Source organism: Hibiscus syriacus, unplaced genomic scaffold, assembly GCF_006381635.1.
Source record: "Hibiscus syriacus cultivar Baekdansim isolate YM2019G1 unplaced genomic scaffold, ASM638163v2 tig00110332_pilon, whole genome shotgun sequence".
NCBI classification, from domain to species: domain Eukaryota; kingdom Viridiplantae; phylum Streptophyta; class Magnoliopsida; order Malvales; family Malvaceae; genus Hibiscus; species Hibiscus syriacus.
In genome coordinates this window covers 3,285,129-3,356,908 of record NW_024062688.1, presented here as the reverse complement: position 1 = coordinate 3,356,908, position 71,780 = coordinate 3,285,129, and the positions used below count along the sequence as shown (strand labels likewise).

The 71,780-nt window shown below is 33.8% G+C and overlaps 5 protein-coding genes and 1 pseudogene across 7 annotated transcripts; 3 read left to right on the top strand and 3 right to left on the bottom strand.

The window, feature by feature from the left end:
* Positions 1–20,206: 20,206 nt before the first annotated feature.
* LOC120119424 (helicase-like transcription factor CHR28) lies at positions 20,207–30,894 on the top strand. 3 transcript variants are annotated; one of them, XM_039139234.1, is made up of 12 exons: positions 20,210–20,602; positions 21,079–21,154; positions 21,241–21,540; positions 21,663–22,879; positions 23,899–23,970; positions 24,241–24,318; positions 24,399–25,293; positions 25,460–25,590; positions 25,721–25,939; positions 29,102–29,701; positions 29,817–30,026; positions 30,430–30,894. In XM_039139234.1, the coding sequence occupies exons 1-12, from the start codon at positions 20,462–20,464 to the stop codon at positions 30,532–30,534; spliced, it is 4,044 nt and encodes a 1,347-aa protein (XP_038995165.1). In that variant the 5' UTR covers positions 20,210–20,461; the 3' UTR covers positions 30,535–30,894. The 3 variants fall into 3 exon arrangements, with proteins under 3 accessions (XP_038995168.1, XP_038995165.1, XP_038995167.1); XM_039139237.1 differs by lacking the exon at positions 30,430–30,894 and having other exon boundaries at positions 20,207–20,602; positions 29,102–29,727; positions 29,765–29,877; XM_039139236.1 differs by lacking the exon at positions 23,899–23,970.
* Positions 30,895–31,101: 207 nt separating this feature from the next.
* Positions 31,102–32,046, bottom strand: LOC120119270 (annotated as a pseudogene).
* A 2,849-nt stretch (positions 32,047–34,895) lies between these two features.
* On the top strand, positions 34,896–35,899 carry LOC120119269 (beta-adaptin-like protein A). The gene is made up of 3 exons (XM_039139103.1): positions 34,896–35,082; positions 35,188–35,357; positions 35,645–35,899. The coding sequence occupies exons 1-3, from the start codon at positions 34,923–34,925 to the stop codon at positions 35,897–35,899; spliced, it is 585 nt and encodes a 194-aa protein (XP_038995034.1). The 5' UTR covers positions 34,896–34,922.
* A 410-nt stretch (positions 35,900–36,309) lies between these two features.
* On the bottom strand, positions 36,310–38,375 carry LOC120119426 (protein Mpv17-like). Its single transcript, XM_039139239.1, has 3 exons — positions 38,069–38,375; positions 37,036–37,127; positions 36,310–36,761 (listed from the first exon to the last, which is right to left on the bottom strand). The coding sequence occupies exons 1-3, from the start codon at positions 38,216–38,218 to the stop codon at positions 36,353–36,355; spliced, it is 651 nt and encodes a 216-aa protein (XP_038995170.1). The 5' UTR covers positions 38,219–38,375; the 3' UTR covers positions 36,310–36,352.
* A 704-nt stretch (positions 38,376–39,079) lies between these two features.
* On the bottom strand, positions 39,080–44,563 carry LOC120119425 (wings apart-like protein 1). The gene is made up of 13 exons (XM_039139238.1): positions 43,864–44,563; positions 42,975–43,074; positions 42,219–42,558; positions 41,908–42,020; positions 41,629–41,754; positions 41,416–41,509; positions 41,200–41,304; positions 40,516–41,117; positions 40,056–40,318; positions 39,796–39,940; positions 39,569–39,666; positions 39,411–39,492; positions 39,080–39,318 (listed from the first exon to the last, which is right to left on the bottom strand). Exons 1-13 carry the CDS (start codon positions 44,397–44,399, stop codon positions 39,235–39,237), a joined length of 2,688 nt encoding a protein of 895 aa, XP_038995169.1. The 5' UTR covers positions 44,400–44,563; the 3' UTR covers positions 39,080–39,234.
* A 10,147-nt stretch (positions 44,564–54,710) lies between these two features.
* LOC120119423 (trafficking protein particle complex subunit 13-like) lies at positions 54,711–59,102 on the top strand. Its single transcript, XM_039139233.1, has 12 exons — positions 54,711–55,215; positions 55,313–55,397; positions 55,759–55,889; positions 55,975–56,077; positions 56,245–56,259; positions 56,807–56,952; positions 57,038–57,233; positions 57,462–57,536; positions 57,713–57,829; positions 58,518–58,562; positions 58,799–58,897; positions 58,973–59,102. Exons 1-12 carry the CDS (start codon positions 54,926–54,928, stop codon positions 58,991–58,993), a joined length of 1,323 nt encoding a protein of 440 aa, XP_038995164.1. The 5' UTR covers positions 54,711–54,925; the 3' UTR covers positions 58,994–59,102.
* Positions 59,103–71,780: the final 12,678 nt, after the last annotated feature.

The following is a 71,780-nucleotide window of genomic DNA, read 5'->3' as shown; positions in this document are numbered from 1 at the left end:
CTATATAGTATATCTCTCTCTATAAGATCATTTCATTAGCCCAAAAAACTAGGTAAATTAAAATATATCATTAAACTTTATTCTCTCTCTTATTTTACTTACTTAACTTTAAAAGTTTTTAATTTCCTCACTAAACTTAATACATTGGGTTTTTTGGCCACTTGGCCTTTAAGGGTGCGTTTGGTTCACGGAATGTAAGATTACCAGTGAGAATAAAAGATTACCAGGGAATAGGATTACTGGGAATGTTGTCTTTTGTGTTTGGCTGGTTTAGCTGGAATGTAAGATTACCGTGTTTGGTTAAAAGAATAAAAGATTATTGGAATGTATATTTGACCAAATTTTCCTTATTATATATTTGTATAATATTACAAATTATAAAATATTTATATATTTTCTTTAAAAAATTAAATTCATAATATTTATGTAATTTTTTTAACAAAATTAAAAATATAAAAAAGGTTTAATGAAAGGGTAAAAAAAATTAACCCCTTAACTCCATATAAAATTTTAATTATAGATTTTTTTTGTAAATCTAAAATAATTTAAGGATAAATTTGTAATTTAACCTTCGTATAATTTTTATTATTCAATGACAGAAGATGGATATTTTTGAAAAAAAAAATAAAAATTTAAGAGCATTTTAGTCCAAAACGCCGGTAATGTTACAATACCTAAGGGAAGGGAGGTAATGACATTCCCGGTAATATACCCCAAAAAATCTACTATTGGTAATAAAACATTACTGGGAATGAGATTCCCGGCTAACCAAACATAGGAATCCCACAATCCTTGAACCAAACACCCCCTAAATAGTTAACGATATTAAAATGACGACGTTTTAAAAATAAAATTTTAACAAAAATGATGTCGTTTTGTATCTATATAAAATCTCAGTTATAACACCGTTAGTGAAAAACAACCAAGTGACTAGAAAATTTTAATGTATTAAGTTCAATTAGAATATTGAAAATATTTAAAATACAATGAGTGAAATATGAGAGAGAATAAAATTAATTACTAAACTTGTAATTTTCCAAAAAAGGAAAAGGAAACAACTGAATACTTCTATTTGGTCATCAATCGCACCAATTGATCCAACTCTAAGGATGCTAACTTTTGATTTTGATCTAGTGCTGTAGGTGTACATAGACCAACAAAATCACCAGTTTCTTTTTTTTTAACAGCAAATAATCATGATTGCCTTGTACATACTCATTGCCAATATGAGCTTTAATAAATTGGATAAATTATTTGTTTGACCACTTAATTATTGTACATTTTCATTTTGACATTTTGATCATCAATTTTAAAATTTTGTCTATTCAAATATATCAATCAAACTACCAACTTTTAATATTTAATGAAAGATATGATGCGATACGTTAAAAAACAATATAATTATATATTTTATCAGTTTATTTATGATTTTAGTTTAATTCAAAAATAATAATAATAATAATAATAATCCTATGATGATGGCTCATATCACGATAGGTTATGGATTCAACGGGACTCAAGCCTAGGTCTATAGGAGAATGGTTGAGTGCCCTTACTACCAGGCTGAATGCCACTTTTGGTTATGTTTTAAAATAAATTATATATAGGTTGTAATATAATAAATGACAAAAAAAAACTAAAAGTAACAAAATGAAGACTTTAAAGGAATCTGGTGGCACCTAGACCACTTAAATAAATTTAATACTTTATGTTTGTTTAGATTAATTAGTATATTCACATCTAATTCAAATGGTTATTAATTTTTTAACAAAAAAGATAAATTAAAACATATGAATTATCAACAAATCATTTTATAATTTGTAGTAATCAGAGGATTTATTAAAATAATTTTATATAATTTTTTTTTAATTTTTAATAATTAGAAAATTAAAAAATAATATATTATAATTAGAAAGATAATTTATGTAACTTACCCAAAATTCTAATAGCAGAGTATGGAACCGCAGCTCTCGAATGTTGGCGGAGGTTAGGTCAAATGAGAAGCACTTAACAAAATGAAAGAATGGGGTGGGGAGAGTTGATGGAAATAGACAAAATAGATTTGGGGGGGGGGGGGGGGGGGTTAATGCCTGCCAAATGGCAATTTGCAGCCCACTTGTCATAGCTAACGACTGAAGAATTTACGGCTTTGGTTTTGCTGAGGTTAGCCTCCCAACTGCTGATTTCTTAAAGGACAAATTGTTATTTAGCACCTACACTATCAGTTTTATTCCATTTTAGTACTTAAACTTTCATTTTTCTCAAAACCATACCTAATGTTTAGTTTTTGTTTCATTTTAGTATCATACCATAAAAAATTAACACGTTTAGTATCTAAACTACAATTTTGATTGTTTTAGTACATAAATTTTTATTTTTTTTAAACTTAACATTGAATTTTTAATGGGATACTAAAATAAAAAAAAACTAAAAGTTATGTATGGTATTGAAAATAATTGAAAGATTAGATATTAAAGCAAACCAAAACTGATAGTTTAAATACTAAATATGTAGTTTATCCTTTCTTAAATCATGCCATAGCTGTCACTGTTAGATAATCATGGGATCTCATAAGTTAAATGAAGGAATGTTATTCTTTAAAGTTTTAAATTTGGACATTTTATTGTTAAATGATTAAGATATTTTTAAACACATATTATCTTATAATTATTTGATACTATTGAAAAAATTACATTAAAATTTTAAAAAACATAAAATTATAAAAATTCTAAGGATATGAACTCGTTGAATGATTATAGTGATAAAATAAAACGTTATTATTTAGAGAATCTATATTCGAAAAGTTAGGTCTATGATAGGTATATGAATTATTAATAATTAAAAAATATTATGAACAAATATTACATTATAATCATCATAGTTTGTAATAAAATTATTTATATATTGAAGTATTGTAATATTGTTTTTTAATTATTTATTTTTTGTTTCATATATATTTTTAAATTAAATCCGATGAAACTCGTTACCTCGAAAGAGTTTCAACGGTTAATTTTCCTAAATTTCAAAAGTTTTTCGTTGCAACACGGGTACTTTTTATAAAATTCAAGGCAAATTCATCACCTTGACGTTAACAAATTTAAAAAGAAATTAATTTTTAACGGGACTCGTTACCACTACGTGATGAGTCCCTCTGAAAATATTAAAAGTATTGGCCCACGTGAGACCCACATACCTAAGACCATTAAAAATTATTTTTAATACAACTCGTCACGCCATGGTAACGAGTAACATATTTACTTTAACAAATATCATATAATGCAAATTGAAATCTATTTTGACCTATTGAGCCAATTAATTTGTACGCATGGGGTATTGGGCAAACAACTCAAGATCATGACCAGTTTGGGCTCTCTTTATTCCGGCTTGGATGTGTGATCAAAGCTTGAAGACAAGGGAACATATTCATATATTTCCACTTTTTTGGTATGCAAGAGTTGTGTGATTCAAACTTACTCGTATTTATAAATGATTAGCTTAAGTCTCTTTTCCACATATCCATATTATTATTAAAATATTTTTTTAATTTAAATTTTATATTTAATAATATTATATATATTTTCTTGTATTAATTTTTTTTATTTTTATACAAAAATAACTTAATATATATATATATTGACATTTATATATTTATAAATTTAAATTCAAGTGATACAACTTTTATAATATAAAAAATAAAATAATACAATTACTATCCAGTTCAGTTGGTAGAGCACAAGGTTCTTAACCTTGAGGTCGTGGGATCGAGTCCCATGGAGGGCATTTCATAATTCGGAAGTCTTCTACGGAAGCTGCTCTCAACCTGGTATTGGGGCAGCCTACTATCTTACATCCCCCTTACCCCATTACATATAGGAACAAGGGACAACCATTTTGTAAAGCGAGTCAGATTGGACTCGAGCCTTTAAGTTAGAATCCAAGCTTGACCCGACCCATATTTAAAAGTGATCTAATTTTTCTTCTAGTTCATTTTTTAGTCAAATATTTTTATTTTTAAAATAATTTAATTCATGTTGGAGTTTAATCTAGTGTCAAAAAAAAATCGACCTCACTTAAAATACTTTACTATAAACATACTTTTTACTTTTAATTATTCATTTTGCTTCTCTAGTCACTCTCATTCTTCATATTTTCTGTCTTTGTATTTCAAATTATTGAAACTCTAGAATCTTCATTGATAATCGCACCGATCCTCGTCATCAGTTACCGTTGAACTTCAATCCAACAATCTGTTTCAAGTCTATTAATTCTGAATATGATATTCTTTTTTTCATTGTCTATGAATCTAGCCTAAGATCATTCGTCTACTTTATTTTTAATCTCCTCCATTCGCTATCAGATTGAACCAAAATAGAAATATATATTTGTTTTTGTTAATATGAGTTGATTCACTGTTGAGATCGTCGAAAACAGTCATTGATCATTGAAACCACCATGCTAAAAATGATTAATCTTTTTTTCTTCTCTTTCTTGGGAGGTTTTGTTTCCTTTTTCTTTTCGTTTTTGTATTGTATTTTATTTTGTAAAATATAATTTTTAGTTTAATGAATTTAAGGTTTGGATGATTGACGTCGAGTCGAATAGAATAGGATGGTTTTTTATTCTTAGAATTTGGGTCGGGTTCAAAACGAATGAAATTCTTTTAAAATTTGATTGAAAAAATTAAATGAAAGAATGAATTTTTTATATCAAGGTTAAGAAGACCAAAACTCGACTCATGCACATTTCTAAACATGATGCTTAAACTTATTTATTGACCTCACAACTTCTGTAATTTAATTACTTACAATTTTTGGATTTTAAAATTAACATATTAAATCATATTTTTTAATTTTTCTGATTTAATTAACCTGTCAATTTGGAAATAGATAAAAAAATAAATTGTCTTTTTTATTTAATAATATTTAGGACTCTAGAAATTTGAAAATTCAATTATTTATCCCATAATTTCATATTTAATTGTGTCCCGATTATTTCCCACATATTTGAGATGGTTGGACCTCTCATCATCATAGTTGAATGACATAATATAATAATGGGTGCTAATCTCTTTTGGGTCTCCTCCAAGCCTATACGTAAAATTTTCATCACCTTGACCTCGATATTCGCACATCTCCCGAATTGAAAGTATCGATGAAACAAGTTTTGTATTTTTCATCTCAATAATTGTACTCAACGACCTTTTCAGAGTGCAGACAAAATAGGAATAATGAAACATTATATAGATATCACAAGATGTCTATATATATTTTTATTAAAAATGATGGGATAATGATACGAGAAAAAACAATTTCCCATTTAATACTTTTACAAGATTATTATTTTCAATTAGAGTGGAATAAATAGTGTATAAAATTTTATTGGATTATTTGGGGACTTCATTTAGGGTGTTATCAAACTCATCTAAAAAAATGTGCTGGCCATGTGCTGCTTTTAAAATTAGGCCCCTACAATATTTTATAATAAGGCGCGATGATACATGCTCTAGAATCTATAATATGACAATATATTATTTTTTGGATTAATGTTACTAGTCAAATATATTAGATAAACAAAGTCAATGAAGATTCAAAGCATATTTATTTGATAAGTATAATGTGATAAAATCATTCAAAGGTTCTAACGCTTCTCTCTTTAATGTTTTAAAATAGAGGTCGAATCTTTTTGAAGAGAGGGAGGATGATACAAACTTGCGAGTTACGATGACTTTTTGAATGAGATTCGAGTGTTATTTGGTCAACATGTCTTTTGGAGATACGATTGATTGTCTCTTAGCTTTCCAACGGTACTTGAAACGTGACAATCCGATGTCCGAGACTCAAGATACATTCATTTTAGTGAAGACAACACGTGCAATAATTCATATACGTGATTAATACAAAATTTTGTAAAAATTACAAATTATCAATATTTTTATTGTTATTTGTAATGTAATTTAATATAGGATGATGAATGAATTATCTTTTAGGATTAGATTTATTATTTTATTAGGAATTAAAATAGAGTTAAAACATTATCTTTAATTTATTATTATTTTATTAAGAATTAGGGTAAAGTCAAAATATTATCTTTAGTTTATTATTATTTTATTCAGTAGTTACTTAGATTCACAAAATTTCTCATCCAATATAAAGGAGGTTCCATTCACAATTGTAAATGAGATTTCTTTGATTAATAATACAATGAGGGTTCGATTTTGCAAGTATTGATTGTCTTGTGACTTCAGAGAATTCTTCATCATTAAGTTCTTCGTGAGGGAGATATTCACACTTCAGTTTATTTTCTTATTGAGATTAGGACGGCTAGTTAGAGTCAATTATTGAGTTTGCATAGTCAATTATGATTAGGAGGGTTCATAGGACAATTATCTATCAATCATCGTCATCATCATCAAATCACCTTTTTCGCCCATCATCACCAAAACCCTAATTTTGGCTAAGTCATCCTATTTTATCTTATTTGTCTTTGTTTATCTTATTGTTTTAGTCTTCTTATTGATCTTTTGCTCTTATCTTAATTTTCTAGTAACTTTCTTTCCTATTCAAAACCTTAAATTGTGACAAAAATCTAATCCATCTTTCATCTCGTTCTTTGATTGAGTTTAGACCCCTAGGCGTGATTCTTCAAACTACAAGTAACATTCATCACTCCACTACCATCCCTTGTCATTAAATTATAAAATATCAAATTTATTATATTACGATTGTTTCTTACAAAACAAAAAAAATTCCAAACATATTAAGATAATGTGCAAATCAACTCTATAATCGTGACATTTTATTTAAAAAATGTCATTCTCCAAACACTCTTAGAAGCAAGAGTTTTCTTGGTTGATATAGAGGTCAGATACTTGATGAGAATAGATAATTGATGTAGAAATTAAAATGATTGATTTCATTGAATTTTCTTCACGCGTGCATTCACTAGGGAAAATAATTTTTTAGTAGATTTTTTTCAAAGTATGGGACTCCATATTTTAGAGCCATGAAACATGTCACAAGTCACACTTATTCATGTATGAGCCTGTGTTTTATGTATCCTCTATTCATATCTCTACTTACTCTGTATAGTTGGACATCTATGCATCATGCAGAAGACACATGTAGACCGAATAACTTATGAAATCGACTATTCTTTTCATCATAGTTGAGAAAATAGGGTTCATTTTGTTCTAGAAAATATTTTTTTTTGTTTTTATTTTCAGAAAATAGTTTTCATTTTCAATTTTTTGAAAATTAGAAAACATGTGTGGATAATATAAATGAAAACTATTTTTTTAAAATATAGTTGAAATCTATTTTTTAAAAAAGAGATGAACAAATAATTATTAAATAATTATATTAAAATATAATCATTAAAAATTTATAACATAAATTTAATATGTGAGTTATGTAAATATAAAACAATAAAGTTGATAAGAAATTTTATAACAAAATAATAAGAATATAAACATTAATTAAATTTAAAAACACACAAAAATATTGTTGTAAACATTGTAAACAATAGCACAAAAAAAGTGTCATTAAAATAAAAATATGTTTATGGGTATTAAGGCTCTCAGACTTTTGGGAAAATATAATGTAGTCCTTGAACCTTTTTCACACTCATTGTGCCCCTTAAATTGAGAAAAAAATAATCTAACCATTTGACTAGCGAATCAAACATTAATTGTCATGATACTTACATGATAGTTCACAAAACTTACATGACAATATAATTATTGATGTGGTAGTTTATGATGTTGTTGTCGTAGTACATGATGGATGATGGTGAGGTAGATGAGTTTAATTGATTTTTTAGTTAAGTTCAAGGCTCTAATTGATTATTTTGGAAAGTTTAAGGACTCCATTAAATTTTTAGAAAAATTTAAAAATTATTTAAATTTAAATTATAAAATACAAATGATTATTAAGATATTTAATACATTAAATATAAAATACTAAAAAATTAAAAAATTAGTTTAAGGACCAAATTGATTATAAAAAAGGTTTAGGGACCATATTGATTTTTTACAAAAGTTTTAGATAACATTAAGTCAAAAATTATCGTTAAAAGGATTTAAATCCGTGCTAGTTTAGTTAAAAATCTAGATTATGTATTTTCCAATTTTGAAATGTATGAAAAAAATTTAATGAAAATATTGAAAATATCTTTTTTATATTTTCATATTTTCACTTATTTTTGTTTTCTAAAAATCATTCTAATTTTACAACCAAACATTTTCTTCAACATTAAAAAAAACTATATTTTCTAAAATGAAATATAACCTAATATTTCAAAAATATTAAGTAGGAAATTATTTTCTCCTGTATCATTATCGAAACACTTTTGTCATAAATGGAATGAAAATTAAAAAAAAAAATTATTGCAAACTATCTTCCCAATCAACATCTATGGGACAAAGATGCAGTGTTGGCTCAAGAGCGACTGGTCATTCTTGGTAGGGACCGGCAATTTCCGCAAGATTGCAACGGTAGAGCAAGGCATTGGGGTTATTAAAGGAGACAAAAGGAAATTTACTGAGAATATGTAAAAGCAAAATGGCTTTAAAGATGACAAAAAAGAGAGAAGATGCCCCCATTGCGTCAAAAGCTTCTACAGTCCAAAAAGAAGGATACTGCGATCTTGATTGACCATTGTACAAGAATCACGTTGCTGCATTAATTTTGTTGAAAGTTGCTGGACATTAGAATTTGGGGTCGGACTTCTCAGTACTGCAGACAAAACTGCCAAATGGTCCTAATCACTATCTGTTGCTGATACCACCACAACAGGCAACCCTCTTTCATTTGTTTTTTTATCTCTCAGTTCCGGATAAAACGTGGCTTCCTCGCCCATACAGGGGCGTGGAGAGTGAAACGCAGTGTTTCTCGTTGAACACTGCAACTGAAAAAATAATGGGTTTGATGGGAAAGAATCTGTTTTGGAGAGTGAAAGCAGGTTTGAAGAAAGCGTTGAAGACTGGAAGCAAACAACGGTTCAAGTTACAGTATGATGCTTCCAGTTATGCTCTCAATTTCGACGATGGCCATTCGAGTTTAGCACCAAACACAACCGGGGTTGTTCAGTTTCAGGATCCTTCGAATATCATGTGGGTTTATGTTGTTTGCGTAAAATCTTGAATCAATATTTTGATATTTTCTTTCTTTTCTTTTTTCTACAAAAACCATTTCTTTGTTCATTGTGTTATGCGAATGCAGAACAGTTGGAGTTTGTAGGGTTTATCAATGGCTGGTTGGGACTTTGGGGAGAATATTTTGTTCTATTTGTTCAATGAATTCCATTTCCATGTATGTTTGTGGGCAGAATTTTAGATCCCCAGTATTTCAACTTTATGAACGTGATTTTGGGTTAAATTTTCGTTTCAAATGTAATAGGATTCTCAAAAATTTATTTTTAGTTAAAAATTACATTGAAACATGATTATTAACTTAAATTGAAAAATTAAGAAAAAAACCTTTTACACTGATAGAACTCTTTAGAAAACTCGTTCGGAGACGCATTCTAAACCAAAATCCATTGAAAATCTTAAATTTGAAGTAAACAAAACTCTATTAAAATGGCCGATCACTTTAATTTCAATCTGCCCTATTCAAGTTGATCTCAAATTAACTCGTAAGCCTAAAATCCATCATGCTATGAAAGTGTTAGTGTAATTAGTTAAGCACTATCTCGGTTTGTACCTGGTATCATTACTATTACAACATCTAAAATTTATGAATTTGAATGTATTTAATCGTAATCACATTCGATTTTAGGATGGAAGGATAATACACAGTCGACCGATCATAATGCCACATGAAACCACCAGAGTGGCTAACCATTTTTTTTCTTTTAAAATGATCATTTTTAACCACTCATGCTAAAATAATCAACTACAATTTAAATAAAATAGTTTACATTAGGAGCTCCAAAATTAATTTTTAAATCATACAGATCATAGTTTAAAATGAGTTACGACTTAGACAAAAATATACAAATCGAGTTTTACAAATATATATGCCCTCTAAAGATGAACTCGAGACGTACTCTGCACTTGTTGGGTTTGGGTCACAGCTGTAAAAAAATCCTTAGATTGCTCATTGACTAACCTGCGTAAGGAACCAAATTCCAAACGTTGAGCTAACTAGCCCATTGGCACACTAACAACTGAGCCATACTAAAAGTGTTCATGATATGCTCAATCTATCAAGTCTACTGCTATCTGTTATATTCTACTAGCCCACTCCTTGAGTGTTGGACCTTGTGCCCAAGCTAGTATGCTTTAAAACTACTTTAGTGAGTATTATCGAATACTCACTCTCTACGCTATGGTATACATCATGGTGCGACTGAGGGTTCTGAATCTCGGAGCTCACACCCCTTTTTAGTCTACACTAGATATGGCCCCCAAATTTCTCTGCATCGAAAACCATACCCCTAACTAACCCACTCTTTCATCTAAAGAGTGTTAAGGCCTCGACAAACATCGTTAGTCAGAAGGGCCTCGGTCATACCTAATGATATATTTGAGCATCGTCCAAGGCTATTTTTATGTCATCTTAATAAATATTGTTTCTAAATGTAATTAATATCATTAATATTATCACTTGCAATCTTATTTGATGATAAAAAGAAGTGTTGGGGTACCTCAAGTTTAATTCCCTTAAAAACTAACATTTTTGCCCAAAACATACTGAAAGTATTGATACTAACCCAATAGTATATACACTATTGCAAAAATTTTGATACTTTATATAAGTATCGATACTTTTAAACATTCTGTTATGCCTAGTTTCGAAACTTTATGGGAGTTTCGAAACTATGACCCAAAGTTTTGATACTCTTGAAAGAGTATCGATACTTTTGCCTAGAAACTCACGAATTTCCCCAAAATGAAGAACTTAGTGAGATTCCCAAACATGTTTGAAGTTTTATTTGATCAACAAGGGTCATAATAGATGCTTTAAACACATTTATAACTCTAAAACAAGATTTGTACTATGAAAATGCTTATCATGCTCAACTCAACCATTTAAACTATTTTGAACTTCTAAAACATACTAAAATGCTATAATTCAATCCCAAAGACCTTAGTGAGGTCCCTAAATATGCTTGAAGTTTTATTTGATCAATAAGGGTCATAATAGATGCTTTAAACACATTTATAACTCTAAAACAATAATTGTACTATGAAAATGCTTATCATGCTCAACTCAACCAGTTAAACTATTTTGAACTTCTAATGACTCACTAAGACTATGGAAGAGTTGTAAAGGTGTTACCTTGCTTCTTGGATTGCTAGAAACTTTCTCAACTCACTCAAGATACAACTTTTCTTTTCATTTAGTTGTCGAGCTTTCCCCTATCTCATTCACTAAACAAAATAAGAAAATGGAATACCAATCCATATAGGGGTTGAATAACATCTAAAAACTCCCTATAACTCAAAACTTAGCTAGAATCCATAGTTTCCCACAAACCTCTCAAGACCCATTTTTGGTTATATGGATAAACACTAGTGAAAAAGAGCTCAAAATGAAGCTAGAAGAAATAGGTTTAATAATCTTACCTTGGATAGATCCAGCTAGGCTTGAATTTCTTTGAGATCCTTACTTAAAGAAAGATAGAAGAAGAGAGAAAGATAAGAAAATAGAAAGAGTGTTTGGTGAGTTGTTCATGGTGAAAACATAATATAAGGAGAAATTTTCAGCTTCTAAAATAGCTATGGGTAAAATACACTTTTAGTCTCTCTACTTTTATTATCATGAATTACTCATCTCCATTCATTAACTCTCTTGGGCCCTAACTCAAGCCCACTAACAACAACTTGGTCCAACTAATATAATAAAATCCAATGGTCCAACTAACCAATACTTAAAAGCAACGATGATGCTAGTATACATCATTAAAATATAATTTTTTTCATATCCTAGTTAACATGTTAACATCCAACTTAGACCACCGTCAATTTTTTTAAATAAAAAAGACAAGTTTGAAACATATGAATAGTCGGATGATCATTTTATAATTTTTATAATCGAATGACTCAACAAAGCAATACTATATAATTAGATGATTATTTTACAAGTTGTAATAGAAAAGATAATCAAGAAAGTGACATTATATAGTCAAGGGACTATTTGTGTACTTTATCATATTTTTTTTTACCATATATTTTATGAAATGTTTGGAGACATAATGGTTTTTTTGGCTCAATAGGACAACAATTTATATTATTTAGCCCAATAAGGCACCTCCAAAATTAATTTGGGAACTATGGCATTTTCTTTAGTCTTGGGTGAATTCGTCTCCTCGATGTGACGAGTTCTATTAATTTTTTTTCATAATATTATGTGAATTTAATATTGGGAAGAAAAATTCACTGGAACTCGTTACGTCGAGGTGAGTTATATATGATTTTTTTCGCTCTCCAAAATGTGGTCGATTATGTTGAAAAGAACAATAAACTATGTACATTAGATTAGGCTTTCAGAAATGCATATTAGGAAGAAAAAAGCTACAAACTTAATACATTAACATAAGGACGTAAATAGGACTAACCTTACGATCACCATAAATATTAAATAAAATCATTAACATAGCAGATGAAAGCTCGTGCATGATAGTGAAAATCTATAATACAAGGAAGATACCCTTCTATTACTTCCAAGTAGAAGTCTTGTTTCTATACTGAACTTCAACTTGTGTAATTGAATTTTTTGTGTGAAACATATGGTTATAGATTTACAATCCTAAAAAATAGTTGTACAAATGGTAGACATATTTGGAAAAAAACTCAAACTTTAGAAGTGAAAGATTGAAGGTGTTTTGATTTTTTTGCTTCAATAGCAGAGTAAAATAGCTTTCAACTTACACATATTAATAGTTGCTGAAGATGATTAAATTAGCATTGAAAAGTTGGTGAACCGGGTCATTATTTGGCCAATGAGAAACACACGGTTTTTCTAATATGAAGTGATAAATGCACTACAAAATTTTTTCTGATTTGAGTTGATACATCATTGAAAAGTTGTTGAAGATGATAATGCACCACCACTATTTCACCCATTTTCTGAAAAGTTGTTTAAATTATGCATTGGATAACCTTTAAAAAGTTGTAGAAGATGATAATATACCACTATTTCACCCGTTTTCTAAAAAGTTGTTTAAATTATGCATTGATTGACCTCTGAAAAGTTACAAAAGATATACACCACCATTATTTGGCCTACTAAGTTGGAGAGTTATTGAATGGTAATTAATGATTGGTATTATTTGTTTTAAATTGACTCACTTCAATAAATCTTTACAAGACTTGTTATTTTTATAATTGTATTGAACAAGCAAAAACCAATCTCTCTCTGAAGTTATAACGAATAAGTTTTTCACAGTCGTCCACCCAAATGGCCAAGTTTTTCAGTTTTTGTAACAAAGGCTCATGAACATGATGTTCCTAGTAAATATATCTCATCAGCAAATGAAGATGAAAATCAAAAAAATTAGAGATTATGTTTCAAGTTTGAGATATCGACATATCATTTCAGAGACTTAGCTCAAATATAGAGCAATCATAATCGATGATAATGACGATGTAGCTGTTATAGTTGGCCTTCATCAATCTTCCAATAATCAAATGATTAAGATTATTGTCAAAACTACAGATGTTCCTACTTCATCAACTGTTGCACCAGTGACCACAGAAGTAGGACCATCAGAAGATGTAGATAACCTCTTCAGGTGATTTGGTGAAATCCTTGGTATTTTAGCGATAACGATGAAACTTTTGTTCCACTTATGATGGACGATGACACACCAATAATCAATGAATTTGATATTACCGAGGCTGCTTCAGATGGACAAGCCTTTGATATTGAAGGTGATGTTTGAGTGGCAACCGTTTCTTGTGGCCAAGCAATGTAGAATGCTCTGCCAGTTTGGACACATCCACCAACAACCATACAAGTAGAAATTTCATACCCGTAGATACCTCAATATCGTCATGCAGTTACAATGAATGAGATAAACTATGATGTCATGAGGAATCCTGAGATTCATGATATGATCGATATTTACGCAGTCCACTGAGGGACCTCAGATGAAGGGTCGACGGAGTTTGGAGTTGGGTCAGAGTTTGAGAGTAAGAAGGATATGTAACTAGTTGTAAAGAAGTTTTGTATCAAAGCTCATATGGAATTCACGCTTGTGGAGTCTGACCAGAAGACATATTTTGTCAAATGTATTAACAACAACATCAACTGTAAGTGAAGGATACATGTCTCATACCTACAGCGAAAGATGTTGTAGAAAGTGACAAAGTTTCACAACCCGCAGAGTTGTACGTTCAGCTACTTCACACAATACCACAAACACTTAGACTCCGATGCCATTTGTGCAAACGTGAAGTTACTGGTGGAGAAAAATCCAAAAATCCTGGTATCAATGATTATGGCATTGATACGAAATATATTTGGTTATATTCTATCTTATTATAAGTCCTGGAGGCCAAACGAAAAGCTATGACACTACTGTACAATAATTGAGATTAGTCATACAATGAGTTGCCATATTTGTTGCACGCAATAGAATATTTCATCCCAGAGATCATTGTTCGCCCATACACTTATCTTGTAACCACATTTGATGGACAAGTTATCCCTGGAAGGAGAGTTTTAAGAGGCTTTTCCTGGGCTTTTAAGTCACAAATTGAAGGATTTCGTTACTCCAAACAAATGGTTCAAGTGGATGACACTTTTTTGTACGACATATACAAACACATCCTTATGATAGTTGTTGCACAAGATGGTTACAGAAACATCTTCCCCATTGCCTTTGCCATTATTAAAAATGAGTAAGAGAAAATGTGGAATTTCTTTATGTCAAACTTGTGCTCCCATGTTGTCACTCAAGATGGGGTTTGTATGATCTCAGACCGTTCACCTGGGTTTTTGGCCATGACTGACAGACTGGGAAGTAGGTGGTCGCCTCCATATGCATTTCATGCGTAATGCATACATCATATTGATTCAAATGCTATGACGCAGTTCAAGAATAAGAAGATCAAGAAAGAGATTATCAATATGGGTAACTTATTCAGTTTTACCATTCGTTTTTTTGTAATGGTATTCGCTTAAAATTATTATACTTACAGGTAACTATTTTTTTAGGCTACGCATTACTACAACTAGGGGTGTAAATGAGTTGAGTCGAGCTCGAGTATTACTGAGCTCGACTCGACTCAAAAACTCGTGAGCTTAAAATTTTTAAGCTCTACTCGAACTCGAAATCCTGAACTGAAGCTCGTGAGCAGCTCGAAAAGACTCGAAATGAAATTTTTTTCTTAAACTTAACAAGATTTAATCCTCAAACTCGAACCTGAACCTTAAATACATGAAAGCCTCATTGTAATTTAAAAAAAAAATCAACACATAAATGTTAATATTATTAATAATTTATTTTTAAAAAAAAATCTTAATATATTATATTTTTGAGTTGCTCACGAGCTTTTCGAGTCGAGTATCAAGTAGCTTGTTTCGGCTCTTTAAGAATTCGAGTCAAGCTCGATTTCGAGTCGAGTCCATTCGATCTAAGTATTTATCGAGCCTTGACCGAATCGATCTTGAGTAGCTTGCGATCTATCTCGTCTCATTTACAGCCCTAACTACAACTGAGTTTTCGTGTAAGACTGAAAAATTTGAGTAAGTATGGAGAAGAGGTGTATAACTTAGCAGATGAGATACTCGAGGAAACATGGGCACATGCATATGATGATCAAGGTCGACGTTACGGTCATATGACAATCAATCTTGATAAGTGTATCGATTTAGTGCTAAAAGGGACTAGACATCTTCCGGTGGCAAGTATAGTTCAAGAGACATACTTCAGATTGGGTAAAGTTTGGGCAGACAAAGCTGCCCAGGTAGAAGCAATGCTCAACGAAGGTATAAATTGGGCTCCATATCTGAAGAAAACAATGACCAAAAATCAAACACATGCAACATTAATGTATGTTTGTAATTTCACCATACTGGAATATGATTATATTGTCCAAGTACTTGTTCAACCACATGAGGTGGGACTTCTACCACCTATATTGGTAATCTGAATAGAAGATGGTGTTTTGTGGTCGATTTTAAGCCTTCAGATACCCATGCACTCACGCGGTTGTTGCATGTATGAATGTCAATGTACACCCATACATTTAAGTTGATGATTGTTATAGCTTGCATACTATACACAACATATACAGTTGCGAGTTTAAGTATCTCTCGAACGATGCATATTGTCCACTTACTGTTTCTGAAGAATGGTTGCCCAATCTGCAATTACGAATGAAGTTGAGGGGTTGTCCTGAATATTGTAGAATGCATACTAATTTGGATTACCCTCAAATAGAGCAAGGCCTGCCGAAGCTATGTGGCCACTGCAGAGGTGAAGGCCACAATAGGAAGCACTGTCCATATCTTCTAAGATATCGAGCAGGCCGATAAATCCTTTGTAATCGTATTCTCATGTTATATCGATTTTACAAATATCAATGATGATTTTTCTTTCTAATGTGCATTTCTGAAAGTCTAATCTAATGTTTATAGTTTATTGTTCTTTTCAACATAATCTACCATATTTTGGAGAGAGAAAAATCATACAGAACTCATCACCTCGATATTATGAATTTTAGTGATTTTTTTCTTCCCAATATTAAATTCGCACAATAATCTGAAAAAATAATTTTTTAATGGAACTTGTCACCTCGAGTTCTACAAAAAATATTAAAATATTAGGTCCAAAATATAAAAATTATATCCCATAGAACTCGCCACGTCGAGGTGACGAGTTCATCCAGAATTGTAGAAAATGTCGTAGATCCCAAATTAATTTCCTATTGAGCTAAATAATTAAAACGGGTGCCCTATTGGGGAAAAAACCGAGGCATAATCCCATTCATCTAATAAAATCTCAAATTGATGAAAAAATGGGAAAGAGAAAAGAAAACGTTAAAAAAAAGAAAAAAAAGAAAACGTTAAAAATATTTTACTTCTTTTAATTATATTTATTTCGGCATTTGTTAAAAAAGAAAAAAAGTTAAATTCTTTTTATTTAATCTTTACATTATGTAAACTTTATTAATTTAATTTTTATATTGTTTAAAATTTAAAGGGTAAACTACACGTTTAATACATAAGCTATCAGTTTTGATCTACTGTGGTACCTAAACTTTCATTTTTTTTAAAAATCATACATAACATTTAATTTTTATTTCATTTTGGTACCCCACTGTTAAAAACTTAACGGACGGGCTCATCGGCGTCGCGTCTACAATCATCAGTCGTCGTGTCTATAGTAGTTGATCGTCGAATCAGTTGGTTGATGAAACATAAACTTTCAAGCTCGAACCTTTTCGATCCAATGAATTCGATTTTAGCCTCTATTTCACTGGAAAATACATCAATCTCCCCAAATAGACGACATACTCTTTGATTTCTTCATACTCCGATCTCCATGGTCCACCGCCCGATGGGCTTGAAATTGGAATATTTTGGTTGACTCGTCATTCACTCGTGTTATATTGTTCGAATTAGTTGTCCATCCACCAGAGCTATGCCACATCAACCCATTCGTTAATTTTTAACAACGAGATACTAAAATGAAACAAAAACTAAACGTTAGGTATGATTTTGAAAAAAATAAAAATTTAGATACTAAAACATATCAAAAATGATAGTTTAGATACTAAATGTAAAGTTTATCCAAATTTAAAATACTGACCTTGATATTAAGTTATATTAAGTCCAACTCAATTATTTGCCAATGTATTATGCTTATGTTGTAAATTTATTTCGTATTTAATTAATATTTTTTATTTTTATAATTTAATTTTATTATGTACATATTGTTCGGGATCTTGATTGAAATTTTAAATTTTGATCATTATATGATTAAAATTAATTAAATAAAATACACAAATTAAAGATTACTTGAACATAGCAGAATTTGACTAGGCAAGAATGTGATCATAGGTTTTGGTACGTAAACTCCAAGAAATTTCCCTATTGTCGGGTTCTTCCAATATAAATTAATTGCAATTGGATTTCATCCGATCTTATTATTAACATTATAATCTCATTTATTACAACCGTGTCTCTAATATGTTGCATTTATTTTCTTCTATATTTTATTAGATTTCATATTTAAAAGTTTAGCTTTTCTTCTAATGAAAATTTTTAAATTTTTTTATGATAATAAAAATATAAAATAAATCTTGAATTATAGAAACATAATTATATTAATTTCAGAGATCGAGGCATGGCGAGTGGGGGCGGTCACCCCTTAAGAATCTAAAATTACTATATATTTTAGATTTTTCTATGTATTTTCTATTAAAAATATGTTTTCGTCTCTCTAAAATTTTATAAGTTTAAGTTCAACACTAAAATTTTATAAATTCAAGTTTACCTCCTAACATAAAATCCTGCTTCTGCTCCTGATTAATTTCACTCTATTTTATAAATCAAGAGTTATAGCAATTTGGTTTATTGATTGTTGATAAAAATATTTAAAATAAAGGTAAATTATGCGAGATATTAAACTTTAGATAATGTATGGTTTATATCACTAAATGTTTAATTACTTTAATTATGACAATAACTTTGAGTTTGACTTCAATTATATCATAAGGTGGCTAAATTTCAAAAATTGTAATAATATGGACAAAACAATATTGTTTCAGTGAAGTTATGGATGTCTAAAATGATTTCGTTTTAGGTACTAAACTTTAGGAGTGTATCAATTTTGTCACTAAACTTTTAAATAAATCATTGACGGTGAATTGTTGACTGTCAACGATCGTCTTTTATGGCAATATCAACATAAAAATATTTGCATTCACTACCTTTTCTTCTCTTAGGATTGGTTTTTCATTAAACCCACTCAAAATCAATAAAATTAAATAAAAAATATCATTTTAAGCGTTTGGGACCTTTATCATATTTGAGGATATGGTGTGTTTGTTCAAAAATACAATTGATAAAATATATTATTTCGAGAAGACGAATAACATACCTCAAAACTAGCTTCTTCGAACGACCATTGGAGGATACCAAAATATTAGCATGTCAAAATTTTAGATATATTTTTATTAATTTTTAGTAATTTTTTTTATAAAACCAATAAAATGAGAAGAAAGAAGAGTGAAATGTGAATATTTTAATATCAATCCTGTTACAAATGACGACAAGTGACTGACTACTAACGATGACGAAAAAGGTTTTAGTGCCAAAAATTGAATTGATTTTAAAGTTTAATAACAAAATTGATGCACTTCTAAAGTCTAATGCCTAAAGCAACATCAATTGAGCGTCAATATCCGCACTAAAATGAAACAATTTGGTCCATATCATCACGACGTAAGAAAGTCCTATCAATATTATTGTGTCGCTTAAACTTAATGTTCCAATAATATAATTAAAGTAAAAAAGTCAAAATTTAATATATAAATAATACACTACTTAAATTTTAATGGTATATAATATAATTTATCATTAAAATAAAAAAAATTCCAACATCAATCAGCTGGCCTAATGAGAAAGGACACTAAATTCCTCGAGTAAGGTCAGGAGTTCGAATAGTAAATTACAAAACTTTATTTGAATTAATCAATCGATAAATTATATTCTAATGACTAATTAAAAAATGGAATAATTCGAACAATAACGTTTTAATCAAAATCTTGAATCAACCCTTGTTGAATTGAATGATAATAAATTAAATATCAATAAGGTAAAAAAATTAATTTCTGTTTAGAAATTAATCCGATTCAACATTCAAACTCTTGATGTAAAATAATTTTTAGTAATAAAGAATATCATTATCCAAATCCGATTGCTGAAACCTTAACCAATTATGAAAATAAAATATTCGTCATTAATGCTAATTGACAGCTTTCTTCCGGCATGCTTAGTCATCCTTAAAAATATCACAAGCCAAATAACTCAATCATGCGCGTTTTACGCGCGTGTCACTTCAACCGACTTGCGCAATTTCATAATAAAGAACCCTAAGACGGCGCCGTATTAGACACTATTGTCTTATTCGCCGCCGTCTCCGCTCTCAACGGAAGAGACCAATTAGAATTCAGAAACAAGAAATTAATTAATATAATAATAAATACATTAAAGAAAAGGAAATTCAAAAAGTCTTTCTACAATAAACCAATCCATTCATTTAAATCCAAAGAAAAAAGCCACCCACCGCGTTCTTCACGATTCTCTTGTCAATTGTTTTTCTTTTTTGTAATTTTTCTTTACAAAAAGTCGCATCTAATTTGTGACCGCCAACTGTACAAGAAACTTCCCCGTGATTTCTTCGTTGAATCGATGCGATTGGATCCCAATAATTTGTTCTTTTTTTGTGAATTGGCCGGGTTTTAGTAGGATTTTTTATTAGGGTTTTCCTTTTTTTGGTTTCGATGTTGCTGATGGCGGAGGATAAGTATAATGATAGCTTCGCTGATTGTAAGTTCAATGATGATTTCGCTGGCGATGGTCTCAGCATGGATATCGACAGCTTGATTCGTATTCTTGAGGAGAGGTCTGATGATCCTCCGCAGGTAGTTAGTTACTTTTTTTCACGGTTAAATTCGGCGCCACTTTTGGGGTTATGGAGGGTGAAGATTTCTAGTGTGGAATTTTCGAAAAGGAATTTGTTGTGTGGATCACGTACTATTTCATTGAAAACCCTTGCAAGTTACCTCTTCACGTATCGAGTTATAAGCAATGAGTCAATGGCTGCTTAATGTTAACTGGTTTTATTTATAACTATTGTATTGCACTATGATTATTTTTTTTGGAATTTATTTAGTTCAAGGACTTCCTTGCTTAATTTTTGAATTTGAAGTTCTAGTTCATATAATTTAAGTTGCTGAAATTGTAATTGACTATGCTCTACTTTGAGTCTCTAGGCTTATAGATTGTTAAACTGATATTTCATGGCTTTTTTTATGTTGGCCCTTGTTTCTCTGTTATAGCTCAATTCTGTTTTCTATTATTTCATTGGGTAAGTTATCTTTTCTTTGCTAAATTTCAGAGTAATCCAAAAGATCTATCACCTAGAAATATGTCTCAGAGGAACTCGGGTCTCCAATCCATCCAGTTTCAGAGTGGTAAAATTTCTTAGCAGAAACATTTTCTTTATATTTTTTTTAATATAATGAAAATTTGATGATTTTCTCTTGCTTGGGATTTGAAGATTCACCTTCCTTGGGGTTTACTTCTGGTGGCTCATTTGATTATCACGGGAATTTAGAACCCTCACCGGTCCAAACATCCTCTGCTAGTTTGAAAGAGTGGTCTGCTTGTCAAGGGACATCCTACAGAGAGAGGGCTGAAATGTCTCTGCTTGAGATGCCCAGCTGTAGTACAACATCTAGTTTTACTGAGATAGATGGCAACCATGTGTTAGATCACGGAGATAATTTAAATTTTGATCTTGTGGATGATGAAACTAGCTTATGGTCCATCAATACTAAAGTGGAGTTTGACTTCAAAAGTATGTTTCCTACTTCATGCTTTGACCTAAACAATGTCTTTCAGTTTTGCATTTATAATTTCTGTAGGTCTCTCCCTGAAATTTTTAGTGGAAATGCTGATTCTTGTTTATTGAATATTCAGATGCTTTGCAAAGACCTGCTGATGAGAATACAAACATAACATTTGATCAGTATGGTGATTTTCTAACTAATTCAGTGACAAGCCTTGAAGCTCCTGATATTGAGGTAGCTAGGTCTGTGGAGTTTTCTTCCTTTGATGCAGCTATGAGTTCACACAATCTTACTTCTAATAAGTCTATCATCTATCATGGTTCTGATATGGTTAGTGATGTTAGTGGTCCTTCTTCAGTTATACCTCATTACATGAATGGAAATGATCCATATTTTGCTGATTCCTCAATGCAACACTTGCGTGGTTCCTTCAATTTTATGTTTGAAGAAAATAAGGAGGGTGAAGTTCTGGAATTTCCCACTGAGAGTGCATACTCAAGTAGTAGGACAATCTATGCTCAGGGAAGAACTGATAATGGATCTGTGTCACAGCTCTCAATGACTGCTTTCTCTGATGTAAAGCCTCTACATTGTCAAGGTGACGGGAATGGACGTGTTTTACCAGCCTATAGCAAATTTTCTTACATTGCCGCTGATGAGCGCATTGATGAAAAAAGATCGGTGCAGTCATTCCCTCATTCTCATCCCCGTACTTCAGAAAACAGTCAAGTAGTTTTTGTAAAGAATGAACATAACAAATTGATTACATCTGGCAACATTTTCTCCGATTCTGCTGAACCTTTAAATGAAGCTAACCTAAGAAAGTATAATGGCAGAGATGCTGATTCACTTGATGAAGCCTTAAAGCATTCACCTGACATTTATTCTTCTATATCTAATCAGGAGTTTATGGTTTTTGGCAAGGATGCTCGTCACGATATAAATGTTAGTAGTAAATCTTTGTTTGGTGATGACCATTTGAATTTAGCCTCAGAGCAATATTTTTCCAGTGCTCACCCAATTACTTCAACCAAGGTGCAGTTAAGTTGTTTTCAGGATGGAAGAGAGAATAAGTTGATTCCTTGTAGGAATTTTGGTCTTTCAAAAGTCAGCCCTGAATCTATTCATAGCAATTCCTCAGATTGCGGATCCCATGTTTATGATGACCCTGATATATGCATTCTTGAAGATATTAGTCAACCAGCCAGCCCAAACCAATCCCTGGTGCTTGTGAAGAAGACTTCAAATTTGCTGAATACATCTGGTACTCAGCCTCATAACTCAGGAGTGGGGGGTATCAGGCTTAAGGGAAATGATGAACAGTTAATTTTTCAGGAGGCATTGCAGGTTAGTGCTACTTGTTTGAGGTTGCATTGTTTCTGCTTTTACGCCTTGCTGAATCAACAGAGTTCGGTTGAATTTCTGGGGGTTGTCAGCATTACAGTGCACTTCTGTTAACTTGCTAGGGAAAAGATCTGTCTTTTGCTTATTCTGTGTTACATCTTTACTTAGTTGTTCATTATCTTTGAAACCCCTCACACCCCCCACCCCCAAGAAAAGAAAAGAGAGTTACCTTGGAGTGGTTTAATGTAATAGTGCCCCTAATATTTCCCTGGTCTCTTTCGACGAATTCTGCTTCCAAAACTTGCTTGTCTCTGACTGCCAAAGAAGTTGAGTATCATCTGTTATAATGGTTAAATATAATAGGGCTGTTAATGATTTGCCAACCTGTTTGATTGAACCACTCTCTGATAAAGAGTTCCAAAATTTTGCGATCTGCCCTTTGATGACTCTTTTCTGATGTTTTTGCCCAAAAGACAAAATAATGCTTTGGAAGAGTGAAACTGAACTCTTGATAAAAGATGATTGTGGTTCTTCCATTATCAAACCTGTTTTATGGAGGCTTGACCATGAGTGAAACAATATCTTATAATTCTAAAGATGTTTCCACTGTTTGGTTTCTGTCACTGTACCTTCCTTGCTTCATGTTCTTTCAAATAGCACTAGGGCCTTGCATTTGGCCAAAAGAGCTTTTGAATGAAATACTGCTCCATTAACTGTTACAATGTGTAATGAAAAGTTTTGAATAAAAACTTCAAGAGTTTAGATTCTTTCAAGTAACTTCTCAGTTCAATTCAACTTTCCGTCAAATTGGGTTTCACACGATAGATTTCATGTTGAAAATGTTTTGCAAGATAGATATTTAGGCTCCTTTGATACTTCTGTGTGGATGTCTTGATGTTGCCTTATTTATGTTGTTCCTTATTTATGAGATAAATTGGTGGTTTTTTTTTATTAGAATAAATGTTGTGTATAATGTTTATGGCTTTATGTTTACCTGATTAATAAAATTGGTAGCCTAACAGGGCCTTTCTCAGCCAAAATCTGAAGCTAGTCCTCCAGAAGGTGTTTTGGCAGTACCTCTTCTACGACATCAGGTTTGAATTGTTCCATATCATATATTTTCTCCATATTTTACTCTGTGAATCTTGAGCTTCATAGGTTGAGAATTGTGGTAGTTTTATTGTGTTTAATTTAAGATATCGTGTTACTTATTAATTATGGTTTTACTGTTTTGAAAATTGTTCTTTACATGTTGCTTTTCTGATTTCTGTATGCTTGCATACCGACTGCCTATTTTCTCTTACATGTTTAATTGTGAGTGTTATGATTCTGTTCCAATTCCTTTCTAACATAACCTTGGACAGAGAATTGCTTTGTCATGGATGTCCCAGAAGGAGAAAGCTGGCTTACACTGTTCAGGAGGAATTCTTGCAGATGATCAGGTCAGTTCCAAATTCGGAAGTTGCCATGCACTAGTTAAATAACTAGTGAATCATGTTTTAATATATATTATTTATTGCAGGGATTAGGAAAAACTGTGTCAACAATTGCACTTATTCTTAATGAGAGGCCTTCTCCATCTTCTACAGCATCTTCTCAAGATATGAGAAAGGTTGAGCTGGAAACACTAAATTTGGATGACGATGAAGAGGTGAAGCAAGATTCTGATAACAATCAAGTTATGTTAAATGGTGCTTCAAATAAAAGCTCTAATCTACCAGGGAAAGAAAAGGGAAGGCCAGCTGCCGGAACTCTTATTGTATGTCCCACAAGTGTACTGCGGCAGTGGGCAGATGAGTTGCAGAATAAGGTGACAAGCAAAGCAAATCTCTCTTTTCTAGTGTACCATGGAACCAACAGGACAAAGGATCCTTTTGAGTTGGCAAAATATGATGTTGTCCTTACTACATATTCAATTGTTAGCATGGAGGTCCCAAAGCCGCCTCCTGTTCACGGAGATGATGATGAGAAAGGGAAGTTGGAAGGTGGCAGGGCTTCATCTCTGGATTTTCCACCAAGCAGAAAAAGGAAATACCCGCTTAGTTCTAATAAAAAAGGAGTGAAACACAAGAAGGGGGTGGATGATTTGCTTCTTGATTCTGCTTCTCGACCTCTCGCAAGAGTTGGATGGTTTAGAATTGTTCTAGATGAGGCCCAAAGCATTAAAAACCATAAAACTCAAGTTGCTAGGGCCTGTTGGGGCCTTCGTGCTAAACGTAGATGGTGCTTGTCTGGGACTCCAATTCAAAATGCCATTGACGACCTGTATAGCTATTTCAGATTTCTGAGATATGACCCATATGCTGCTTACAAATCATTCTGTTCTTCCATAAAGATCCCGATTACTAGAAATCCAGCAAAAGGCTATCCAAAATTGCAAGCTATCTTGCAGACAATAATGTTACGCCGCATGAAAGGTATTAACTATTTTTCTTTAGTTTTAGTTGGTCTTGCGGTGAAATCTGTTTCTACTGTGATGTTCCGTATCCAATTTATATGGTTGGTTGTAGTGTTTCCTTTAGAGTTTTATTTGCATGCAACTAAATGCAGTCACTTGTTATAATTTTTTGCCAACTTTTACAGGCACTATTCTTGATGGGAAACCTCTAATTAACTTGCCACCAAAAGTGATAGAACTGAAAAAGGTGGAATTCACAAAGGAGGAACGTGACTTCTATACTAGACTGGAGACTGAATCACGTGCTCAGTTTAATGTATGTTCTTTCTTAGTCCAACTAAATTTTAGATACTCGTAGATATTGCATGTTTCTTGTAGTTTTGCAGGATCTACCTAATGCCGCTAATAGTTAATGTGGCTTTATCATTATTCTATTACATTCTCAGGAGTATGCCGCTGCAGGAACTGTCAAACAGAACTACGTGAATATCTTGTTGATGCTTTTGCGTCTTCGCCAAGCCTGTGATCATCCTCTTCTGGTCAGAGGTTTTGATTCAAACTCCTCATGGAAATCGTCAATTGAGGTTGCAATGAAGCTTCCCCAGGAGAAGCTAACATTTCTTCTGAGTTGTTTATCATCTTTGGAACTCTGTGTCATCTGCAATGTATGTGGTTATTTCGGTTTGTTCTTTTAGTTTGTTTTTTTACACTTTCAGAACTGCTTCTCCTTTTACACTATTCCATTGATTTGTATTGCCGTCACATTTCTGTCTGTTAATATTATTTTTTAAGGATTTGAGTGATCAAATAAGTATTCATTCAATTAGAATTTAGATGTAATACTTGTTTGGGTATATTTAGATGGTTCAATTTTTAAGATAGATATATATATACATTTATGGTGCAGCTTGGGGTATGCATAGCTCTTTACTAAATTTTATCAAAGGTTCTCGCTAGAAGGTTGAGAGGGTGTATTAATGAAGTAGTAGGGCCATCACAATTTGCTTTTATCCCGGGACGGCTGATTATGGATTGTTCTTTCTTGGCCAACGAAGGAATACATTGGAGGAAAAAAGTCCTTAAAGGAGTGGCGTTTAAAGTTGATTTCAGGAGAGCGTATGACTATGTTGATTGGGGGATGCTGTTAAAGATTATGGAAAATATGGGATTTGGTAGTAGGTGGTGTTCATGGATTTTGAAATGTATTTCTACGGCCTCAATCTCTATTTTAGTTAATGGGTCCCCGACGGAAGAATTTAAAATTGCTAGAGGGCTTCGGCAAGGGTGTTCTTTGTCCCCATTGTTATTTAATTTGATCGGGGAAGTGCTACATTTGATGATGTCTAAGGCAATAAATATGGGGCTTTTTCGAGGATTTAAGATAGGGAAGTTAGGGAATTCTTTCATGTTATCACATCTACAGTTTGCAGATGATCTGCTAATCTTCTGTGATGCCTCTCTGGGTCAGTTGAAGAATGTTAGTAGAATACTTCGCTTTTTTGAGTTAATGTCAGGGCTGCAGTTGAATTTGGAGAAAAGCAGTATCGTAGGTATTAACATGGAAGAGTGTGTTTTGAAGGAATGGGCTGATGAACTTGGGTGTTATGTGGGGGAGTTTCCAATTGAGTATCTGGGTCTGCCTCTCGGTGCGAAGAAAAATTCAACCGTCCTTTGGGAGCCGATAGTTCATAGATTTTATAAAAAATTAGGAGGATGGAAAGTGGCTGCCTTGTCTCTAGCTGGGAGAGTGGTGTTAGTGAAATCAGTGCTTAGTTCCATGCCCATATATTATCTGTCCATTTTTAAAATTCCAACTTTGGTCTTGAAGAAGTTAAATTCGATCATGGCTAAGTTTTTATGGGGAGGGTCAGAAGAGAATAAGAAGATTCATTGGGTTAAATTGTTAACTGTGTGTCTGCCTAAACATTTAGGAGGCCTTGGTATTACAGATTTGAATTTACTGAATAGAGCACTCCTTGGGAAATGGGCTTGGAAATTTGCGATAGAGACAGACACTTGGTGGAAAAGATTGGTGTGCAGCAATTAAAATGTAGACCCGAGAGCGATTCGAATTGAACTTACAGCCAAGAACAGGGCATCCTGGATTTGGAAAGGAATTCTGAACAATTGCGTGAAGGAGGATGAGTTTGGGCAATGTTTCCAAAATAACTTAAAATTTCGGGTGGGGAATGGTGAATCTTTAAGGTTTTGGTTAGACAATTGGTTGGGTGGTTTACCTCTTAAGGTACAATTTCCGAGAATGTTTGAGTTAGCAGTTAATAAGGAGGGTAAGATTGCCGACTTCAGATGTAGAGAACAATCGGGCTGGGGTTGGAACATTCCTTTGAGAAGAAATCTTGTTGATTGGGAGGTGGTGCAATGGACAGAAATAATGTCATTGTTATATAATATTCATTGTTATGAGGAGAAAAAGGATGAATACATTTGGCATGGGAACGGGTAGGGTATTTACTCAGTAAAGTCTTGTATGAAACTTTTGTATGATAGACAGACTTGTATATCGGGTTGGACGAAGAAGATTTGGATTGGGTTGGCACCCCCGAGAGTGGAAACTTTGTTTGGCAAGTAATGCATAACAAATTGGAAGTGAGAACGGAGCTTATTAAGAGAGGTGTGGAAGATGTTTTGTGTCCTCTCTGTAGACTTGAAGAAGAAACCGTGTCGCATTTGTTGGTAACCTGCAAGTTTGTGAGGGACATTTGGTGCTACTTCTTGTGTCTTTGGAATGTTTCAGCGGTGCTGCCATATAATCTGGTGGACCTTATTGTCACTTGGATGGAGTTAAAGTGTTTCTCTCCCATTTGGTCGTTAATACCAGGCGCGACCATGTGGTCGGTGTGGAAATGTAGGAATGAATTAATTTTCAAAGAAGGTTATTTCGATTCTGTGCAACTGGGTTTTCTATGCAGATTCAGACTGGTTTCTTGGTTTGCGGCGAAATTTACTGATGTGAAGAAGCAGTTTGATAGCTTAGTCAGCAATCCAGCCTTGGCGGATATTCAGTGGAATATGAAGAGGGTGATTCCACCCTCATCTGTTTGGTCACCCCCTCCTTCAGGGTTTCTAAAGATTAATGTCGATGGGGCAGTGGAGAAGGAGTGGCTTAGAGGGGGTATTGGAGGTATTATTCATGACGCAAATGGTAAGATGTTGGGTTCTTTTTCTTATAAGGTGGGTCCTGGTCCTCCTATATTGGCTGAATTGATGGCTATTAAAGCAGGATTGCGATTTTTCTTTGGAAAAGAATGGGTTTCTAAAGGAAGATTGATTCTAGAAACAAACTGTTTGAAGGCTTTGAAGTGAATGAAAAACCCTATTTCTTGCCCACCCTTATTCGATTCTATGGTGAAGGACATTTGTGAAGTGGTGTCAAATAAAAATGTTATCCTTAGGCACACTAACAGATGTTGCAATTGGAAGGCAAATGAGCTTGCTAAGTCGGGTATTGGGTAATTTTGTCTTGTTTATGTTTCTCTTCTGTTTTGATTATGAAGTTTAAGTTGTATTAAGGGTTATCTTGTCCAATTAGAGAGTAGGTTTTAGAAAAATTGGGAATGTAGAGAGAATAGTTCTTGAGGTTGTATTTGGGTTATGTAAGGGTGTATTGGAATTTTGATGTACTTGGTATTACAGGAATAAAATTCTTGAGGTATTCTTTTCCTCCCAATTTCCGTCGAACTATTTTGGTAGCTTGATGGTTATGAAGGGGGGTTTTAATGAGACCTTCCTTTTTTATCAAAAAAAAATTTTCTTTAACTTTTTAAGTTTTATTCTTCTGTACTGACAGCGGTGCTTATGTTTCGTAGGATCCACCGGAAGATGCTGTTGTCACTATCTGTGGTCATGTTTTCTGCAACCAATGCATCTCTGAACATCTTAATAGCGATGACAAGCAATGTCCCACCAAAAATTGCAAGGTTCAACTAAATGCGTCTTCTGTGTTTACAAGTAACTGTTTAAGCAGTTCTCTTTCTGAGCAGCCTGGTCAGAATAAGCCTCGTGATTGTTCTGGTTCAAAAGTTGTTGAGGTATTTGGACCTTGTTCTGAGGATAATTTGTATGGTTCTTCCAAAATTAAGGCTGCCCTTCAGGTCCTTAAATCACTAGCTAAGCCTCAAGATCATAGATCAAGGACTAGTGGCTGTCCAGAAGGTTCCTCTGATCTCCATTCTGGGGATTCAATAAATGTCGTTCCTGATGAAAAGGATCTGCTTATGGGTGAAAGTTTGAATAATTCCTGTAAGGTACCTGGGGAGAAGGCTATAGTGTTTTCCCAGTGGACAAGGATGTTGGATATATTTGAAGCCTGTCTTAAAAGTTCTTCCATCCAATACAGAAGACTTGATGGAACTATGTCAGTTGCTGCTAGAGATAAAGCAGTGAAAGATTTCAACACCCTACCAGAGGTCTCAATGACTTTATTTGCTTTACCCCTATTATTTTGTGTTCTATCATAGGGACTGCAATATTCTGGTGTTTAACAATTCTGCTTGGTTCTGAAATTCATTCCTTTGCCTGTAGGTATCAGTTGTGATTATGTCTTTAAAAGCTGCCAGTCTTGGGCTGAACATGGTTGCAGCTTGCCATGTACTTCTGCTTGATCTGTGGTGGAACCCTACAACTGAGGACCAGGCAATTGATAGAGCACATCGAATTGGGCAGACTCGCCCAGTAAGCGTTTTGCGATTAACTGTGAAAGATACAGTTGAGGATCGTATTTTAGCTCTTCAGGTAAGCCTTTCCCCCACTTATGCAGGCACAATGTCTTTTTACCGTTCTCTTTCATGGTTCATACCCTAGCTTTTATCAAATTCATGATTCCTTATTTAATGATGATATGGTTGCTAGCTGCCTAGAGAAGTTTTGATGCATTTGATAGTGTTAATGGTCTGATAGGTTACATTCAGTGTTATAAACATAGATAAAGCTGTTAATATTCTACATAGAAAATGAGTCTTTGCGTCGGCTACACACCTGGCCTGAATGCTTATTTCATTATCTAATAACTAGCGTAATTCTAAATCAATATAAGTTTAAATTTGCATATGGAAGTGTTTTGAAAAATGGTTCCTTGCTTCAATAGAACTTTATCTGCAGTAAATGCCTGCTTATTTTTGTTTTCATGAATTAACAGCAAAAGAAGAGGAAGATGGTTGCCTCAGCATTTGGGGAGGATGAAACTGGAGGGCGTCAGGCCCGACTTACAGTAGAAGACTTGGAATACTTGTTCATGGCCTGATATTCAACTTCTTATAGCTACATTGTTAATTTACATTCCGACATTGTTTACGCTTGAATCGGATCACCCATTTCTTCCCGTAGAACACCATTTCGTGACCCATCTTCCGTCTCGACGTCAAGGATTAAGGCTTTTTCAACACACTGTTAATATTAGGAGAGGATTCTCAGAATCCCCTTGGTCACAGCAGCAAATTTTTGTTTCGGTTTTGGCATGGCCATTGATAGTTCTCAAACCTCTCACCGCCGCTGACATTGTATATGGATTTAGGTCTCTTCTAAAGATGGTATAGAGTTGGAACTGGTCCTTCTTTTAGTTAAAGTTGTAAATGATAGGTCTCCGTTTTGTTATTCTTTTTTTAAAGATACCGAAAATTGAATAGCTTCCACTTTGAGTATACAATTTACCATATGGAGCTACAGTGCATTCATTCACTCATTAATGTCAAACCATGATTATTGCCATTTCGATCCTTGTACTTTTTCTTGTATTAATTTTTAGTTAAAACATCAGAATGAAAATCAGGTGACCAATTGGCATCCCAATTCATAAGTTAATTGAACCTCCTTACAAATAAATCAAACCTATTCTCAGATCTGTGTTAAATCTATCATTGGACCAAGACAATATAACAGTACGAACATTCTCAATGGTGTCATCAGGTTCACCGAACAACAACGAATGCCACATCCCTTCATAGATCTTCAACGTCTTGTCTTGACTCGATGCTTCCCTGTACAGAGCTCGACTCACTTCCGGATCGGTAACCACATCCGTCAGGAGCTCAACAACAGTTCCCAATCTTGGTTTCCCTCTATATCTGAAAGGATTACTATCTGAAAGGATTACTGTTCCCAATAATCATCTTCTCTTACACCTTGATCGACTTGTGCAAGAGATCTTCATTTGGTACAATGGCTAGAGTTGGCATGAAATTGGAGATAAAGGTCAAAGCTTGAGGAATTGGCCATTTGGGTTTAACCTTGTCTGATATTTCACACATGGGTGCCACCAAAACAGCACCTTGGAACCCTTTTGGATTAGCAAAATGAACCAGCAAAGCAATGCCACCACCCATGATTCTCCATAAAGAAAACAGGGCTACCCATCAAAGTTATGATCTTTCTTGATGAGATTGAAGAAAAAGAGACAATCTTGGAGTTAACGCTGGGGACATAACATTTTAGACCTTGGGATCTCCCATGGCCTTCAATGTCAAGTGCAAAGCAAGCGAATCCTTTGTGAGCAAGGAAGATGGATGCGGACTGGAATGTCCAACTTATATCATTGCCATACCCATGGATCCCGAAGATGATGCCACGTGGAGGGTGATCGGATAAGGGAAGCCATTTTCTTGTGAAGAGGGAGAGGCCTCTTGGTGAAGTGTAGAATGATTTTGATCCTTTGATTCCTTGCTGCTTGCAGTAGTCTTCCTCTGAGATGTTTCCCCAGTAATGGAGATTTTCTTCTTGTTCAGCCATGTTTGGAGAGGAAGAAGGAAATGAAAAAGAAAAAAGAACAAAAAAAGTTAATTCAGACAATCAAATTTAAGGCAAAGCAACGAGAAGAAAGGGACATAACCGAAAATATTATAAAATATTTTTGATTGGGTATAATCTAAAATGTTAATATTTTAATATTTTTAATCAATTGAATATATTATAAAGAAAGTTTTTAACTAAAAAATATTAAAAAAGATTAATATTTTAAATTACGCTCAAATAAAAATATTATAATTTTTATAATAGTTTTGATCGTGACTTTTCTTAATCTTAAATTAAAGTCTCTTTCCTTAGCTTCTCCTATAGTAAAATAAATGAGATTGATTTGGGGTTGCTATAATTGTTATCAAATTTGTGGACCCTTTTAAAGGGTTTCTTTATTCAGATTCAGTATAAGATTTCCAATGGAAATTTTTATTTTGGTATAATATCAAAATTAACCTTTGATATTTTTAATGTTAAATTTTTTTAGTTAAAATGAATATTACTAAATGAAAATCGTTATTCAATGTTGTAATATTTTCACATGTATTAAATAATTGATGTGTGACATATTATGTCATATAAAATTATTATATGACATATGTCATGTCATCAAAGATGATGGCATGATATAAGTCATTCAACTAAGATGATGATTGGTATATGCTATAATATCTAAAGTAACAACGTGAAATATAAAAATATCATGCCAGTAATATATTGATTGTTAATCAATTAATAATTTTCATCCAATATAACATGTCGATAATTAAGTACATGTAAAAATATCATGTCAGTAATATATTGATTGTTAGTCAATTAACAATTTTCATCTAATATAAGACATTTTGAACAAAAAATAATATTGAAAACTAAAATTCTTTAAAAAAAAGAATATGAACCAAAATTATTATTCAATCAAATGTTAAAGGTTAATTTTAACTGTATTTTATTTTATAAATTTCATTATGGTTATTTGGTGTAGTTCTATTTTATGATAATCTAATTTAAGACTAAGGAACAACAAGAAACGAACGCAACATAAAATGTTATAAAATATATAATATTTTCGGTTGGACGTAACCTAAATGTTATTTTTTTCCTAACATTTTCAATTGAATAAAAAATGTTACGAAGAATGTAACATTTTCGATTCAATCAAAAGTTTAAAATTATTTTAAGTTGCACTCAACCGAAAAAATTATACTTTTTATAATATTTTTATTACACTTATTTTCTACGATTTCTTAATCTTAAATTAAAATATCGTTCCTTTTAATACTCTCTTGTGTATTTGTATTTCTATAAGTGGATTTATCTTCATTGACGAACCAAGGTTAGCTTGGTTCAAAGTCAATGGTATCATTATGACTCGTAGCCATAGGCTTAATCATAATTGAACCTTATTATTGGCTCAATTTATTAAATAAGGCACCCTAGCTTAGGGTATCTAGACATGAAGTTATGGTTTTGTATAGTGATGGTTCTAGAAATAAATTTAGGGTTAAACGCATATATTAACTTTATAAATTTGTTTGTAAATTGGTATAAACTAAATTGCAGGTACATATAATCAATAAATTAATAATTAAGAAAAAGTTTAATTTTAAAGTGAGCATAATTAATAAAAGGGTAAAGTATATAAATAGTTCTCGAACTTTTAGGGCCTTTGCATTTTGACCACTCAATTTTCAAAATTTACAATACAATCATCAAACTTTTAATTTATTTTCAGTAAGGTACTTGTTGTTATCTCCTCTTAGTTTTTGCAGATGTGAAACTTAACTCACGTTAACCCCTTATTCTTATTCTTGACCCGTTAAGTCCATGACTATGAGTTGACGCAAGCCTTAAATCCAAATGAAAAGACTTAAGAATTGCAAAAGCTTCCCCTGCAAACCCTAAAATTTGTCCCTAATTTCCATGGAAGTTATTATTGTCAAGATCTAGAAGATGAACTCAGGTGAAGAGAAATAGGGGAACGAGAGACGACACTCTTTTCACTCTTCATTCATAAGGCTGTAATATCTCTAGAAGAAGACCAGTCCATTTATAGAGGCGATAGGCTGAAATCAGTTAGGACACGGTCTAACAATCCTAAACCGTCCAATACTAACAACAGGCAAATATCCTGAGTGCTGCAGTACACAAAGCCTATCTCAGTCACAACATAACCATCATTCTTTGCAGCAAACGGAAACAAAGATTCATCAAACACAACATGCCTCGACATACAAATTTTCCTGGTCTCATCCATGCACCTATAATCCCTAAAAGAAGAGCGAAAGTACACTTTGCTGAACGAAAATTCAATTTATGTTTGTTAAACGGCCTCAAAAATGGAAAACAAGCACACCCAAAAACTTGCATAAATGAATACAACGGAACTTGCTTATAAAGCTACTCATAGGGAGACTTACCTTCCAGAACCGGTGTAGGTAACCTATTGATAAGAAATACTGCAATCATAAAAGCGTAACTCCAAAACTTCATAGGTGAACCAACTTGAGCAAGAAGCGTGTTGAACCTATTTTGATATAACAATTTTTAAGGGCAAAATGTTTTTGGACTAAATTGAATTTATTCAAAGTTTTAAAAAATAATTCAAAGTCCATAAAACTTGAATTTGAACACAAAAATGATTTAATGGAAAGAAGTATTGATATTGTTCTTACAGTTTTTCTGTTAGCAAACAACTTGCTGTTGAGAGCTTGCTGTTGGTTTCTTTGCTGTATTCAATGCATTGCGCTTCTCCTCTTACACAAATTTTCCATTATGTTGTTAAATAGTTTAACGTACTGAATGCATTCTGCATCTCTTATAGGAATTGAGGTTCTTTGATTGTGTTAGTCAAATCATGAGAGAACTGAGGTTAACTGATGTGAATATTTGCAGCCATCTTACATGTTTACAGATAAGGAACACAGGGGTCCGCTTGAGTTTGTAGATGAACTTGGAAATCTATCTATTGGTGAAGCAGCAGATAATGTTGCTTCCCGTCAGAGAGTGGAAGAAAATGACAAGGGTCTGCTTTTAACAATTGCGGAGAAAGAAGAAACTAGAGGTTCAAGCATTAATGGTTCTGCGTATACTGTTCCTTATGCTAGTTCTGCATCTGTCTTTGCATCACAAACTCAGATAGAGTCGGCAATTTCAAATCCCCACACAGTGGGCCATTCTCAACAAGCAAGCTTCGGAATTGATGATCTTCTTGGTCTTGGCATACCAGCAGTACCTGATGTGCCATCTCCTCCTCAATTGAAGCTTAACACAAAAGCAGCTCTAGATCCAAGCGCATTTCAGCAGAAGTGGTGCCAATTGCCTGTTGCTTTGTCACAGGTTTGCTTCTGTATTTCCGATTCCCCATGCCTATCTCTTACTTACCCTCTCTCAACGTTAGAATCTTTAATTTGGCAGAACAATATGCAAGGATAGTTCTGTTGTAGTACCTATTCTATGACCATATGGTTTAGAAAGAAATTTATTTATGAAATACATCTTTAGCATCAAAGTATCCTTGGATCTTTTAACAAAAAATCCTTGCCTCATCCTTGAAAACTCGACCAACAGTTTGTCTCTAGGATAGGAAACCTTCCTCAGAACTCAACATGTAATAATTGGTGCAGGAACTCTCACTAAGCCCTCAAGCTGTTGCAGCACTTACAGTTCCTCAAGCTTTACTTCGACACATGCAAAGTCATTCCATCCACTGCATAGCATCAGGTGGTCAGTCCCTCAACTTCAAGTTTTTCTTCTTTGCGCAGAAATTTGAGGAATCTTCTAATTATCTCATCGAATGCATAATCAACACATCATCAGCTAAAGCCCAAGTGGAGTTCAAAGCCGACGATCAAAGTACATCCCAGGCATTCTCAAATTAGCCTTGTCCAAGTTTGGCACTCCATGAACCCTAAAACTACTCCATTTAATGGCTATGGGTAAGGACGTTACTATTTTTAATTCAAAATAAACTGAAAGCCCATTTTGTAGAGAGAATTGTTAAACTCCATTATTGGTAGGTATAGATGTCTGTGAATATGATCGAAACGTACATTTTCTTTTACATAATTGATTCCATAATAGTAACGAATGGTCCCAAGAAGTTTATATTATCTTCAAAGAGAATTTGATTTAATGAATTTGGATTGATTTGAATATTGATTCAATTACCAATGGGGACGAGAATGCTCAAGATGATTCATTAAGAAGAGGATTGACATTTAAGAATAACAATGTTCATTTGTAATCCAGAAGGGTAACAAAACCCCTTTTTTAACTTGTAAAATGCACAATGATGCCAACAGGTTCTTCAATATATCAAAACATCAATAAAGTCATCCACCTTCATCCTTTTTCTCCCTGGAAGGTATCAAAGAATTCAACCATTGCTTCCATGGAGCATCCTCTTGTTGCTCAACCCACGACAAGAAACAACTATCCAACAAGCAAAATAAGTTGACATACAGAAGTTGGTATCTCACTGGTATGTATCGAAAATTTGCAACCTGAACAATCGGCCATAGCCCTCCTTCCAGAATGAATGCCGGGACAAAATCTCTTTTTACATCTTCTTTGATTTGGGGAATACTCTTTCCAGCAGAAAATCCCATGTAAGTGAAAAATACAAGTAAATCCAATGGCCCAAACATAAAACCATCGACTGCGACTTTAGTACCCACGAAACGGAAAGAATTTGGCCGTAAGCGAAGTCGCAACCTTATGCATCGGTCCAAACCTTCGTACCTACAAATGTTACCAAGAAGTTGAGAGTTTCCAACACAAGGTTTGCATATAGAGAACATATTGAGCATGCAAATTTTAACCATGTAAAAATTCTGTCACCTAGTTCAACTGAAAAATAAAAAATGAAAAAGTAGCTACCACAAACCATCACTAGCTTCCATAACAAGCCCCTTACATATTGAAAACCTTACGTGTATCGCAGTTTTCCGATGCATGGTGATCATGTAATACAAACTCTAAGATGCAAAAAGCAAGCATAAAATTCTTAAATTACCAGTAATGACCAACTGGTCCAACAAATCCAAACCCGAACAAGCTTGTAGTAGCAACTCGTTTCCAATTAATCTTTAAATTTTTATCCTTTTCCTGATACATACAAAAAAACAGCGGAAATTCATTCTACTAAAAGAAATAAGCTACAAAAAAGAATGAAAAAAATAAAAGATGCTTAGAACACACATATGGCAGAATGCAATGTCTCCATTGTGGACATCTTTACAAATTACAATAGTTAAATTATTTCTAAGTGATTAGCTTTATACAACAGGAATAACCGGGATTTAATCTGAGGTAACTCTACAATCACGCTTTTTCATTGCATCTATGTTACTCAAATTCGAGTGTGAATGTCAAATACTGGTATGTGTCCAACAAAAGGTATGTTCATTTCTTAAAAAAGTTTCAATTTACTCGAAAGGTCTTTGAAGGATCATATTCCCATACCCGTGTCTATATGTAGGATATGGATGTCGCCGTAGACATCTCTCCTTCAAGAAAAATGAAGAGTCGGAATAACGAAGCATAGTAGGCCAGAACCAGCCTGAAGGTCATGAGGTTGAAAACGTGGTAATTGATGCAAAACTCAGCACCCATGCCAAAGAAAGGCCATCTTTAAATTTAATGCATGTAATCAAGAGACAAAATTCTTTCTTTTCTAAAGAATTCAAACCAAGAAAAATGCAATAAATCATTCAAATGTCCTTACAAATGCAGCTTGCTTGTTCTAAATGTTCAAAAAATTGGCAGATTAAAAGTAAGAGCAACAAGAATCAACATATAGCCTCGATTATAGAGAAAAATGCCAAAAATGTAAAACCCACAAAAAAATATTGCTTCTATGCTTACTTTCCCATAAAGAAGATTCCAAATTCATCAGGGGAAGAAAAGCAAACATGCAGCAACAAGTTTTTCAATTACAACGATAATTCAATAGCATCGACAACAATATCAAAATTCACCGAAAATCAGACAAGTCAAACTCATGAAAATACTCTTAAAGTAGGACATATTATGGCTTCTGATTGTACCTGAAGATGATGGTGTTTCTTGGCGGTTGAGTGAGTAATGGTTTGAGCAGCTATATCACCAAACCCCCAAATCAAGCCCGAGCTCACAACCTGCGTCTTCAGTGGGTGGATTGCCAAACAAGTTTGATAAAATTTCCACAACTTCAACATTTCTTACTTTTACAACAGAAATGAACAAAGGGATCAAGAAAAAAGAAAAAAGAAAAGAGAAGAGCGGATCTAAGGATTAGTTAGAGCACTTCATTTTACAGACTGGAGTAATGGAATCAAAGATAGATCATTTATTTTCTTCTGATTTCTGTTTCCAATCAGCGAAGTCGAAATATTAAAACAGGTTTATGTTTTCTTCTTCCCTGGGACAGAATCTGTCAAATCTTTGCTTTTCTATTTATTCCTTTTTGGGTTTAACTTTCAAACTCTTGCCCTCTCAACCTGGACCATTCTTTCTCACACGATAGCATTCTCCCGTTTTTCTTTATTGCAAAAAGCGACTTGTTTTATTCTAATCTCTAATCGTAGAAAGACCTCTTAAGTCCCTTTAAATTTCAAATTGTGAAATTTGGCCCCTTTCAAGAAATGAGGAGCAGTTCAGTCATTGTCGATTTCGGAAGTGAACAATAATGGACAATTAATCACATATTTAATATTTTGATTGATTGTGATAATAAATTTAAGACGACTGTGAATCTAGTTTCTTATCTTGTTTCTGAATTTGATTGTCGTTGTTGAAATTCTCATAATTTTATAGAAATTATAGAGTTCTGGTCTAAGATGTTTATGTTTATCGAATAATTTCTTCTCTTCCCTTTCGTCCGATATGTAAACTAATTATTTTATAATATTTCAATCGCTATTATCGTTAATTTCTAACAGAAAAGATAACGTAACAGTAGTAATGGAAGGACTAAGGCAATTGAAAACTTCATTATACCTTTCACTTTCATGTACACTCCTGCATCAAGACGATGCAATCATTCTACTACAAAGAATAATACTGTATCTCAAAACATGAAAAGAAGGAAAATAAAATGGGCGGGTGGGGGAAAATCAAACTAATGCAGCAATGCCACGATGAACGAGGTTTGCAACTCCGATCATTGTCGGCACCAGCACTCTGCTAATCTAAAACAGGGAGGTCAAGGCTGTACAAAATATGTCATTACTTCTCATGGTATCCTACACGATTCGATCACTTCACTCACTGCTTTATGAGTCTCTGGAGAAATCATGTTTAACGTAAAATGGAACGCCTGCACAAGGAGAAAATGGATGCATAAATATGTTTCCAAAGTGCAGTAAATTGCTTTGCAGTCAACAAATTTGGTACTTGGATTAAACATACCACAAATCTATCCAAAACAGGTACCAGAACCGACAGGCTGCGCTTTGGAAGACAATCGGCAATTGCATTTCGTGTGCTCCTACTGTCGATGACAGTGTAAAACAGTTTAGTAAGAAAACAAGGAACCGGGCACTGGGAAATATATCGGCCATACTAACCTCTCGGTAGATAGGAAAGCAAGCAGTAGGGCTGCGTACGCTTCTAAAATCATTTTCTCTGCTTCTTTCTCTTCTTGTAACATAGCAGCCTCATCATTCTGTATAATCGAACACAACAAAGGTACAAGGCAAGTCAATGATGATAAATTCAAATTCTTGCTAACACCAAAAAATGCTCCAAGCCAAGAAAAATAAGACATATTCACGTATAAAGGGGGGTTCCTCACCCAAGAAAGAACTTCTCCAGTAGCATCATTGTCTCCTTGGTTCGCAAGGAAAATAGCACATAGCAGGGGAATGACAGCCATGTGACTTCCCTCTCTTAATCCTTCCGAATTCGGTAAAGAAACAGAAGCTGCTGCAAGCCGTGATCTGCATAGAAGTATGACATATAATTGTTAGCATGCCTGTGATTATGAGAAGGCACAAAATGAACGCAACTCTATTTTGAAAGCCACAGCACTGAATGCAAAGAAGATAAATCCACCTGTTATGTTCATCCTTCTCCACTAGGTTCACAAGCAAACCCAGTATTGCTACAAGGAAATCCAACTCTGGATCGGTAAGAGGTCTGTCCTGGTTGTGATGTTCTACACAAAGAGAATTCTCTTCCATTTCACTTCTGCGAGGCAAATATGAGCAGAATGTAGGGTAGTGGCAGGCAATTAATGTAGACAATGTCTCTAGGGCCCCCGAAGCCGCAATTTGCCGACAACCGATTGGGTTGTCATTTGTTAAATTCATCAAAACCTGCCAAAATATCACCACCACTGATCAAATAAACCTCTAGTATAAAAGAGAAATATCATAATGTTATACACAGCAAAGCCAGTTTTATGCAGTCCATTAACCTTCTGCCTCATTGTAATCATACATATTATTACACCTGAAGCCAAAACAAGCACTGCAAAGGTTGGGTGAAATATGAACTACATATTTAGGAATACCTTGACAGCAGCAAGAAGGCAGTCAGAAAGAAGGCTGGAGTATTCTTCTTCAGCGTACTGAGGACTAGAAGTTACATTTGAATGATCATATTCTTCATTGATGGATTTTCTATGGAAATTGTCCACACTTGTCGGTTCCTTTTGGCTCATTGTAAATTGGCATTGATGCTCAACATGGATTTCTCTATTTTTAGGTCCATGTTTCTGATGTTTCTTAGCTTGGGATGTCTTTTTTCTCCCGGATAGTAAGTCCCATTTTGAAGGCACAAATTCTTCTTCATCAAAATAAAAAGGATCCTGACTATCCTCTAAAGGTTGCCATTTTTCATCCTTTGAACCATTGCTTGTTACAGGCAATTCATCAAATGAAATTCCTAATTTCCCACCACGCTTGCTAGCCAAGGAAGAACTGGTTCTCATCTTTAGTAAACGACCATCATTCATGGAAGCACTTTCAGTTTGAAAACTGGGTTCATGATGACCCAACCATTGAGTAGAAGGCCCTGGATCATTCTGAGATGTATTGAAGCTCTTTTCAGATAACCACTCAATGCTTGAGGATTTATCAGACGAACTAATGTAGATAACATCATGTCTATCCACTGCAAAATTGAAAAGAATCAATCAAGTCCAAGAGCAGAAAATAGAACGATATATTCGTTTAATAATCTAATAGTCTAATACCTTTACAATCTGCAGTTGGAGCAAATTCACCATCACCCATTGCTTTAGAATTACCACAAGCCTTTTCAGTACTTGACGATCCACAAGAACTCTTACAATAAAGCCCTGGAAAAGACAACATTGATTAATCAAATGCTATAAATCTTATAAAACATAAAAGACAGTGAGAAAGAGAGAAAGAAGACATTTTGAGGTAGTAAATGCAACAACAATAACCTGAGAGAATCTTGATTACACTTATAACAAGCTTCGTAAAAGATATTTGAGATCCACGAGACTTCAACTTCCATTTCATTTCTAGCAGATGACTCTACAGTAAAAGTAAAGAAAAACAATCTTAACAGCTTAATAAATGTGACAGTTTAGTTATACAAATCAAGCTTAAAAGGAAATTGAAATCAAAATAACTGAAAATTACAACCCAAGTACCTGATTATCACTACTAAGGAATGCAGCATTTTCCATGATTTTCAAACATTTAGAAAGCAGCACCAGGCTCTCCAGATCCTTTTTATCTTCGGTAAGAGGAGAAGATAAACTCTGCTCCATCCAACCCTGCAGACAAGATAATGCATTATAAGTCACTGATGAATGTCTTCTTGTAAATGTAAGAGATGGAACCAGAAGACATTCCCAAAATTTAAAGCAGTATTTTTTTAATCTCCTTCGGTTGAAATGCAAAAGAACAGAAATCAGATAAGCTCACACCTCCATAAAGGAATGGCACTCCATGGCCACTTCAAAGACTGCATCAAGTCCTCCAAGCTCTCTTAGTTTCTCCTTGAAATTGCCCCCAGTTTTTCTTACAGTACCAGTTGCATCTGAACGAATGATACCAGGGGGAAAACATGAAAAAAAATTCAGCAAAAAATGAAAAAGCACCTGACTGTAGTGTATGAGTATGTATTTTATATGTAGATATGTAGTTGTGTTTAGATCTATATTGAGCTACCATTACAGTTCCAGGAAAACAATCTATAAATAAACATGTATAAATCTTAGATATTTCCATTAGATACCTTCAAGAGAAATTTTAGACAAACAGGCTTTCTCCAAAGTCAACAAAACTATCCATTTTGGGATTAACTCAGGCCTTCGTAAACCAGTATCATCCCCACATTTTGGCTTCATTTCCTTGCAACTAACAAGAATTTCCTCAACTTTGGAAGCAATGGCTGCAGAGCTTGAATCCAACACTTGAGTTGTATCCCGTGAAATGTCAGCATCCTTGAGTAATGCCAAAAGCTTAAAGCCCACTTTCTCTGTTTTGTTTTCTTTAGCAGTGGGGGTAATTGGCTTTAAAGTTTTAATTAGAAATTGGATGCAACAGGGTGACTCCAGGAGTTGGTCATCCTGACCCTGACACAATAAATTCATACAAATGTTGAAGATTACTGTAATTGACATGTTCAAAACATTTATTTCGATTATATCCAAATATTGGTCTAAGGGACAGGAAGCATAAAAGCTAGGCATATAAGCAGGAACCTCTTGCCATCCGAAATTTTAAAATAAAGAATAAAAATCAACTGAAGATAAAATGGGAAACCCAAATGTGTGGTAGGGCAGATTAGCATGTAAGACTCCAATAAAAGACACAATTAGTCATTAACAAAATTTGTTTGTGCATAAATAATAGTACTAATAACTATTGGATCCAAACCTTCTCACATGAACCCTATGTGTGCATAAAATCCTCAAGACTATTAAACAGAAAATACTTTTAGATTCATAAATAGTAATTGAATTGCAACTTCAAGTGCTGAAAAACTTACATCATAGGTTAAGACATAGAAAAGGGCCACAGCAGCCAGGTTGCTAGGGATGTCATCAAAATTGAGGCCCAAAATAGCATCAATTATTGTCTTAGCCATCCTGAAAAGAGCATATTTGCAAAGCCAGTGTAAAGACAACGGAGTGAATAGAGTAATTCTTAAGGGAAAACCACTCCATCTTTTATATACACATTCTTTTAGAGTGAAACAAGCAGGGGAAGAATCTATTAAGGGGTTGGGAGTGGCTGTTGCCCTCCCAAATTTTGGAATAATAGCATTTAAGTCCTTTTTAGTTTAAATATTAGTCAAATAAGACCTTTGCCCCTCCCAATTTTGAGATTTAAATACTCAATAGAGCCTTGTTCTTTTGATATAAAACAATTTAGCCCCTCTCAATGTTTGATCCTAGATCCGTCCCTGGAAAAAAGTATTGACCCAATAAATTTTGAAGATCAAATAAGCTGAAAATGTCAATTGGCAATTCCTAAAAAGAGTGCAGTCAATGACGTTACACTTTATACCGACGAAGTGTACCAGATTCCAGTATGGAAAAAAATAATAGAATGTAACGGACCTTCTAAATGCTACCGGATACACAAACTAACCACCAAAGGAGATTTTTTAAATTAAAAAATTCAAATGCCATCCGTTAAGTAGAGCTTCTCAGAAGGGAATTCAAATTATCAAACTCTTCCTGTAACTACGAATCCATAAAGGCCAAAAGCCTAAAACAAAACATCAAGAGATTTCAACATAAAATGCACCTTTAACCTGATTTGAATTCATATTTAAAAAATCCACCAAAAATTAACACTACCCAGATGCCCAAATCAAGAGATTTCAACAGAAAGAACCTTAAAACTAAAAACACAACAAGAATTCAACATACCCATGAGTTCTCAGCAGTCTCCTCTGTGGGAGAGTGGCGCAAATCGAAAGCAAAGACAAGAGACTAGCTCTCCTGATCCTCACCGGCTGGTCTTTCTTTAAGCCATCGAGCGCGAAATTAACCTCGTCCACATGCTCCATCATTTCCCCGAATTCTTGAGCCTCCATCAGACTCGAAGTCGACGAAATCCACGGCATGGACGAATACCCATCCTCTTTCTTGCTCTGGCTTTGCTTCTGTTTCTTGGATCTTCTAACGACGTCGTTTCTCGAATCGTCGAATTCAAAATTCCTTCGGGTTGCCGTTGTTCTAACGGACGTTTTTGTTCGGTTCTTGCAGCCGTTGTCGTCAAATTCTTGGGAGGATGACCATAAAGAAGAGGATTCTTGAGTGGCCGTTAAGGGGAAATCGTAGATGTCTTGAGACGGCACCGTTTCATGGGACAAGGGGAGAGAGTCGGAAACGTCGTCGTCCAGGGAATCGGAGAATGTCCGGGTCAAACCACGTCTGCGGCGACCGTAGGTTCGGACGATCATAGTTCGGAATCTGGGTTTCTTTGTTGCGACGGCGGCGTTTTAACCTGGAATTGGCATTGAAAAGAAAGACGGGGGTATTTTGGGCAAAAATGAGAACAAAATTCGAAAATTTGAGATTTTGAAACGGAAGCTTTTCTCTCACTTTCTTGGATGGTGAGCTGAAAGGAAGATAATAAGAAAAGAAAGGTTTTAGAACAAAGAAATTACAAGATGGAAATCTGGGTCGGGTTGTGGATTTTGATTTGGGTCCGGTTTTGTCCTAAAATTAGGGCCAAGAAGTATAGAAATTACCCCCAAAAGGCAGAAATGTAAGGGTAGTTCGGCCATAAACGTGCTTCGCCTGGCCCATCTATCAACTTTGGGCCTTGAATTAACGGAACTCTTTAGGCATATTTAGGATAATAATAAAAATAAGAAAATAAGATATTAATTAAGAAACTACTTATATCACTAACGACATCAAGTATATCATCTTTTTCATTTAAGAGAAAATCGCCTCAGTGACCAAAAAAAAGTTATAATATACGATTTTAACCAACTTTTTTTGGATTTGCCAAAATGACCAACAAAATCGCAACGCGAAATAAAAATCGCAACGCGATCCCCAGAATCGCAAATCAGTTTCCAAAATCGCAATGCGATTCTTGAAAATCGCAATGCGATAGTCAAATTCGCATTGCGATTTTCTAAAATCGCAACGCGAATATGAAAATCGCAACGCGAACACATAAATCGCAATGCGTATCCGTAAATCGCAACGTGTATCCGTAAATCGCAACGCGTATGGGTAAATCGCAATGTGTATCCGTATATCGCAACGCGTATCGGTAAATCGCAACGATAATACATAAAATCGCAACGCGTATCCGTAAATCGCAACGCGATATTTAAAGCGCCATTATAATCGCTACGCGTATTTTATTTTCAAATTACAAAAACGAATATTAAGACAAAATCCCGTAATCGCAACTCATAACCTAAAACCTAAAATCACAACTCAGTCCCATCTCCATCTCTCACTCTCTACGGCGAAGAAATCCGTCCCCATCTCCGAAGATTTCCGTCCCCATCTCCGGCGAAATCCCTCACAACCATTCACGGTCAGAAATCCCTCACAATATTCAGAAATGGAAAATCAACCTCCGAGGGTTAGTTTTTTTAATTATTTTTATTTTGAAATGTTTGCATTATTGTAGGTTTTTCATATTGAAACTGATGATAAGTTTACTGGTCATCTCAATAATAGATTAACCATTTCACTTAGATTTCATTTCGCGTTACGATTCTCTCGTTGCGATTTTCATTTCGCGTTGCTATTCTCTCGTTGCGATTTTCAAGTTAGTATTTGTCTTTGTCTTTGTTCTGTCTTTTGGTTGAAGTAATGCAATCCATTCAAGTTTCAATTTGCAGAAGAGTCGCAACGAGATAAATGAAAATCGCAACGAGAGAATGACTGTCGCAACGCGAAATGACAATCGCAACGAGAGAATCGCAACGCGAAATGAAAATCGCAACGAGAGAATCGCAACGCGAAACCAAAATCGCATTGCGATTTTTATTTCGCGTTGCGATTCTCTCGTTGCGATTTTCATTTCGCGTTGCGATTCTCTCGTTGCGATTGTCATTTCGCGTTGCGATTCTCTCGTTGCGATTTTCATTTCAACCAAAAGACAAAACAGTGTTGCAAATTTTAGTTTCAAGAATAAACTACTACTTTTTATGTTTATTGTTTTTGGTATATCTTCACAGTGTAGTTTTTGGTATATCTAACTTGGTATGTTTATTGTTTTTGTAGAAATTTTTTCGGCTCAATTGACCTTGAGAAATAAAGTCAGCCTGGCCACTACAATTGCTTCGAAGCTTTCACCTGCTCAAAGACAATTGTTTGAGGAAACCTGCTTCGGGCCATGGCTGAGAGTACAGCATCCGGGTGGAGATGCTAATTTGACCCATTTGTGGCTTCAGACCATGACATCAAATCTACCCGACAGTATACAACGTGGTGAGGAAGAGATATGGTTTCATTTTCCACCAGCGTATACTTGCTTTGGGCGGAAGGAGTTCTACTTAATCACTGGTCTACGATTCGGACACGATGATGTAGGCCGGTACACTCGTCATATCGCCCGCCCATCATGGTTATCCCGGGTTTTTCCGGATGAGTCAATGGAGAAGCCGAACCTACATGTCGACGACCTGAAGAAATTGTTTAATAAGAAAGCTGGTTTCACTCGGATGGATGACGTCGATGTTGTCCGAGTATGCCTTCTACTACTTGTGTATGCCGGCTTTTTAGGCAGAGAGGCCAGACAACCTATTCATCGGGAGCTAATAATATTGGTAGAGGACCTGAATGCATAGAATCTGTTTCCGTGGGGTTCGTATATATGGAAAGCTACCTGGACTAAGTTGTCGTCTGCCTTTGATGACCGCAAAAGTTTGCGGGGCGATGGGTCCAAATACACTTTGTCAGGCTTTGTTTGGGCCTTTAAGGTAAGAATTTCTATATAATGTTTCTAAAATTATAATTAATTATTTAACAATTACTAATTTTGTTATTATATTGTTTGTAGATTTGGATATTCGAGGCTTTCCCCAGCATGCGTACATATGCAATAAAAACGTCAAATGATGTCGAGCTGCAAAAGTTGATTCAATAGTTTAATTGATTGTTTTTTGATTGTTTAATTGATTTGTAAAAGTTGATTCAATAGTAGATGATCGGAAATAAGAATTATTGCTTATTTAATTGATTTGTAAAAGATGATTTGTAAAAGTTGATTTGTGTAATTGATGCGAACATAATTCTTATTTGTGCTTGTTTAATTGATTGAAATGTAATGGTTGATTTTGTTGATTTCAATCTGCATTATGTTGAAGGCAAAAATGACTATCGCAATGCGAAATGAAAATCGCAATGCGAAATGAAAATCGCAACGAGAGAATCGCAATGCGAAATGAAAATCGCAATGCGGAAATGAAAATCGCAATGCGTTTATAATTTCGCATTGCGATTCTCTCGTTGCGATTTTCATTTCGCATTGCGATTCTTTCGTTGCGATTTTCATTTCGCATTGCGATTTTCATTTCGCATTGCGATTTTCATTTCGCATTGCGATTTTCATTTCGCATTGCGATTTTCATTTCGCATTGCGATTTTCATTTCGCATTGCGATTCTCTCGTTGCGATTTTCATTTCGCATTGCGATTTTCATTTCGCATTGCGATTCTCTCGTTGCGATTTTCATTTCCGCATTGCGATTTTCATGTTGGGATTTTCATTTCGCGTTGCGATTGTAATTTCCGTGTTGCGATAGTCAAATGCATGCCTAATAGTGATAACAACTGAATAACAAGAGTTGGTTAAGTCAAAATGGTTGGCCTGAGTCATTAATTCAACTGAAAATGTTAAAAGTTCACACATAAAATCCACATAATACAACGTTTGCATTTAAAAATCACCTAAGTTAACAGTCTCAAAAGGTGAAGCCAATTGTGATTGGGATTTTAAAGATGATTGCCTTTTGCTTGACACCATATGAGCTTTGGATTTTGATGAGGATCCATATTTTGGTAGAGGAAAAGATGATTTTGATGGCACTGGTGATCCACATGTCAACCTTGTATGACCACTTTCCTTGCACCGACTACATGTCGATCTCTTCTTCTCTTCACCCTTAGACGGTATACGATCGTGACTTTTTGGTCGGCCAGGTAGCCTTCTGTCCATGGCTGGTGGCAAAACTGTTTGTAAGTCATCTGGTATGTCCCACTCAGAAGGATGTGGAATAGGGTAGACAATCTCGGCATAAGTCTGTCGATAAACTTCTGTAGTGTAGCAATCCATAGCGTATGCGCTTGAATCATCTTGGTTTAAATGAAGAGCAACTTTTATAACATGGCCACACGGATAACCAGATGTTTGCCATTTCATACAACTACATGTCTTTGCATTTAGATCGACTAGCCCATTTAAGTTATTATCCAGTACTTGAAACAAAGTGTTTGAACATGGTTCAACTCTCCATGACGTTGGCTTCACAACACGTTTCGTTATCTTTTTTTCAGTCCATGGTGTAACACGATGTTCCAATGTTCCTGTAAATTTAAATAAACAATACTTAGTAAAATATATAAATATGATAAGTTACGAATTCAAAGAAATAATACCTGCATGGTTTCTTTTCTTGTAGTACCACTGTTGAATAGAGGCTCGAAAAAACTCCATTAACATAGTAATGGGTAATTTCCGGGAATGACGACTTAGAGCGTTGATTGATTCTGCACTATTAGACGTCATGAAACCATATCTTGCTCCAAGTTGATGTACTCTTGACCATCTTTCAAACCCGACATCTTCTAGTGTTTGAGCACACTGAGGCAAAACACGTCTTAAACAATTTATATGCTTATTGAAATCCACTTCCCGATAAGCTTTTACAGCCTTCCAGTATGTCCATTTGTGCTTTTTTATACCAGCAGACCTTGATTTTAGATTTCTATACAAATGAACACCACAAAGTCCATGAAAAGCATCTGGGAAACACCTTCTAACAGCGTTGTCAATTGAGTTTGCCCTATCGGATATGATTGTCAGATTGCTAATAGGACCTATGCAATCCCTAAGATGCCCCATAAACCATGTCCATGAATCAGAGGTTTCAGATTTGCCAACCCCGTAAGCTATTGGCAATATCCCATTGTTAGCATCCATGGCTACTGCTAATAAGTTTACTCCAAGGTATCGACCTTTCAAATGTGCTCCGTCAACTATAATAACTGGGCGCATGCAAGTAATAAACGAACGAATCTACAAAATAATATACACAAGAAATATAATCATTTAAATGTGAAATGCATGTAACTAACAAAAATGAGTCAACAAAATTATATTGATTTACTAACCGTAGCACCAATGGCGATAAACAGCAACTCAAAGCGTCCATCTCTATCTGTTTTGATATGAGTTACCGACCCAGGATTTTTCAGCTTTAAATTGTGACAATAAGCCGGCAGTTGGGCAAACGATGCTTCTGGCGACCCCCTCAACAATTCCAAGGCATAACATTTGGCTCTCCAAGCTTGAGAATATGATATACTAATCTTGAACCGAGCATTCATTTCAGTCATAATTTCATGTCCCCGATATACCCTGCCATTCAAAAACATTAACTCAGCCAGAAAACCACCCAACACCTTTTTGTTTGCCTGTCTATGGTGAGGAAAAACTTGGGTTCTTGAACATGTATGTTTATCAATAAAAGTCCTAACTTGAAACATTTTGCAATCTTTTATTCTCTTTGCAATCATACGCCACGTACAGTTTTTGTCAATCATACACCTTGTTTCGAAACGATCTTTGCTTGATTTGTTAACTTTTAGTTGATAGCCATCTTCCACACATTTCGTATATAAAGCTATCTTCAAGTCTTCCTTTGTATCAAAACAATCATCTTTCTTGATACGAATAACTTTTGTGTAACAATCAACTGCTTTCTTTATCAACTCTTCTTCCGGTATCTGAAGTAATTCTGGCATATTCCAGTTATACGCCCGTGGCATTTTCTTTTCTTCGGGGACTTTTTCTTCTTCTTTTTCTTCTTCAGGATTATATGAATTACAGAATGGATGTTCAACATGTTCATTCACAGTCGTAACTTCCTCCTCATTATCATCAACATTACATTCTTCGGCAACGGCTGTTTCATCATCAAATTCGGGTATTGACCAATATCAATATCATTACACGCATGGTCTGTTTCTTCTTCTGAAACATCATCAAAATCCGTGTATTGACCAATATCAAAGTCCGGATATTGACCAAGACCAAATTTCGAATACTGACTAGTACTCACAATTTTTTCTGTTGGCTCATCATCGTCTAACTGGTCAATACGAAAACCGGAATTTGGTGCTGAAAGTTGATTGGGATTTGGATTAGAGAAAGGTTGTGGGTTTTGAGAAAAACTTAGTTGATTACTACCCGCTACTGACCCAACAATACTACTTCTAGGTTCAACAACATACAATGTAACATCATCTTGTGAAACCCTAATGTAAGCAATGAATCGTTCAACATCTTCATTGTCGGTTAACAAATAAACTTTACCATTTCTCTGATAAGATAGCCTAAATCCACTTAGGGGCTCTAAATTCAATTTATTTGAAACACGTAGCATTAGAGTTTCATAAGTTAACTTTTGTAAAGACAATTTTAGTTGAAGATTCATGGGTAAAGGCATATATTGTAAAACACCATGAACATTATCCCATGACCCTCCAAAACACAAATCTATCCAAACATGATCAACATTAGATGATTTCATGGTTGTAAATTAATTTACTAAACAGACGAGCTGCGAAACTAAAACCTGTTGCCGGATTGGGAAGGATGTCGTTGGATATAGGAACGGATGTCGCCGGAGAGAGTGATAGATGGAGATGGAATGAGTTGCGATTTAGGGATTTAGTTTATGATTTCAGTGTTATATACCCAAAATTTCAGTGTTGTGATTTACAGATTCTCGTTGCGATTTACGGATTATCGTTGCGATTTACAGATTCTCGTTGCGATTTACGGATTATCGTTGCGATTTACGGATACGCGTTGCGATATACGGAAACGCGTTGCGATTTACGGATACACGTTGCGATTTACGGATACGCATTGCGATTTATGTGTTCGCGTTGCGATTTTCATATTCGCGTTGCGATTTTGGAAAATCGCAATGCGAATTTGACTATCGCATTGCGATTTTCAAGAATCGCGTTGCGATTTTGGACACTGATTTGCGATTCTGGGGATCGCGTTGCGATTTTTATTTCGCGTTGCGATTTTGTTGGTCATTTTGGCAAATCCAAAAAAAGTTGGTTAAAATCGTATATTATAACTTTTTTTTGGTCACTGAGGCGATTTTCTCTTCATTTAATTATATAAAGTATTTTCATTAAATTAAGTATTTAAACTTCTCTTTTTTTTATCAAAATAAGTACTTATAGTATTTTTTTATCAAAATAAGTACATAAAGTATTCAATCTTTTTATATAAGTATATAAAATATTCTTTAATTAACGTCACGTGTCAACTTTTTTAGAACTTAGATAAAAAAATCGAATACTTTAGGTACCTATTTCGACCAAAAAATACTTTATGTATCTATTTTGATAAAAAAAAATTAGACATCTATTTTAACTAAAAAAATAAGTTTAGATATTTATTTTGACCAAAAATATTTTAAACGCTTAGATAAAAAATAATATATTTTATATACTTATTTGTAATCTAAAATTTAAAAAACAATTCATTTTTAGTTGTACTTTATTAAGGGTTCATTTGGTAGAGTGTTCACACGCACTTTTATTTAAAAAAATCTATTTTGATTGTAAAATCAATACCTAAAATATAATTTATTACTCTTTGACTAATGATTTTTGTTGTTAAATGATGTTGACACGATATTTTATAATATTGACATGATTATTTATTATGCTAACATGATGTAGTTGGTGCCTTGATTGATGATGCAATAGGTGGATTAAATTAATTTTTTTGATTGAGTTCAATGATCAGATTAATTTTTTTAAAAAGTTTAAGATTTTTTTATTTTTTCATAAAATAATTTATATTTAAAATACAAAAATATTTAAAAATAAATAAATTTCAAAATATAAAAAAAATGAAAATTAATTTATTAAAAATTTAAATACATATTATTATTTTTTATCTCGATTTTACCATAACTTTTGTTTATATAAATTTAAACTCGTCCATCTAGTATAAATTTTAATTTATATAATTATTTTTAAGTATCTTAAACTCAAAATATCTTATATGTTGTTTCACATTTTTTATAAAATTAAATTAAATAAATATTATAAAATCTTATAAAATATAAATTTAAAAATTATAAAATTAAAATCTATATATAAATTATCATCTATATATTTAAAAATATAAAATAGTTATATAATTAAGAAGAGTGTTTCATTGAATGTAATATGATACAAAGTATAAAACTTTTACCTATACTTGCAAAAAAAAATTGTCCTACCCTATTAATTTTTTAAAATAAGTTATATAAAACCAAGGTGAATATGGACTCAATGTGTTTTAGATTTTTTAACATCCTTAATATTTATTTATAATTTATAAGGAATGGTAAATTTGTTCCTACAAAATAAAAATAAAATAAAACTTACATTGGGGTTCATCTCTAAATTCAATAAATCATTTAACAATAACATTTCAATCACTCTGGCTAATATGTATATATTTTTTATTTTTAATATTTTTATATTTAATTTTGTATGTATGTATATTTTAAATTTAAAATATATTTTTAAAAGATTAAATAAATCTTTAAATTTTTCAAAAAAATAATAATTTAACCCTTGTATTCAATAAAAATCAATTTAACTCATTTATCATGTCATCAATCATCTTTGACCGTCACATAGTACCGTAATCAATATGTCAACATTCTGAAGTGTCAAGTTATTATCGTAACGGTCAACAACGAAAATCATTGATCTGAGAGTCATATTAATTTTTTTTTCAAGTTTAAAGGTCACGTTGAGTGCAAAAATAAATCAAGATCTACATTTTTATTTTTTTTGAAAAGTACAAAATCTTAATATACGTTTTACTTTAATTTTAAGATTTTTTTAATGTTTATTACAGAAGTCACTTGAACTTTTTCTAACGAACATGACCTAAAAACTATCAAGATGATAGTGCAAATAAAATTTAAATGTCTTCAAAAAATTCTATTTTTATATACATCCATAAAGATTCTTATAATAATATTGAAGTATAAATGCATTATTGGCCCATAAAGTATGTTATTAGTATTGAATTGTCTCTTCCTTACGCCGAGGAATTGTTTAATTAAACCAAATCTTCTTATACCAATATATGCAAGTTCGTCGCACTTAGAACTAAAACGTGAGGCATGGTAATGGCGCATGCGTGATATGATATTGATCCAGTTTAGGCAGTTCCAGGAAAGAAGGAATGGACAAAATGTCATATGCTGCTATCTTATCTGCTAAAATGGACAAAATCTCTTTATTCTTCAGATATCTGTCACTAGTCAGAGTGGAAGAGAGTTTCCTTTCTCCCCGCAGATCCTCCTAATTTCAAAAGCAAAAGATAATTATGATGATGAGGATATGTAATCACATCTAGCCAAGGATTCAGTTGAGTCAACATCGTCACGTTTACCCCTGGAATCTTCTGATGCAAATGAAAAAGCATGATGTAATCTCTTCAGAAAATGAAGGGGAGGCAAAGCAACGCATGCAATGCATTTGTGGGTATTCCAAGCGGTACATGTATCATTTTAAAGAGTGAGCGGCACACGCATACTTTAAAATGCAAAATCATGCAACTTTCTCCTCTTACTTCAGGAGACTGCTTCACTGATATGGATTTGAACGACAAAGTTTGATTTACAGAATTATGCATTTTGACTTTGTGGCTAAAATTTATGGGGATGGATATAACATTTCTTCTCTTTTGCAATCTTTAGCTATTTCTACAGCTGGACATGAGCTCAGCTGTAAATTTGGATTCTTATTACTCAGTATTACTCGTATTTGGATCGAGTGAGATTTAGTAACACATGTATTTTCCTTATTTTAATATCTTTTTATCTTTTTTCAAGATATGTATATTCTGGGGAAGATATGTAACTGTATACCGGCTTCCATAGAAGCTAGTCAATGAAGCTTCATCAATCAAATTGAGTTTTGTTTATTCCACAATAGTCTGGTGTTGGATTCATCGCCGTTACTAGCAAGATAAGCAGCGTAGTCATTGCCGATGATGGAGAATGGAGACGAGGGCAGTAGAGTTATCGAGATCCTGCTTTTTGTACAATTGTTTTTTGAATCAAACGTTGAAATAAATTGATTTGGGTTGGTTGGGTTGATTCACCGATGCTATTTTGCTTTTGAAATTAGGAGGAGCGGCTAGGAACGTGGAAAAGAATTGAGCGACTGACGATGAGAAAGGGAGAAATTAGATAAAAGTAGTTGAATAATTAAAATGAAATAAAAAATTAAGTTTAATGATGATTTTAGAAAAAAATAATTAGATGACTGAAATAAAATTACATTAATAATTATTAATGATTAAATATATAATTTATTCATGTTTTTTTTAACAGAATCAACAATATTTAAGACAAATGACATAACTTTTAAACTTCAAAAAAAAAATGTCTCGAAATATATTTTAGAAGAGAATTAAATAGGAACTTGGGCACATTTAAGCCTAGCTTTGTATTACTTTATGATACTTACAAATTTTCCCAGTTTTGACCAGCAAGTTTTCAGATCGTGGTCCGATCTGACTCAGCCCATAAACACTGTACTCAGTCCCGAGTCCTGACTCAAAATGACGCCGTCACCAGATATTTCATTGCTTTCCTTTCCCTCTCACTGAAACTCTCTCAAGAGCCTTAATCTCCCAAGAGAAAGGAACATAGAGTAACAAAGCGTCGGATTCTGAACTCATTTAAGCCATGAGCACGGCTCCACAAGGAACCCACTCTCTCGCCTTCAGGGTGATGCGGCTTTGCAAGCCATCTTTCCCCGTCGATCCTCCTTTCCGCATCGACCTCGCCGATCTCTTCGTCGGAGAAGACATCTTCGACGATCCACTCGCCGCTGCCAATCTCCCGCCGCTCTTATCTACCCAACTCAGTAAGTCCATGGATTCCTCCGATCTGACTTACGGCAGCCGATTTATCCTCCAGCATCCATCCGATGCTATGGGCTTCTCTGGCCTCCTCCTCCTCCCTCAATCCTTCGGGTCTTACTACTTTCTTATTCTCTTTTTTTTGTTAAATTTCTTTAATTTCGGTTTGTTTGATTATTATATTATTTACCTATTTATTATATTAATGTAGGACGATTTACTTGGGGGAGACATTCTGTAGCTATATTAGCATCAACAACAACTCTAATTTTGAAGTTAGGGACATTATAATTAGGGTCAGTTTGTTTAATTTGTTGATGAATTTGCCGCAATTTTTTTTGCTTATTGCAACTGTTTATCTGTTGCATTGATACTTAACATTTTCTTCCCTTCTTTGATTGAGTTTGACTAAGTTTTTTTATTACTAGCATGGAATTCGAAAAAGGATTAGATCGTGTCCTTCTTCTTAAGCTTGTTTGAGTATAAAAAATCTTTTTCTTCTTCTTTAATTTTACTTACTTCCGTGAATGCTACGTTAAATGGCGAACTAAAATTTAGATTTGATGTTCATAGTTCATTCACACATTTGCACTAAAAAAACATGTGGTTTGTTTGATACAAAATCTCAACAAGTGAGAAGTCTTTGTTTAATTGTAGGCTGAAATTCAGACTGAGAGACAGAGGATCCTCCTCTTGGATACCACTAAATCACCTGTTGAATCCATACGCGCAAGCGGACGTTATGATTTCATTGTGGAACATGATGTCAAGGAACTTGGAGCTCATACGTAAGTAGTAGTTCGATTTTTCTGTCTCCTTTTTATTAATTAATTTCCTCTAACTTCACCTTATTTGTTGCGAGACAAAATTTAGGCTGGTATGCACTGCATTGTACAATGATAGTGATGGTGAAAGAAAATATCTTCCACAGTTTTTCAAATTCGTTGCTGCGAACCCTTTATCAGTTAGGACAAAGGTACTGTCCCGTGCGATTATAAAGAAATGAGTTAAATTTTTGTGTATGCTGCCCTTGGCTAGCTTCAGAGCCATTTTTTTGCGTCAACTTTGTTATTTGAGACTCTCTTCACTTTTAACTTTGATTTTTCCATTTAAAATTATAATGCTTTTATCTCTGTTGTGCAGGTCCGCACTGTCAAGGTAGGTTGAGATTGACTTGAATTATCTAATGTAAGTTTATAAAGCCTAGACAGTCATGCTGCTACTATAGCTTCTCTATGTCTTGCAAACTATAGAAATTAAAAGGGTCAAAGTGGCTTGAAATATATAAATTGCGATGTGATATGTAAATGAAATTGAAATCAAATAAATTCCTACAGACTCGGTATTTTATCCCTCCTTCACCGGGTATTGTGCGAGGGGAGCGCAAGGCAAGGGATACCCTTCATTGTGCACCCAAGCCTCTGAGTTTTCTTCTGTTTCTTTTTCTTTTTGTTGTTTCTCATTTGTAGTATTAGAAGCGAAGTCAGATGTGTGTTTTTCTCTTGCAACTCAGTTTCTGCAATATGTAAGGACCATCTGATGATCGGAGTACCTCATTTGGTTTTATATTTGTTGATCTATGAGAAATGCAGTCTATACTAGCACTGTTGTCTTAACATCTGTTTAAGTCCACCTTATCAATTGTAAAAGTTACAAGTCAACTTGGGTTTTGTCCTTCTGTAATAGCTGAATTTTTCTATCTCAGGAAATTACCTATTTAGAAGCTTGCATAGAGAATCATACAAAAACAAATCTTTATATGGACCAAGTTGAGTTTGAACCAGCTCCTCATTGGAGTGCTACAGGACTAAAAGCTCATGAACTCCATCCTGCAGATAATTCTTCAACTGTGTAAATAGCCAATATATTTGAGTTCTGAATTCTGGTTTTCTTAATTATTATTAATTAACTAAAACTGATAACCATTTTGTGGCAGAGAGGTATTTAAGCCACCTATTCTTATCAGATCTGGTGGGGGAATTCATAATCACCTTTATCAATTGAAATTGGCTTCACCTGAGTCTGCACAAATGAAAGTGGAGGGGACTAATATTCTTGGTAAACTTCAGATGACCTGGCGTACAAATTTAGGTGAACTTGGCCGCTTGCAAACCCAGCAAATTCTTGGCACAGTAAGTTAAACATTCTTACAGCTTTAGAAGACTAAATTTTGTGTTGTCTTTTGTGAAATTTGTACTATACTGAAACAAATATTTCCTTTTTCTTAAATGGAAAAGAAAACACTGTTGAATCCTCTGTCTTCTGTTTATTCTGCGAGTTTGAGATCTGCATGACTTTCAATAGATAATAACTAAAAGAAGTAATCAAACTCGTTCTGATATGCATTTCCTCTTTTGCAGCCAATCAGTCGCAAAGAGATTGAGTTGCAAATTTTGGAGATTCCATCTCAAATCAATTTGGATAAGTCCTTTTCGGTATGTTTGACTAAATTCATTTTGTTTCGCATTATGGAAAAATATTTTAAGAAATTCTTTTCATCCTTGTGACAAAACTTAAGATCTCTGCTGTTATGGTTTTTTTTTATGACTAGATTTTCTCTATTTGCTTCTAAGTCTTTGAATAAGTTAATTGACTTAATAGCCACTTGCAGGTACATCTGAATCTCACTAATCATGCAGACAGAGAGTTGGGCCCATTTGAGGTCTGGTTATCGCAAGATAGTGTACATGGGAAGAAGAATGTTATGATTAATGGGCTTCAGACTATGGTAATTGACTTAGTTGACTGCCAACTTTGTTTTAGCTTATTTTGTCCCAAACAATTATAACTTAATTTCGGTGGCTTATATAGCTTTCCTCTATAGAGAGGTAGAATTAGAAAGTGATAAGTTAGAATTGGTCTGGAACTTTTATCCTTACAAGTTCTCCATTAAAGTTATTTGTGGTAGGTGGTCATTAAAGTGACATGTCACACCGTTAAATGCATTCATGAATGGTTGGTTGGTAGTTTTTTTTTTGAACCGTGCATTCTTAGAGCTTCTTGATGAAAAGGAACATATGGTTGGTGGCATCTAAAACTATCTGGTCAGTTTGGTGAGATTTGTTTATTAAAAAAAAAGGCGTAATGGAAATTAATTATGTAATTATGTCATGGTAGATGAGTCACTTCATCCTAACCCATCAACATATAAAATAATTATACTGGTTCTTGTCTTAGATACCGCTTCATTACCTCTCCCTATGATCTTAATTTGTAAGTTTTAAGAAGTGGTTGCTTGATTTGTGCAATGTTGAACCTCAAGCGTACTCTGATTAATTGCTTTGGTTTGTCTTCTAGTAAGATTTTATCACTTCAGTGACATAAATAAACATTCGTAGTAGTGCTTTTACCATTTTGTATAGCATATAAAAATTGTGATTTAAAGCTATAGTTAATAAAGATTTTACCCTTTGTAGGTATTGCCACAGGTGGGAGCATTTGGTTCCAGTGATTTCCATCTGGTATGAAGAAAATTTCTGGACCATACACTTTCAATCTGGTTTAGTTATGGCTCTGACCTGAACTTCAACATGCAATTATTTACTATCGAATGGGGTTATATTTATTCTAATTGTTCCATTTGTATACGTCATCATGGACAGTGTGATATCTGTTTGTAGATTCTGCTTCTATTCCTTTTGCAACTACACGTCGACGTTTTTGCTTCATTTGTAATTATCTCGTTTTACATTTGCAGAACTTGATTGCAACTAAACTCGGAGTCCAGAAAATTAGTGGAATTACAGTGTCGGACACAAGAGAGAAGAAAACTTTTGACCCATTGCCAGATGTGGAGGTTGGTATTCGTGTTCACTTGCCATCTTGAATCGTTAAATATCGGTTCTGATTAATTCTTTTCACTGCATTGCAGATTTTTGTGGAGTCTGATTGATTTATCAAATAGTTACCGATTGTTAAGGCTTGCTGAAGGAGTCATCTCTCAACTGACTGAGCAAAAGATGCTTCAATGTGTATCATTGGCATTGATTGGATTGAGCGGCGAGCTTAATTCGTAGGAACTGTTGCCGATGATCGAACTATTGTTGCAAAGGACAGGTGGGTGGCCTCCCCGAAATGTCTGTTTTGATATCTTAGAGGATGGATTAAACTCTGATCTGCACCATGTTTTCCTTTGTTTTATATACTTTGGATGCGAGCAAGCTTTATGATGTTGTACTTGTTTAACTTGAAGTCGAAGTGCTTAGGGAAAACGTATACGTTCAAATGATTATAGCAACATATTTCTAAGATTACAAAATTGGAATCTGGGACCTCCGCTAAATGCACATTAGGAGTAAGAGTAGACAAGTTTTTTGGCTTCTTTTTTTCCAAAAGGGGAATTAAAGCTAACTCAAAAAAGATGAGTGTTATCATAGAGATAGAACTCCCACCACGAATTGAAGAAGACCAATGGCTAACGCGGAATATATTTGCTCCCAGTAGATTCCTATTTAAGCTAGTAGACCAATGCTTTCCTTGCTTCAAAATCTTTTACGTGACTCTTTTCAAGTGGATTTCAAAATGTCAATAATAAGGTTCGACGATTCAAAAAAATCAAAATTTTCGACTTAATTTGAAATAACTCGGCTGACTTGCAACGAAATGTTAAGCTCTATACTAAAACAGACATGGATATACTCATGAATGGAACTCTAGACAAAAATAAGCTTATCCAAACCACTCATTTGTTGCTTGGACCCAAACAAGGCCAACCTTATATCCACATATAAATACACAAAGGAATCCAACCATCAAATGGGAGGCAGAGCATTGGTTCAAAATGTACTTGGTCAAGGATTTTATTAGTTAATGCTGTTAGAACTAAATCATAATAAATATGAAATTAATTAGGATCTAATCATGTTAAATCATCAAGAATAAAGTAAATACTAGATGCAAAAGCGTAACTGAATTAATTGACATGTTGAAATTCTTGAATCTTTCTTTGGTTGTGATCTTCTAAGAAGATAAATTTCCCTCAAGTATAAACTCTCTAACGGGATAAGAGTAAATACGAGATTATCTATTTCTTGGGGACCATAACCCCTTTATATAACTGATTTAAGAATCAGTTATTGTCTTTTCTTGTAACTCTACCCATCATCGAATTATAAATACAACTTTAATAGTATCTACACTTTTATTTCCATGACACTTCTAATACCTTATGACTTTATAACATAACTGATTACTTAATTTATGTCATATTTTATGATAACAATATACATTATAAATACGTGCCCATAATTATATATTTTAATCCAACAGTCTCCCACTTGGGCAACATATGTTTCCAGATAAATGTATAATCTTATGAGCTCAAAATTTGTTATCATACAATATGTATTCTATAACAATTCCGTCCATCAATTATATCCATATAGGATCAAAGAGGCCTTTGCCATATTTATCATGACTAGACCCATCAATTGGTAACGTATACAAACAAAGTCAAATGACAAAAATCAATCATGGAGCGTAGCATGAAAATTATATGCAATGTGAACCGCACATGTCTATTTCCAACTGGTCCTATTTAAACATTAGTAAGATCAAATTTTACCAAAACCAGAGTGGATAAACCAAAACAAACTTTATTTCTGCAGAAATTAACTTTAAGATAAATATTCTTAAACTGAAGTTGTGTATAATAAACGAGCATTAAAATTACAAACTCCCACTAAAACCGAATATCCTTAAATGATATTATACCCACATAAGCAGTGTGCTCATGAACGACCTTGGGTGACAGATCTTTAGTAAGTGCACAGTTATAAGTTTGTACCAACATGTTCTATAAACACATAATCACTCTGAATTTTCTTTAAGAACCAGAAACATAATTTATATGTGCTTATACTGAAGATGTTTTTGTTATATATGAAAAAAAAAGACTGCAACTTAGTTGTCACAAAATAACTCAAGTGGTCTTTCTTATCAATCCATAATTAGCAATTCATTTGACAAAATTTTGCATTTATATTCCAATAAGTCGGAGTTCATAAACATGATGATCTCTTACTTACTAGACCTCCTATATGTGAGCATATAACATTTTTGTGCTTAAATATATTGCATGAATCAATTTAGCTGATATCCAATGATCTATACCCAAATTGCTTAAATATCTGCTAAATATCCTAAAATCATACGCTATGTCTGAATGTATATAAACTTGAGTATGCGCTAAATTCTTTATTTATTTTGAAGCATAAGGAACCATTTACATTTCCTTAGTTTCAAAATCATCCTTAGGGCGTTGATCAAGACTAAACTTGATTCCTTTAGCAATAAGGGGATTATTTGGTTTACTCTCACTAAACTTATATATACAATTATTTTCAACAAAATTCATCTCAAAACCAAACAAGATAATCACTTGGTGAAGTTTGTTATACGATTAACATGAGTCATTCTTGAACTTATAAATGGATTTCCTTAATTTGCATATTATTAATTTTCTATCATTAGATACAATTTTCTAATTGCACCGTATAAAATATTTCATCAATGTTACCATTGAGAAACACAATTTTGAAATCCAACTTATGTAACTCAAAATCAAATATGAGCAATAAGTATCATAATTATCCTGAAAGAGTATTTTAATGAAACCAAAGAGAGTCTTTACAAAATTAATGTATTCTTTCTGAGTATATCTTTTATATACAATACATGTCTCATCAATATCACCATTTGCATCCATCTTGATTATAAATACTCATTTATAACTAATTAACTTTGCACATTCAAGTAATGGGATAAGTCCTCAAACTTTATTATTTTGTATAAAACTTATACTATTCTTACCTGTCATTAATTCACTTTTGAGAGTCATAACTTTTATTACATGACAAAAGTTGATTAGATCATCTTTCATCATTCTACTGTCATCGTTATTTCTTGTAGAAACATAATAATCTAAAATAATATTTATCTCATCTCGTGGATCTTCCTAATGACACTTGTCTTTGAGATTGTTGAGTTTGATCTCCTATAACAATTTCTTATCTTAATTAGAGAATTGTTCAAAATAATTTTATTGAGATTCTAGACTCACTTCTTGATTAACGACATGTATTAACTCATTAATATTATCAAAAGTGATAATAGAAATTGAGTTATAATTCAATTCCTCCTCAAAATTAATTCCTTAAACCTTATTTCTCCCTCCAAACTCAACATCCTAAAAGATGGTGTTATAGATATCACTTAAAAAATATTTTTAGTTATGAGATTATAAAACTTATAACCTCTGGACCCGCTCAAAATAACCAAAGTAGTTGCTTATTGTTTTAGAATTTTAATTTCTCTTCATATGTCCTAAATTATTACAAAAGGAAACAACGCTTTATAACATATTATTGTCTCTTTTGAGTTGGACCCTTAACAACTACATTCTGATTTTATTTTTTCCCTTATATTTATATTCACTTTTCAAATAAGTACTTTAAACTTATTATGCTTCAACTTTTCTTCCTCTTCACACAATGAAAATGAACTCATTTAGAGTTCATTTCTCTCTTTGAGTTTATTAAACTCTATAGGAAGCAATTCTAAATTCACAAGAACAAGTAATTTTTTCAAAAAACTTTATCTTAAGTGCCTTAAGTTTTGAAACAATATAAAACATATCCATAATGTACTGCCTCACATTTCCTCGACTCTTAGACTTTATATACATCAAATAATTAAAAAAAAATTGATGTTATTTAGTATTTGTAATCTTTTCAGATTATGTGCTCTTAAAAACTTTTAAAATGTTATGTTTCATGACCACTAGACTTATGGAATTTAAACAAATTGCACCTTTCAAAATCCCTTACACCAATTAAGAATGTTATCTCCATGAGAGGTGGAAATTGTTCTTTTCTTAGCGCAAAAGCCAAAACTTTATGTAAGTGCATCATTCCTTCATATTCACTTTTCTAAGTGCATTTTTTCATAGAGAAGATATTGTGGTAGCAATAAATAAATAAATAAATAATTTGAATATAGAACAAAATATAAGTAAAATTGAAGCTCACATCTTAAGTAAACAAATAAATTCAAAATTATAGATGATTCTCATCACAAGATACCAAACACTACATCAATATCAAGTCATTGGACAATAATATTAACAATAAACGCTACTCTTGTTGTAGTAATCAAACATTGACAATAAGCTATGTCGAACAAAAGACTAATCTTTAGACTAATGTAATGCTCACATAAAATAAATATCTTACAATTGTCACATGTTAATACCACATGTGTCGCTTGAAACTGACCAAATATTAACTTTCCTTTGAGTACATGAATAAACGCATGAATCACAAGAAACACATAATCATCTTGATATTATAAATAAATCAGTCTACACAAAAGAGATCACTTTGGCGATACTATGTTTCAACTAATCTATCAAAATATCAGACATGACCATAATATGAATTAATTTGTTTCAAAATATATATATTCTATTAACCAACAATCAAAACTGAAAAAACAAATTGAATATGCACATATATTGCATTAGCAATATAACTAAAACCATAGAAATATTCTCAATCAAACAATTTCTCTTAATTTATATATTAATTAAATTAAAAGATAACCAAAATAATAATAAATTTGATTACACTTAAACCTTATCTCAAGATAGCGAATACTCATTAATATTTCATCTTTAGACAAAATATTCACCTTAAGTGATATCTGATGCGGTAACCAAACACTGATAATAAGAACATGTTAAGCAAAAATCTTCCTTTGGGTAGATTTATCACTCACGCATCAAACCAAATAATTATCACATGCTTATTACCAAAGTTGCACATGTAGTTATGTCAACTATTAATCTTCCTTTGGGTCGATCAATACTAACATATCTTAAGTTACAAGTACATACCATGTATAAAATATTTTCCATAACTGATGTCACTTTAACGACTTATTGCTTTAGTTAAGTCGTCCCAAAAATAAATATCAGTATTCAAATTTAATATTCATATAACAATCAAAAGTCAAAACTAAAATTTCTGATTTCACTACAATATTCGAAATAACCCAAAATAAGGTTACATAAATGGTGCTCTAAAAAATTAGAAAATGAAGTCTTTGATTGTTTCTAACAAATTCAATAAGCATGCATTTAATACATAACTTCATAAATTATCATAGATAAACCGAATTCAAAACAACCAATATTTAATCAAAGTCAAAGTACTCCAAAATTAATATGTTCGAATGCTATGCACCCTAGATTAAATAAATAACTAAAATAAAAAAATTGAATTCTAAAATAAACGAATATCCACCCTAGAAAACAATGACCTCCTATTTCCATGAAAAATTCGAAGAGTTTTGCCAAAACCTAAATATTGTCTAGAAAAAAAAAGTACCCCCAAAAATAAACGACAAAGTAGAAGCCACGAACAAAAAGATTTTGATAGGTTTGACAAAAAAAGTATGAGACGTCAAAAGAGCATGGTTCGAAGAGGTTCCAGGAATATTATAGGACCTAGGAACCACATGAAAAAGAGATACTAACAAAAGTATGGATAGCAGCCCACTTCAACCTCGAAATCAGTGTGTAGATGCTCCAAGGCCTTTTAGTGGAAACTTGAAAAGACACAAAAACAAGGTTGGTCGATAGGAATCAATTGGTGGTAAGATACAACGACACCAAAGTTCAAAACAAGTAATTCTAGACAATGAAGTGGTGATAAAGTATTGAGGCTAAAGATAGTATAGTTTATCAGCTTTTTAGAGATGAACCACTAGCCAACATAGTATATCCCTTGGCTAGAAGACCCTCGTATCATACAAACAGAGATGCCTTCACAAAATCCCTCTATTTTGAACACAATGTAGTAGGGACATGTAGAGACGTCCTAATAGAGATGCCTCCATCCATACAACATGAGAAACCTCCTTTGTGAGAGCATCTACTTGTGTAGCATTTCAAAATGGTGGGCTGTTCAACTTAAGATTGATTAAATCCAACACATGTATCGCATAAAATAAATTACAGAAATCAACTAGATTTATCAAGTCACTAACAAATTAATTTCAAATCATATCATTATATAACGCTTTGTCAACTAAGAAGGGACATATCATACGTCCTCCTCTAAAGGGATTACTCGGTCAAAAAATAAAGAAAAATATCCTTTTATATAATAGAAAAGGTCACATCAAAATTCTTACCTTTTACTTCGTAGAAATAAATAGATATATCAATATTCAATCGCTTTGATGCCCACATAAAATTAGGATATGAGATAAGTTGAAAATCTCTTAAGTCATTTGATTGTCTCCCTACATAAAGTTATATGACATCAAGGATCAAAAAGATCATGAATATAATAGGAGCAAAGACATTTGAAAAAGAGCACATTGAAACCTTCTTTATTCTCATATAAATTATCCATCTTTATCATTATTTTTTCTCCCTCTCCCTCGACTATGATTATCAAGCCTAAGCCCGATCATTGATTCGGGTTCTAATAATCGTCTTACCTGTAATTTTTTCTCTCCAAGTCAAAAATAAATAAATGAACCAATCAAAATCAATCATCACCCTTCTCCAATGTCGTGACCTCAGCACAAACTACAATAAATAAAAATAAATAAAAAATATTTTAAATATTAACTTTTTTCTTCATATGATCTTTTTAAAATCTAAGTATTCTTCATATATATAATCTTATATTAATTATTATTCAATATAATGTCAGTAACTTTTTTCTTCACGAACTGCTTTTATCCACTCTCATATATCCTTAATTAATATTTAAATAAATAATTAGACGCAGGAAAAATAAATTAAAGTCGATTATTAAGAAAATCTCTAAACGTTTATATTTAAAACTTTTTTTCTTACCTTCCTACTCACTTGCCAAAATATAGTTTGGTGAGATTTTTTAGGCTTAAAGGGTAATTTTTACTCACGTAATTAATCCAATTTATTAATTTTATCTCTATCATATTTTCAAATCAATTTAACCCTTGAAATTGTTTAATTTTATCATCTTCTATCATTGATCGTTTTAACTAACAAAACTGTTGGTTTTTGCTTATATAAACTCTAACTATTTTCGCGTCAATTAATAATGTTGATGTGATTTGACGATGATATAAAATTTATTAAAATAAATAAAAATATTTTAAATATTAACTTATATCCACCTTGAAAACGTCAAACAAGGGAACAACGGTTCATCTTCCGACGTTAGAGCCACCATTCGTAGACCTTTTGGTTCAGATTCTGGTCCTAGAATCCATGGTTACCAATGTACTATCGAGGACCAATGCGAAGCTCAAAGAGAGGAACAAATCTAAAGACAAGAAGTTCGAGTTCAATGGAAACAATGCTCAAAACTTCAAGTTGAAACTCGACGAGGGCTATCTTCAAACCTGGCTTCTCTTCAATGATTACTACAATTCCTTTCTTTTCTCTTTTGTGGGTATTTCCCGTTTGTTGCTTTACAAGTATTTAGGTAGCTCTGAGGGTTATGGGAATAGGAATTTGATTCTGGTTATTCTAGGATTCATTGGTTTAACCAAATCCTTTTTAGCTCTTGCGGAGAAATTACTTGAGAAATCTGCTTCTAAGAGGTCGAAGAAGTAATTTAGTGTGATTTTTTGTGTTTTGAGGTTTGTTATAAGGATTATGCTTTGTTATTGTATAAGAACCTCAATTTTCGATTTCTATTTTAATTCAATCCAAGGGTTTTAGAGGATTCTTATTGCCATTTTCATGGGACTTATTACTGGGCTTCTGTGTATGTCTCCTTTTGTCTTGGGACTGATAAGCTTAGATGTAATTTGCCCATTATGGATGGTTTGCTAGAGTGATTCTTGTTAGGAAATAAATCGAATACGAGTAATTTCCCTATAACCAGATTAGTGAGAATGCGAAATAAAAGCGAAAAAATAATACCCAAAATTGATAACGGAGTTCAACCAATTATGCCTACGTCTCCGGACTGCTGCAGATCTTTTACTTAGAGAGAAAATTTACTGGTGTTTACAAAACACTCACTACTCACAAGAAAGCTCTATAGTATTGGGAGAAAGAAATGATTTGGGATGATTTTGAAGCTAAATGGGCTAGGGTATTAATAGTTGAAGCTTAAGGACTAATCTTGTAAATACCCTAAAGTATATAGTGGCTAAAATATAATTAACCCATTTTTAATTTTAATAAAATATTGGGGCACCGAATTCGGTGCCCCCTGGTTGAAAACTTCAGCCCTCCTTTGCTGAAAAAACAAAACAAGTCGGTGCCCCTTTTTGTTAAATGCAATAATTGATTTTACAATCTCCCACTTGAAGACTGATTTTAATCTTTCTTCACACCTCGATCAATGCATCATTTCTAGTCTTGTTATTCTAGCATGCCAACTGAAGCTGAACACAACTTCAGTTTGTCTGTGGTCATCGTCTTTGTCAACATGTCTGCAGATTTTGAGCTCCACTAATCTTTTCAAGCTTTAAAATCCCATCTTCCATAAGAGATCGGATAAAATGATATCTCAATTGTATGTGCTTCGTCCTTGAATGAAAAGACGAATTCTTTGCTAGATGAATAGTACTTTAACCGTCGCAATACAAGACATTGTTTTCTTGTTTCTTGCCTAACTCTTCCAATAAACTTTAGAGCCAAACCATCTTCTTGCTGGCTTCCGTAACAGCGACATATTCTGCTTCAGTGGTAGAGAGAGCAACTATCTTCTGTAGTTGAGAAACCCAACTCACTGCAGTACCTCCTAGAGTATAGACATACCCTGTAGTGCTCATTCTGATGTTAACATTTCCAGCTAAGTCATCATCTACATAGCCTGTCAGTATCGTATCTCCACCTTTGAAACAAAGTGCTTTATTTGTAGTACCCCACAGATATCTGAGGATCCATTTAACTGCTTCCCAGTGTACCTTGCCTGGATTATTCATGTACCTGCTAACAGATCCCACTGCATGAGCAATATCTGGTCTAGTACAAACCATGGCAAACATCAGACTTCCAATTGCTGAGGCATACGACACCTTCACCATATGTGCATGTTCTTCCTCCGTCTTTGGTGACTGTTCTTTGGAGAGTCTAAAATGAACACCTAAAGGTGTACTTTTTGGTTTAGCATCTTACATGTTGAACCTGGAGAGTACTTTGTTGATGTACTCAGCCTGTGATAACATCAAAGTCCCCGACTTTGTGTCTCTCTTGATCCTCATCCCAAGAATCTGCTTTGCAACACCCAGATCCTTCATAACAAACTGCTTCGACAATTTTTGCTTCAAGTTTATAATCTCTTGGATGTCTGAACCTGCAACAAGCATGTCATCAATATACAACAATAAAATAATGAAGCTGTTGTCGAATTTCTTGATATAGCAACAATGATCTGCTTGTCATCTGGTAAAACCATTGCTACCCATGAAACTATCGAACTTCTTGTATCACTGTCTAGGTGCCTATTTTAAACCATACAAGCTCTTCTTCAACCTGCATACCATGTTTTTCTTGCCTGCCTCTATGAAGCCTTATGGCTGCCTCATATAGATTTATTCCTCCAAATCACCATGAAGGAAAGCTGTCTTTACATCTAACTGCTCAAGATGTAGATTTTCTGCAGCTACAATTTTCAACACCAGTCTGATTGTAGACAGTTTCACGACTGGAGAGAAAATTTCATTGTAGTCAATACATTCTTTTTGTTGAAAACCTTTGACAACCAATCTCGCTTTGTAGCGTTTGCTCCCATCGTGCTCTTCTTTGATCATATAAATCCACTTGTTGTGGAGCACTTTCTTGCCTGGTGGTAATTCAACTAATTCTCATGTCTGATTTGACATAAACGAGTCCATCTCATCTTTTATAGAAGACTCCCACTTGACTGAATCCTCCACCTGCATTGCTTCATCATAGCACTCTGGTTCACTATTGTCAGTCAGCAACAAGTAGTGCAAAGAAGGCGAATAACGCTGGGTTGGTTTAGGAATTATGGAGGAGCGTCTCAGTTCTGGTGTATGTGGTTCTTCTTGAACTGCTTCAGGATTGATCTGAACATCATTTCCAGAAATCTCCTCAAACTCAGTAAATTCATTTGTTTCAGCTTTGGTATTGGAACTACTTGATTCTATGGTTGCCATGTCTTTGTACATCACATTCTGATTGAAAATGACATCTCTGCTTCTGATGATCTTTCGATTTTCATAGTCCCAAAACCGGTAACTAAACTCATCGCCGCTATAACCAACAAAGGCACATTTGTTGGCCTCAGCATCAAGTTTTATTTCTTTCAGCAGAGTCTATGTGTACATAAGAAATACAACCAAACACTCTTAAGTGTGAAAGGTCTATTTCTTTTTCTTTCTTGCTCCAAACTTCCTCTGGTATTCTGCCATCCAAAGAAACTGAGGGCCCACGGTTGATCATGTAAGTTGTAGTGTTGATAGCTTCAGCCCATAGAAATTTGGGCAATCTAACATGTATCCTCATTAGGGATGGCAACTCAACCCGAATCCGACGGGTTCCGACCCGACCCGACCCGATCGGGTCGGATTTTTTTTAAAAAAATTCGGGTTCGGGTCGGGTCGGGTTTTTTTTAAATGTACTGTTCGGGTCGGGTCGGGTTGGGTTTAGGGTGAAAAAAATCCGACCCGACCCGACCCGAAAAATATATATAATTTTATCCTATATATTTAGGGATAATTACAATAATGTCCCTCCATATATAATTTTTTTCAATTAAGTCACTGTTTTCATTGAATAAAATTTTTTTTATTATTATTTCGGGTCGGGTCGGGTTTCTAAGTCATATATTCGGGTCGGGTCGGGTCGGGTGAAACCTTAATTTCGTCGGGTCGGGTCGGGTCACGGGTGAAAAATCCTTTCTTCTCGGGTCGGGTCGGGTGGCCCAAAAACCCGACCCGACCCGGCCCATTGCCATCCCTAATCCTCATGCTTCTGGCACGTTCATTCAGGGTTTTGTTCATACGCTCTGCTACGCCATTCTGCTGCGGTGTCATAGTAACTGTTGTCTCCATCTTGATCCCATTGTTTGCAAAGAAATCTCTGAATCTACTATTTTTGTACTCTCCTCCATTGTCAGACCTCAACCGCTTGATTTTCAAACCAGTCTCATTTTCCACTATGACCTTCCATTTTCTGAAGGTATCAAAGACTTCTGATTTCTTCTTCAGAAAATAAACTCACACCTTCCTTGTTGAATCATCGATGAAGGTGACATAATATAATGAGCATGTAAGAGATGGAACTGGAGATGGTCCCCATACATCAGTATGAACCAACTCTAACTTTTCTGCCTTGGGTGTCTTGCCAATCTTTGCAAAACTGACTTTCTTTTTGTTAGCCAAATATACAATCTTCACATAGTCCGACATCTACATTCTTTAGATCCAACAGCTTCCCTTTTGACAAAAGTGTCTTCATCCCTTTCTCGCTCATATGGCCAAGCCTTTGGTTCCATAGGTTTGATTTTCCATCAGCATCTGCTATTGTAATGATATTCTCTAAATTTGAGGTTATATAGAGAGTATCAGTCTTCTTACCACAAGCAATGACGAGAGCTCCTTTGGTAATCTTCCATTCACAGCCTGAAAAGGTTGTATTATAACCTTCTCCATCAAGCTGTCCTACAGAAATCAAATTTCTTTTGAGGCCAGGAATATGTCTCACTCCTTTCAGCATCCAGGCGGTCTGGTTTGGCAGCTTTAATCGGATGTCTCATTTTTCGACGATCTTCAAGGTTTCATCATCAGCTAGATGAACCTTCCCAAAATCACCACTGACATAGTTCTCCATGATTTCTCGGCATGAGGTGGAGTGGAAAGATGCCCCTGATTCTAAGATTCATGATTCAATCGGACTGTTGACGCTTAAAATCATGTCATCACCTGTCTCCTCTGTCACATTGGCAGATTCTTGTGCGCCGGTATTTTTCTTCGATGCTCGGTAATCTTTTTTAAAGTGACCCTTCTTGCCGCAATTATAACATGTAAAATATTTCTTTCCCGTTCTTGATTTTCTCCTTTTGGATTTGGATCTACCACTATTTGAATTTCTTTATGAAGTTCTCCTTTTGGACTCCGTGTGCAAGGCTGGAGAGGTTGATGCTTCACCCGATTCTCTCCGTCGAATTTTTTCACTCAGTACCAAATCCCAAACATCGTCGAATTTCAATTTACTATTTCCTGACGAGCTGCTAACTACTGTTACAGTAGCATTCCAACTGTCTGGTAGAGATGATAAGAGAATTAAAGCTCGATTATATCATCGAATTCAATTTCCACGGAACTCAACTGGGTTGTAATTGTGTTGAGTTCATTTAGGTGTTGAGCCACTGATGCCCCTTCCGCCATCCGCAAATTAAATAATCGCCTCATCAAATGAACTTTGTTTGAGGCTGATGGCTTCTCATACATACTGGAGAGAGACGCCATAAGACCCGCCGTGGTCTTTTCCTTTGCTATGTTGAAAGCAACATTTCGAGACAACGTTAGTCGGATAACTCCGAGCGCTTGTCTGTCGAGAAGAGCACAGTCTTCATTCTTCATGCCCTCTGGTTGCTTTCCTGAGAGAGGTTGATATAGATTTTGAAACACATTTCAAAATAGATAAAACAATCATTGTTCATTGCAGCCATCGCTCCCACTCGAATCTGGCTTCG

Excerpts from the sequence above, each read along its gene's own strand:
- LOC120119424 (XM_039139234.1), top strand. The coding sequence starts at position 20,462 with ATGTTGCTGATGGCGGAGGATAAGTATAATGATAGCTTCGCTGATTGT. Across the intron at positions 25,294-25,459 it reads AATGTTACGCCGCATGAAAG|GCACTATTCTTGATGGGAAA; the intron begins GTATTAACTATT and ends CAACTTTTACAG. Across the intron at positions 30,027-30,429 it reads ATCGTATTTTAGCTCTTCAG|CAAAAGAAGAGGAAGATGGT; the intron begins GTAAGCCTTTCC and ends ATGAATTAACAG.
- LOC120119425 (XM_039139238.1), bottom strand. The coding sequence starts at position 44,399 with ATGATCGTCCGAACCTACGGTCGCCGCAGACGTGGTTTGACCCGGACA. Across the intron at positions 42,559-42,974 it reads TCTATGTCTTAACCTATGAT|GGTCAGGATGACCAACTCCT; the intron begins GTAAGTTTTTCA and ends TTATTGTGTCAG. Across the intron at positions 41,118-41,199 it reads TCCAACTGCAGATTGTAAAG|TGGATAGACATGATGTTATC; the intron begins GTATTAGACTAT and ends TCAATTTTGCAG.
- LOC120119423 (XM_039139233.1), top strand. The coding sequence starts at position 54,926 with ATGAGCACGGCTCCACAAGGAACCCACTCTCTCGCCTTCAGGGTGATG. Across the intron at positions 56,953-57,037 it reads GCAGATAATTCTTCAACTGT|AGAGGTATTTAAGCCACCTA; the intron begins GTAAATAGCCAA and ends ATTTTGTGGCAG. Across the intron at positions 57,537-57,712 it reads ATTTGGATAAGTCCTTTTCG|GTACATCTGAATCTCACTAA; the intron begins GTATGTTTGACT and ends AGCCACTTGCAG.
- LOC120119426 (XM_039139239.1), bottom strand. The coding sequence starts at position 38,218 with ATGTTGAAGTTGTGGAAATTTTATCAAACTTGTTTGGCAATCCACCCA. Across the intron at positions 37,128-38,068 it reads AGAAACACCATCATCTTCAG|GAAAAGGATAAAAATTTAAA; the intron begins GTACAATCAGAA and ends TGTATGTATCAG. Across the intron at positions 36,762-37,035 it reads GGACCAGTTGGTCATTACTG|GTACGAAGGTTTGGACCGAT; the intron begins GTAATTTAAGAA and ends TAACATTTGTAG.
- LOC120119269 (XM_039139103.1), top strand. The coding sequence starts at position 34,923 with ATGTTTACAGATAAGGAACACAGGGGTCCGCTTGAGTTTGTAGATGAA. Across the intron at positions 35,083-35,187 it reads GGAGAAAGAAGAAACTAGAG|TGGGCCATTCTCAACAAGCA; the intron begins GTTCAAGCATTA and ends ATCCCCACACAG. Across the intron at positions 35,358-35,644 it reads TGCCTGTTGCTTTGTCACAG|GAACTCTCACTAAGCCCTCA; the intron begins GTTTGCTTCTGT and ends TAATTGGTGCAG.